Source organism: Abramis brama (assembly GCF_963993115.1).
Source record: "Abramis brama genome assembly, chromosome: 1".
In the NCBI taxonomy this organism is placed as follows: Eukaryota; Metazoa; Chordata; class Actinopteri; order Cypriniformes; family Leuciscidae; genus Abramis; species Abramis brama.
This window is the reverse complement of record NC_139963.1, coordinates 18,908,703-18,980,791: the sequence shown is the minus strand read 5'-3', so window position 1 is coordinate 18,980,791 and position 72,089 is coordinate 18,908,703. Positions and strand designations below refer to the sequence as shown.

Below are 72,089 nucleotides of genomic sequence, written 5' to 3'. Positions count from 1 at the left end.
TATTCTTGCAATTGCGAGTTTATTACTCGAAATTCCCACTTTTTTTCTCGCAATTCCAAGTTTATAACTCACAGTTATGACTTTGTCTCGCAATTCCAACTTTTTTCTCGCAATTGTGTTTTTCTCAAAAGTTTATTACTCTCAATTCTGACTTTTTTCTGGCAATTCCAAATTTATAACTCACAATTATGACTTTATTTCTCGCAATTATTCCTTTTTTCTCACAATTGTCAGTTTTTAACTCATACCTCTTGACTTTTTTCTTGTAATTGCAAGTTTATAACTCATAGTACAGATTTTTTTCTCGTAGTTGCAAATGTATAACTCGCAATCCAGACTTTATTTCTTGCAATTCTAACTTTTTTCTCGCGAAAGTTTATAACTCGCAATTCTGACTTTTTTCTCGCAATTCCAAATTTATAACTCACAATTATGACTTTATTTCTCGCAATTATGACTTTTTTCTCACAATTGTGAGTTTATAACTCATAATTCTGACTATTTTCTTGCAATTGCCAGTTTATAACTCGTAATTCTGACTTTTTTCTCACAGTTACAAATGTATTGCGATTGTTATTTTCAGAATTGTGAGATAAAAACTCGCAATTGTGAGTAAAAAAAAAATCATAATTGTGAGATCCAAAAAAAGTCACAATTGCCTTTTTTTTTTTACCATGGTAGAAGCAAGCTTCCATGGTTTTCAATACTTTAGATGCCACGGACCCCCAAATATAAACGTCCAAATTCTAGGAATTCAAAATGTATTTTTTATTTTATTTATATTTTACAAATGTTATTTTTTTTATTTATTTAATATTTATTTAACTAAATGTTTATTTAGTTAATTAGTTTAATAATTTGTATTATTTATTTACTTTTTATATTTTCTTTTCTGTAAACTTTTACACAGACTCTCTAGCACCTTTACTAATAAGGTGTGTTTGATTAGGGAAACATCTAAAATGTGCTTGGTGTAATGCAGGACCAGGACTGGAAACCTCTGATATAAAGAACCTTTTTTCCACTATAAAGAAAAATTGTGAAATGTAAATGTTCAATGGATGTTAAAGGTTTTTTATGGAAACACAGATGCCAAGAACCTTTATTTTTAAGAGTGTACATCAGTGAATGTGTTTTTAATTACCATTTAATTATTCTCCAGCAGCAGTCTGAGGAGCGGGGTGGAGCAAGGTCGTGCAGAGGGGGACGGGTGGAGGCAGGGTGATGTCACTTCTCTTTTTTTGCCCATGGGAATATGGGAGGACAGGAGGACATCGAGAGACGTGTTTCACTGCGGGTTTACTATTGCGTCCTGCTCAGCAGCATACACCTCAAACATGTGCTCAGTTTTAAAGAGATCATAAACCCCCCCCCCACCCCCCCCACCCACACACACACACACACACACACACACACACACACACACACACTTATAGGTCCACTTATAATCAGTGTTAATCTTTTCAGCAAAATTACTGACAAAAATGTTTGTTACTGAAGGGTTTGATTTCATTAGTGATTGGATTCACATAATCCAATCATAGTGTGCTGGGGACTGACCCGCTTGAGCTGAAAGAGCTGAACTCTGGTAAACTCAAGCACTTTGCAAGTATATTAATCTCATTCAAACATATCCTATATGAGATTATTCAGCGATTGGGGAGTTGAAACGATTGGGATGAGTAAAGTTGAATAGAGTTCAAACGATTGGGATAAGTAACTTTTTTAAAAGAAGTCTCTTATGCTCATTAAGGCTGCATTTATTTGATCAAAAAAAAAAAAAAATACAATATTGTGAAATATTAAAATATGTAATTTATTCCTGTGATGGTAAAGCTGTATTTTCAGCATCATTACTCCGGTCTTCAGTGTCACATGATCCTTCAGAAATCATTCTAATATGATGATTTGATGCTCAAGAAACATTTCTGATTATTATCAGTGTTGTGCTGCTTAAAGAGTTAGTTCACCCAAAAATGAAAATTCTGTTATTAGTTACTCTCCTTCATGTTTTTCCAAACCCATAAGACTTTCGTTCATCTTCGAAACACAAATTAAAATATTTCAAATGAAATCTGAGAGATTTCTGTCCCTCCATTGTCAGTCTACGCAACTACCACTTTGATGCTTCAAAAAGTTTATAAAGAGATTGTAAAACTAAAACTAAGCTCAACCTGAAGCTCAAATGTGCTGCGTAACACACAAGAATGAACCTTATTGGTTCTCATTGAAGCTCAAACATGCTGCGTAACAAGGATGAACCTCAATGGTTCTTGAGGAAGCTCAAACATGCGTAACACACGAGAATGAACCTTATTGGTTCTTGTTGAAGCTCAAACGTGATGCGTAACACGAGAATGAACCTCATTGGTTCTTGCTGAAGCTCAAACGTGCTGTGTTACACGAGAATGAACCTCATTGGTTTTGCTGTTCGTAGTGTGTAGCTCATGTTTTAAATACACCTTTGCCACAACGTTAATGCAAAAGTCTTTAAAATAGTTAATAATCTCATACAGTAGATAATTATGTAGATCATTGTGTAGTTCATTATGTTTTATATATATATATATATATATATATATATATTTTTTTTTTTTTTTTTTTTGTATGTTTACGCGTTTAAATTGATAATTGTTTAAACCAATGGTCTGCTATAGGTTTACCTGTTATTGTTGTTTTTAATGTTTCTTATAATGCCGTTTCAGAGTAAAATTTATAAATAGTGTATGACAAAATATTGACTACATTTTAAAGGACATAAACAAACATAAAACTGAGCAACTGGCAATGTTTACAATATTTTAATGACATTTTTCCACTTGTTTCTGTTGTTGTGTGTGAGAATGGCAGCAGCTGGGATCATCTGTCTCCACAAATGTGGCAAAGAGAGACTTATCCGCTCATACATCTATTTCTCTCTGCTAGGCGCTTATCTGTTCATTCATCGAAGCCAAATATTTTGGGAATGGCGCAGTGAAACTGGCCTACCCGTCACCTTAATTGCTTATTTTTGTTCTGTATATGCATGTGTACTTTTTTGTGTTTTTCTTCTGTGTGTGCAGTTTGGCAGGGCTGCAGATGTGATTATGAATCTGCTTGTTGCTATTGAGCTCAGTAGATTCATATAAAGACTTGTAGGAGCCTGGCTCAAAATGACCTTGTAATAATGCTAACGTTACAGCCAGACATGCTATAATGAGGACCCAGGTAATTTTGAAAGGTTAAGTTTATAAAGGAAAAATTCAAACAAACACAGGCTCTGGTTCCAATTACACTGCGTTTCCCACCCCCAACCAACAAAAGAGGAAGAAAGGAGCTAACTTTTGATTCCCCTTCTGAAATCCACCTCTCTAATAAATATAGATATACTATTTTTAGTGCTCAGTTTTTCCCATGAAGCACCTTGCTTTTTGTTTCATTCAGTCTAAAAGGGGAAGTGTGGAGTAAGGTTGAGGAAAACTTTTAGACATTTCGTTTTAAAAAAAAAATGTAAATGTTGAAAATCCCTCCCTCTTTTTTTTTTTTTTTAAAAAAACTGGCCACACAAGCCAATGTATGTAAGACCAAGCAGAAGCCTCCCAGTAGAATCGCCAGTGGACTGAACAAACAGAACGTTTGCAAGCGGCACATGGGAATCAATCCGCTGGCAAACAGAATCCACCCACTGCCTGTAAAATGTACAGTTGTGTGGGTGTCTCCTGGACAGCCGACTGTTTTCAGTCATCATATGTACACACTTTATTTCCAAATTTCCCAAACCCTTTCAAATTAATACACTTTTGTTAATCCAGTCACAGTCTAGCCAGTATACAAAGGAGCATTTGGAAATAAATAATTTCCTAGCTAACAAAAAATATGTTCTAAGAAAGTTTTGATAATGTTCCCATAAAGTTTTGGAAAATACAAAGTTCTATCATGAAGATGGCATAGGCTGATTGGCCCTTAAAGGAGAAGTTCACTTTAAAATGAAAATTCTGTCATCATTTACTCACCCTCATGTTGTTTCAAACCTGTATGAATTTCTTTCTTCTGCTGAACAGAAAGGAAGATATTTGGAAGAATATCAGTAACCAGACAGTTTCTGGGTCCCATTGACTTCCATAGTAGGAAAAAATATATACTATGGAAGTCAATGGGACCCAAAAACTGTCTGGTTACTGATATTCTTCTAAATATCTTCCTTTCTGTTCAGCAGAAGAAAGAAATTCATACAGGTTTGAAACAACATGAGGGTGAGTAAATGATGACAGAATTTTCATTTTAAAGTGAACTTCTCCTTTAACTCAATCTACTAGCCATCACATCATCTCTACTGGGAACAACTGTCTGGTTCCTGCTGTATCAGTAGCCAATGAGCTCGCTGCTCAACTTTCAAATACTTGGTCAGCATTTGCTGTAGCAGTTTGCAGTGCGCTTTCAGAAACCCTCCACCTTCCCCAGCTCCACCTGTATAGATCTGCTTCAGGTAATTCATGTACGCTGTTTTGGGTAGCAGCAGCAGCATGTCTTACAACAGTGTGTCTGTGTATGTATTGGCAGTAACAAGTCCCATACTTGCTCTGCAGCAGTGTAACAGATCTACTGTATTCCGTCAATATCAAACATAACATCCATTACCATGCCAAACACTCCGAGAGGTGTGATGACAGAACGTTATTTCTGAAAGTTCTCAGAATCTTCAATCGTCCATTTTTTTAAAAAAATTTTTAGAAACTTTTTTCGTCTTTATGCAAATGTTAGAAAAAACATTCCATATGATTATTTTACAAACATTATGGGAACATTACTTTTTTAAAAAAAATAATATTTAGTAGTAATTTAAAAAAAAAAATGTTATGAACTTCCAAATAAAGCGTTTCGGATTTTTTTTTTAATAATGTATAATAAATGTTCCTTTTTGTGCTAACATTTTTTAGAATGTTATTAAAGACTATGAACAAGCATTCTATTAAAGTTACAGGAAGGAACGTCTGTTCACAACTTTGAGATAAACTTAGGATGTTAAGGCCAGGATGTTAGCCAGAGTTATGAGTGTTTCCTGTTAGCTGGTTAACTGTCAATCACACACATTACATCACCTAATTAATATTTCACCTTGGCTACTTAATATAATTTTATACAATGTTCATAATACATTATAAAATCAGATTTCAGAACGTTCCAACACTCATTATTTCACAATCATTATGTTTTCTCCACAAATGTTGAGGAACGTGTTGTACGTGTTGTCATGGTGGCATGAGGATTTTGTGGAAGCTGCCGGTAAGGGGCATACCTGCAATGCAAATCACTCCCATTTCAGCACATTATATGCAACGTACCAAGAGTGTGTGTGTGTATATAGTCTAGTTTAGTGATACTCAGAAACAGGTTGACAGTGTCTTTTTTCATTCTCATGCTGCAATCTGATAAGATTTGTTTAAATATTATTTCATGAAGCAGGTTTTTACATGAACTGTCCTTCCATGTGTGGTGGTAAACAGCTGGTTTCCCGTTTGTTCTCAAGATCTGGATCATACTGTTGATCATCCACAAACAATGACTCACACATTCCATCTCAGAAGATGCAAAGGGCGATAAAAATAGTAGGGAATCCCCTTGCACAATAAGATAATGTGTCTCTGTGGATCTTTAAAACAATTTATTTATTTTTCTCAGCCAAGACGGAATAAATTGGCCAACTGATAGCGCTGCTGTCAAGCATGTTTTGTACAAGCCAATTTGCTAAAACATTTTATGCAAATTAACCATACAGTGTTTTGTTTAAAAAAATGTCCTTTTTGTCACTGAAGCAAAAATGAAACTGGATGATACTATTACAATATGCATACTCTATAATCAAACAGTGATAAAATCTCACAGTGCAGCGCTATTTAAGTGTATTAAGGATGTTTATTCTGCACATCTGTGTTCTACTGAGATTTTTAATAGATGAGAATGGCCTTCCCTGTGTGTCACGCATAAAGAAATTTATTTTATTTTTTTCTCAGAGAAGGAAAATTATACTCTTTATTCATCTCGCTCATTCTGAGGAATGATTAGCATCAATGCTTTTACCATATGAAGCCAACACCCTGGGATAAGGTAAGGACACACAGAGCTTTCGACATGAAGGAGCAATTCTGCCAAAGGTATGCAGGAAATGCTTCCCACAGGGGTCTCCCATTATGACCTTTGCCGACCCACCCCATCTCTCATGAAGCCCAGAGTGATGTTATAGTGCTAACAGCTGCTGTAGCTTCCATTAATGTCTGTTAATGCTGTTAAGGACTTTAAGTGAAATCGAAGAACAAACTGTGTCGTAATTTAGAACAAAACCAGGTCAAAATGAAATTCATTTCAGGAGTCCGAAACAACTTGCCGAAACGAACTTTTCAGAAAAGTTCACTCCAGCTGGTAAATACCTTCGAATTATCACTGGCCCGTGGCAATGATGTCCTGCAAATTTGCCTTGTGCAACATTAGGAGGATCAGGCCCTTACTATCAGAGCATGGTACACAACTCCTTGTCCAAGCTATTGTTCTAACCAGACTGGACTATTGTAATGCTCTCTTGGCAGGTCTTCCAGCTTGCACTGTCAAACCTCTGCAACTGATCCAGAATGTTGCAGCAAGAGTGGTCTTTAACAAGCTGAAGAAAGCACACTTCACACCTCTCACAAAATTGCCGCTCGTATCAAATTCAAGGCACCGATGTTTGCCTACAGAACAACCACTGGCTCTGCACCCCTATACCTAAACTCAGCACTTCAGACCTACAGTATGTGGCCTCCAGAAGATTGCGTTCTGCAAGGGAACAGTGCCTTGTGGTGCCATCTCAAAGAGGCACAAAATCACTTTCAAGGACCTTTACCTTGACTGTTCCAAGCTGGTGGAATGATCTACCTATCTCAACCCAAGCTGCTGAGTCTTTAGCCATGTTCAAGAAACTTTTTCATCAACACTTGACCCATACTAACTAATACTAACACTTACTATTCTATATATCGTAAAAAAAAAAAACTAAAAAAAAACTTGCTATGTGTACTGTGCTAGACTAACTGGGACATATTGTTGCCCTATTTGTTTGGATTGCTTCCATTGTTCTCCTCATTTGTAAGTCGCTTTGGATAAAAGAGTCTATTAAATGATTAAGGGGCAGATTACTTATAGCTTGCGCCAGAGCAAACCCTCTTTTGGCGTTAAAAACTACTGTCAGGATTTACTAAAGACACATAGTGAAAAATTAGCGCTGAAAAGGCATGGACAGGGTTATTTTTGCGGCTGAACTTATTGCATTAGCTTTTGTAGGAGTTTCCATTTCAAATGCAAAATTTATGGGAGGAGAATGTTTAAATGACTCATGCAAGGTGATTTACGGTTTGCGCTCGTCAATTTACTGGTGTTTGCGCCATTTTCTAAACCAGACGCTAACTGGTAGATTGCGTTGGTCATTATGGAAATGATCTGGCTGCGTCTGTGTTCTTTCTTCTGTTCAGTATTGAGGTCAGACACAAATAAAAACATAGGTTAATCGGGGCCCTTAATAAGTTGGTGGAGTTGGCTCTGCGTAACACAATATGGTATAAAAATATTTAGACACGATATTTCAAAGTTTGTTTGTAATCATTGTTGAACCGCACCTCCCTCAAATGAATTGAAATGAGGACCAGAGGATGTCCAGTATGAGATGCAATGTTTATAGTACCGTTAGACCAGCAGGAATGTGTTATTGGGGTTTGGGAGGGAACAGTTGCTGTAATTTGAGTGGACTTCAGCTCAAAGTTGGTCTCAGTGGACACCTTTCAGCCAGCATTTCACTGAGCCCAGATGCATTTGGGCGAATCCGATCCCTTTCAAATCTTTCATTGGTGCACCGTTGCCGCCTCAGGCCGCTATCAGAGCGATTCCTGCAGCTGTGTGACAGTCTGATGCAGTGATAGGGATGTGTGTGCTGAAGACATAGTCTCAGACAGGAAGCCAGGGCTAATGATTCACAGATGGCTGCAGCGCTGAGGCCTGGGCTTCGTCATGGTGCATGTTTGTGATTTATTCGGCTGTTACTGTGGAAGGGGGCCGTGGCAGAGGGGCTGATCTCAGGGCTGGATGGGGGTGGGCAGTTTAGTTAAGCCATCTCCCCTTCAGTCATGGTGTGATTCGGGAGGTCTCATGTTTACTAGAGCGCCAAGGACCTCTAAATATGACGATCCCCTAGCAAGGGGGCCCCTTCCTAAAATATCAAAGCAGCTCTGTGTTTCCATGTACAAATTCTCATTTATACCGAGTAAGAAAGTTATTAAATGTGATTGTATAAAGACAATGTCGTTTGTAAAATAATTTGCAATATAATATATTATCATTGTACTAATGCCAAAATATTTTTTTCAAAACTTATATGAAAAACAAGAATATACTAAAATAAAATACTATATTGATAGCAGCATATCTCTTTTGACTATTGCTGAAGATTAAGAAGAAATATGAAACTTAAGAGAAAACTAATTTTTTTATTCAGCAAAGATGCATTAAATTGATCAAAAGTGACTGTAAATGCATTATTAATGCTAAAAAAGATTGCTCTTTTATATAAACGATATAAAATATATATTTTTAGCATTATTTACCATCAAATTAACTCTGTTTTTGTAACTATCTTTTGATTCATGAATGATCCAGAAAAAATAACATAAAAAAAAATGTTAAACAGCTTTTCAACATTGATAATAAGTAAATGTTTCCTGAGCATCAAATCATCATATTAGAATGATTTCTGAAGGATCATGTGACACTAAAGACTGGAGTAATGATGCTGAAAATACAGCTTTACCATCACAGGGATAAATGTAAAAAAAAAAAAATTATATATATATATATATATATATATATATATATATAAATACTGTATCAAGTGCATTAAATAATTATCATGTTAAACCTTCATACCTTCTTAACTTTGACAGCCCTTAAAACGCATGTTAAAACTGTTTTGGACCACCTAGCTAGCACCTCCTTACAGACCCCAATTTGAAAGCCCTAGGAAACTAGAGCAAGCTTTGTATGAATGAAGGCCATCCCTATAGTGACTGAAAGAGTTTCTACCTCACACTTGGCAGATAGATCGCACCGACCCCTACCAACATCTGGGCTCAGTGAAATGTGCTTTTGCACATTAGCAAGGGCATTTAATCATTGCAATGGTTAGTGCGCCATTGTTTTGTAGTATAAGCTGAGTCACGGCCCCTCTGGCCTGATATCTGATCATCGCTGGGTGAAACACAAACATTCAACACAGATCCCAGAGCTGTTTATGCAGAAATCATGAAAATCTTGGACAGATTTGGTCTGAGAGTGTAAAGTAAAAACAGCAACCGTAATTATAGCTCTCCCGCTTCAGACAAAGCCTTATCTTTCATTATGCCACAATACAGCTGTGAACTTTTGTCCAAGCTTCAAATAGCCTTAAGGGACGTGTTGTGCAAAACCTGGTGGTAGACCAACAAAGTTACTCATATTTCTATCTTGTTTCAGGGGAAATTAAAGGGAAAAGGGAATGACTCTGACCAATTTAAAAGCGACAGCCAAAGTTCTCAACTAACCCGCACCATGATTTGTTGATCTAACCCATTTCAGCGCCGAGACATATGTGAATTAATGCTCCTCTCCTCCACCCTGCTCTGTTCAGGACGTCCTCCCTCCGTTCTTTGGTGACATAATACTCATTTCAGCCCACACCCATGAAGCTTTTTCTCTCTCGCTCTCTCTCCGGTGTGAGTCAATGAATTCCATTTGCTCTATTTTTCGTCTGATTCACTCCAGAATGATGGTGGCTCCTCCCTCTCCCCGGACACATGTGAAATTCCCAAGGTCGTTCTGCATCCAACACTAATAACGAAACCTCCCTGATTACTGTCACGCTTTCATGGCGTGGCATGAGATGTCGCTCCCACTCAACCGTCCTTCTCTCGAAGCAGACAGAACTCAAAGGCCCTGAGTGACTCACCAGGACTGTCCGCTAAGAGGAACGCCAGCCGCTAATAACGAAAAGATTTCAGTCACAACATATGTTTTGAGACATCAAAGTGTTCAACGTCAAGCTGTTGGCATGGGATTAAATATAATCACTACAAAACATATTTGAGATAGAAATGATGTGGTGCAGAAGTTAGGACGTAATCATACAGTCAAGCCAAGTATAGCAAACAAACAAAATAGACAATTGAATATGCATATATTTCTGAGTAACCCTTGTGAAAAAGATAATATACTTAATAATATACTTTAATACAATAAAATTGACTTTTTTCACAAGGGATGATTCCATACTGGAGCTTGCGGACTTGTTTGGCGTCAGTTTGGTTGGTGTGTAAACAATTTTCCAACAGTTTATATGAACACAGTTCATCGTATACCGCAGAAGTTAAAACCAAGAACAACAATGTGAAAGCAGGAATTGATCAGAATCAAAATTTAGTTGGTTAAAACCACCACATTGTGCATTAATGTTTAGCCTTAACATACAGGTTGTTACACTGGGACAATCCATTCTGCTGTTTTAGTGGTCAATAAACTAAATGAAGCCAGACCATAAGTTCTCTGACTCAAACAGCAAGTTGATTTAAACCATACACGCTCATCTCAGTCTCAATCATGACTCACTTTGGCATCATTGACTGCTTCGGCGCAAGGAAAAGTTTAAGTCAGGATACATAATTTTCTTATAGTAAATAGATGGAGCCATATGGCCTATGGCTCTTCCCGTCAAGCTATATTATATCCAATTTCTGGCATCATTCATTGTTTACATGTGAGCCATAATTAACATTCACAGGGAGAAAACCTTTCTATTTACAGTGGGATCAAAAAAGTCTGAGATCACATAATTTTTTTTTTTTTTTAAAGCATTTTATTTTTAAAGTGTTTATTTTAAAACAATTTATTTATAAACATTTATATTTTACATTTTTAAATTATTAGCTTTTCATCAACTCACAAATTCCCTGCAGTTCCCCCATGGACCCCCAGGGGGTTCCTCACTAATACAGGTAAAAGGGGGAATAAAATGTTTGCATATGGGGAATGCAAACATTTTGCATTCTCCTATATGGCAGCCTCCCTGCCACAAAATTACAGCGGACACAAAATTACTTGTGGGAACGCAAACACTTTGTGTGCGAACGCTACGTTTCTTGTGGGGACGCAAGCAGTTTCTTGTGCGAACGCAAACCTTTTTCTGAGCGAACGCTATGTTTCTTGTGGGAACGCAAACATTTTGCAAGCGAACACTACGTTTCTCGGGTAATGCAAACATTTTGCCAGCAAATGCTACATTTATCGGGGGAACGCAAACATTTTGCAAGCAAACACTACGTTTCTTGGGGTAACGTAAACATTTTGTGTGTGAACGCTACATTTCTCGTGTGAACGTAAACATTTTGCGAGCGAACGCAAAGTTTCTTGGGGGAGCGCAAACATTTTGTGTGTGAACGCTACATTTCTCGAGGAACGCAAACATTTTGCAAGCGAACGCAAAGTTTCCTGTGAGAACGCAAACATTTTGACAGAAAACGCTACATTTCTCAGGGGAACGCAAACATTTTGTGTGTGAACACAAAGTTTCTCATGTGAATGTAAACATTTTGTGACCAAACGCTACGTTTCTTGAGGGAACGCAAACATTTTGCAAGCGAACGCAAAGTTTCCTGTGGGAGAACGCAAACATTTTGACAGAAAACACTACATTTCTCAGGGGAACGCAAACATTTTGCAAGCAAAGACTACATTTCTCGTGTGAACGTAATCATTTTGTGAGCGAACGCAAAGTTTCTCAAGGGAACGCAAACATTTTGTGTGTGAACACAAAGTTTCTCATGTGAATGTAAACATTTTGTGAGCAAACGCTACATTTCTCAGGGGAACGCAAACATTTTGCGAGCAAACGCAAAGTTTCTCGGGAACGCAAGTTTCTTGTGGGAACGCAAACATTTTGCAAGCAAACACTACGTTTCTCGGGTAATGCAAACATTTTGCCAGCAAATGCTACATTTATCGGTGGAACGCAAACATTTTTCAAGCGAACACAAAGTTTCCTGTGGGAACGCAAACATTTTGCCAGCAAATTCTACATTTCTCGCGGGAACACAAACATTTTGCAAGCAAACGCTACGTTTCTCGGGGTAACGTAAACATTTTGTGTGTGAACGCTACATTTCTCGTAGGAATGTAAACATTTTGCAAACGAACGCAAAGTTTCTTGGGGGAACGCAAACATTTTGTGAGTGAATGCTACATTTATCGGGGGAACGCAAACATTTTTCAAGCGAAACGCAAAGTTTCCTGTGGGAACACAAACATTTTGCAAGCAAGCGCTACGTTTCTCGGGGTAACGTAAACATTTTGTGTGTGAACGCTACGTTTCTCGTAGGAATGTAAACATTTTGCGAGCGAACACAAAGTTCCTTGGGGGAACGCAAACATTTTGTGAGTGAATGCTACATTTCTCAGGGGAACGCAAACATTTTGCAAGCGAACACAAAGTTTCCTGTGTGAACGCAAACATTTTGCCAGCAAATTCTACATTTCTCGCGGGAACACAAACATTTTGCAAGCAAACGCTACGTTTCTCGGGGTAACGTAAACATTTTGTGTGTGAACGCTACATTTCTCGTAGGAATGTAAACATTTTGCGAGCGAACGCAAAGTTTCTTGGGGGAGCGCAAACATTTTGTGTGTGAACGCTACATTTCTCGGGGAACGCAAACATTTTGCAAGCGAACGCAAAGTTTCCTGTTAGAACGCAAACATTTTGACAGAAAATGCTACATTTCTCAGGGGAACGCAAACATTTTGCAAGCAAACACTACATTTCTCGTGTGAACGTAATCATTTTGTGTGTGAACACAAAGTTTCTCATGTGAATGTAAACATTTTGTGAGCAAACGCTACGTTTCTTGGGGGAACGCAAACATTTTGCAAGTGAACGCAAAGTTTGTTGTGGGAACGCAAACATTTTGCGAGCAAATGCTACGTTCCTCAGGAGAACGCAAAATTTTTGCATACGGATGCAAAGTTTCTTGGGGGAACGAAAAACATTTGCGGGAGAGTGCAAAAGCATTGAAATAATTTTTCCTCCCATCTCAAAAGAGTGAATTTTTTTTTTTTTTTTACTTTTAATAATTTGTTATATTTCTGTAGTCTGTCCAATTATCCATATGTGTTAGTGGTAAATAAAAAAATAAAAAACTCTTGGTGAGCACCAAGTATAAAAACCTAAGTACAGAGTGCACTCTTAATGGTCCACTGCCAGCACTATGTCAGACTGTACAGTGAACAGACAGCCATAGTATGTCAAGGCTGTATATTTATGACCCTCCCTGCGACCTGCATCAAACAGGGAGATCAGGGTAAACGTATTGCCCTGCCGCCACTAGCCCATTACTCTGACCAATAATCCATCCATCTCACAGAACAGCAGAACTCCTGAGCCAAACCACAGCAAAAACCATCCAACACTCAAAACCTAAGCAGAGAGAGAAAAAAAAACAGGGCTGGCACAGGGAACGCCTCCTTCACTGTATTTACAAACACAGCTGCTGCCATGAGACTCCTGATGAGGGCGTGACAGAAAAGGGGACACTTATAATCACGCTGGCAGCACCAAAACATGTTTATAATTCCAGCGTTAAGAGACACAAGCATTTACGAAGAGTTACGAGACGCAAGTCTTGCAAATGTGCTATTGAAAAAGTTTGAATAAAAGTTGAAATCATGTTTGTATTTGACTTCAAAGTGACTATGACGGGATCTATTTGCTATGCAGTCCAGATGCAGGAGTAAACAGACACATGCCAACATTCTGGGCATACCGTGGGGCCACTGGGAGGGGCCTATGGGGCTCCACACACACTAGTAAACACTTTAATAACACTCACACATTGAGACACACTCTGTGCCACTAAATTGTAGGTGTGCAAGACTTAAAAGCTCTCTTTGACATGCATACAACTGCATAATGAATTCATGATAAAAACCAATATCATTGTGAATTGCGTTGTTAAAGAGTGAACTTTCCCCTAAGTCTACCAACATATTGTATAACATGTTGAAAAAATGTTTCAGCTCTTGAATAAATGCTTTATTCATTAATACTTTATAAATGCACATTCAGCTCTTTTCTATCTAAAGTGAGAAGTTTGGGAGGGAAAAGAAATAGAAAAGTGTGACGTAGTGACGCTCCAGGGCGGTGTTCTCACGTTTCCAAAAAGAAAAAAAAAAAAAAGGAGGAAAAAAAAAAGAAAGGAGGAAAAAAGCAAACACTGCTGTGGTACTACATCTGGAATACAGAGACTCGTGCTTTGAGAATCTATAGTGGGATCACATAGTAAACGCAACCTAGTGTTTTCTTCCTGCTCTCTTTCGCTTTTAAAGGATTTTTAATCTCTCCCTCACCTGTAAGTTGGAGAACTATGCTTTTCTTTTTTCTTTAGTTCATTTATGGAATATTAACTACGTCATTTCAGGAGATTCAACCACGTTTGTGTTTATTATTATTTTCCATATGGAGATCTCTTTGTTAATCGTTTGTAGCCTCTTGTCTTTTTTTTCACATGGAAGTTTGCTGTTTCATTCAAAGTTTATTATTATGATTATTAGTACGATATTATGTTTTTTAGAGGTTTGTTTTTAATTTATATTAATAGTATTTGCCTTGCTTCTCTTAACATGCTTATTTTTATATGAGCACATCTTAAGTTTTCACTGAAGTCGCAGTTGCTGGCGGAGTTTTGCAATAACGGGTCTGGATGAAAACAAACGCTGCTTAGGAATGTTTTGCCTCCTTTCCTTATTGTTTGCTTCATAAATCTGCCTCAATTCGTACTCCATAATAATTTTATTTGTTAACATTTTCCCAGTCTCTCATAATCTTTACTTTCAGATGGGGAAAAAACTTGAGTAACATTGATAAACAGTTTAGACGTGACGAAAAAAAAAGGCGGCACCTCGAGAGAAGAAAAAAAAGTGACGTGACTGGATTGCATGTGTGACTGTGAGGATGTTTTTTTTCCTGATATAGACATTTAGATAGCTTTTCAAACACTGCAGTGTTATTAGTGTAATTATCAACGTAATGTATTCACAAAACAGATGTTTTCAATTCAAATGTAGAAGAAGAAAGAGAGAAAATAGACAGACCTGAAGGGGTGTTTGGGTCGAGATGAGTTTGACAGCAGCGCAATCTGGTGGCCAGATGTTGAACTGCACGAGTAAATCGCTGACCATTATAAAGTGCGTTTGTTTTTGTTTTTTACTTTCTTTTTCTGTTCTTCTAGACGAGCCCCCAAAATGCTGGCCATTCTGCTTGCAACGTTAATCTTGCATCTGACGGACCTTATCATTCTCTTCGTTTCCACATGTGCTAATGTGAGTATCATTTTTGTGGTCTGACTTGCTTTTGCATGATTTTATTGGGTCATATTTTTTAGGTGAAATTTTGTGAACTATTGGTTTATGTGTATATATAATCATATGTGTCTTTTTTGTGTGTTTTTTTTTAAACAGGCCTGGAGAAAACATGGAGATACAAGTTATGACCTCTGGTATGACTGCTCACAAAGTAATGGAGGTTATCACTGCAGTGGGACTGGTGATGCAGGTGAGTTAAGTGAATGTAAGGTAAAAATAATTGTATTTGCATACCTAGATGGTTTGTTTACATTTTTGTTCTGATTGTGTTTGGCGGTACACAGTTCATTGCATTATTGACAGGAATAGTTCACCCAAAAATAAAAATTCTGTCACCACTTACTCACACTCAAGCTGTTCCAAATCTGTGTGAATTTCAAACACAAAAGAAGATATTTTGAAGAATGTCAGTAACCAAACTGACATTTGGTTAGTATTTTTTTTTTCACACTATGGAAGTCAGTGGGATCCATTAACTGGTTACTGACATTTTTCAAAATATTTTATTTTGTGTTCAGCAGAATTGAGAAATTCTTACAGGTTTGGGAAAATTTGAGGGTGAGTAAATAATGACTGAATTTTCATTTTTGGGTGAACTATCCCTTTAAGAATTACATAAACAAACTTTGAAAAGTTCCATATTTGTAACTCAATGAAACATGTTCTTCTATTAGAAACCGAATGACATAAGAATAGTAGTAAATTAGTTTTAAAAAAGCAGCTAATGTAACAAAATAAAAAGACTATCAAATGTATGCAAGTGTATGCATGTCCTGGGCACATCTTTATTGTTTACATGTGTTGTGTTTCTCTACAATCTGTCAGATTGGCTTCAAGCAGTGCAGGCGCTCATGGTCCTCGCCACCATTTTCTCCCTGATCTCCTTCATCTTCTTCATCTGCCAGCTCTTCACTCTCGTAAAGGGAGGTCGCTTCTTTTTCACGGCCGTCTTCCAGGTCCTCGCCAGTGAGTATTTCCTATTACATCCATTTCACCTGTCCCTGCGGAAGGACCCCCGTCTACATGTTTATATTTTCTCTCTCTTTCGCTCTCTCCCGAAGGTCTGTTCGTGATGAGCGGGGCCATCATCTACACGGTGATGAGTCCAGAGTGGAAAAATGACAGTGAGACGTACGGTTACGCTTTCGTCCTGGCCTGGCTGGCCTTCCCTCTCACGCTCATCAGTGGCTTCATTTACATTGTCCTGAGGAAGAAAGAATGAGAGTTCAGCCCTCAGGGATTGTGCTAGAACTGCGAACACTACTCGGCTGACAGACTCTAACCAAACGGCCGTCTCCTCCAGGCCTGAATATTTAGACCTAATGTGATCAACCAAAACTGACAGTTCATGAAGATTCAATACAGAGAAGGCACAATGGTTGTCTTTGGCTGGCGAGCCTATTTATATCACTTTTACATGGCTTTTTTTTGTAAATAGTAATGCTATGACGTGTCAATGAAGGCCCTGACTTTTTTTAGTTGAGTTTTACTCAAGGAGGAAAGATATAGGAAAAGTATAAATCTTTTTGTTTGTTTGTTAGTTTGGGATTGTGTGTTATAACCCTTTTTCAAATATCTTGTTTTTAAATGTCATAATAAAGTGTATTCTCAAAGGGAGTTTGTTGATGTCGACTTGAAATTTTTCTTATATCCAAATTCCAGAAGTGAGTTGTTTTGTTTTTGAAATTATATTTACCATTGCCGAACTTTATAGTAGATAAAGGCTCAAATGTTGTGTTAAATCTCACCAAAACATTTTATAATGCATATTTTACCTGTGATTATATCACTTTATAAGATGTCTTCTTTCTGTATTAATTTTGTTTTGTTTTGTTTTAAGAAAAAATAAATATCTAATTTTTTTTTTCCTTGTCTCAATTTTCAATACCTCAGACGAGGCTGCGTCCGAAATAGCATACTCTCTTTAGTAGGTACTTATTTTGAATAATTAATTATTCCACAACCACTAAAAAGTATGTTCTATATAGTATGAATGTGTGTCGTATGAATGAAATCCGGACGTACTGCATTCGGCATGTTGTCCTTATCATGTGACCTAACAGCGTCAGTGCATTCACTGCCATTAATAAATCCTCTCCTGTGGCCCTAATGGGATAGTAAAGTGTCCATCGTATGTACACTTCTGAATTTTACTGGAAGAAGAAGGTCATCCAGGTATTTTTTGTCTACTCGTTTATGAGTACTGTGAATCCATACATACTTCTTTTGTCACATAGCCTACTGTTTTTCACCTACTAGCCTATATAGTAGGGAAGTATGCTATTTCAGATACAGCCCAAGGTGGACATTATTAGCTGTGAGGTGCGTAACTTATCCGGTACTAATAGACACTTTTTGAAGTGGTAGTTATCCATTGGTGTCCAGTTAGAAGTGCAATGTAGAAAAGTCTGAAAAGCCGAGCAAACGCCTCCCAAAGGGAAGATTCTGAGATCAGGCTTTCTGTCAGTGAAGGAGAAAAACAGATGTGACACAGTGATGACTTTTCATGCAGTGTCTGTGAGTCCTGAGCATCAGAAACGAAAATGTAAGTAAAGTCAGTGTTTAAAGGTTTTGATCAGAATGTAGTTATTGACAGGACTAACCCTAACCTAACACTTCTATTATACCATTATTTTTTAAAAGCACTCTCAGAAAAAAAGGCCCAAAAGCTGTCACTGCCACTACCCTTCCAAACAGGAGGCCTACTAATATGCTTTCGGTACTAATACAGTATAGGCCTATACCTTTAAGATACTAATAGGGGTAAATAAGTTGCTAATATGTTGAAAGTGTACCACAGTCACAGCTTTTGTGCCTTTTGTTTGAGAGAGAGAGAGAGAGAGAGAGAGAGAGAGAGAGAGAGAGAGAGAGAGAGAGAGAGAGAGAGAGAGAGAGAGAGAGAGAGAGAGAGAGTTTCGGTCTGAAATGAAAAACTGAATTACACTGGTAAATCTCAGAGCATCAGTAAAACATTCCCAAAGTTTCCATAAAATCCTGAAGCTTAAGCTTAATTTGAGATCATTATGTTACTAGCTATTTGGCTAAAGCCCTGAATGTCGACATTTTCTTAGGATAGAACTTACTAAGACTGAATGAATGAATGAATGAATGAATAACTATTGTGTTGCGTGTTAAAATATAGGCAGACCGGGGGTGGTTATAACATGGGGAGAGTTGTAACACAATCAACACAATTAGGGATAAGATATGAGTCATGTGATAACTTCAGTATTTCCCTACTTCCTCCCCGATCCATCATGGTGATTGTCAAGGCTGGAAACAGGCACATGCAGAATATATAGAGAAAAAAATGATTTTGAGGTCAAAAAGTAAACATTTTGACCAAGACTATATTTTGTTTAGTATCTGTACTATTGCAGATACAACTGTATGACTTATTTTAGATTAAACAGTAGTTTCTTAGGCAATAGGCATATGTGATGCATTTCTCCCCTGCTAATTTCAAACCATTATGCTAATACAGCTAGCTAAACATTGTCTGACAGGGGTGAGGTGGGTTGTAACACTTATTTATAAAGTGGCTTGCATGGAGCAATTTAACAACTCAAAGCCAAAAAAGGTTTGGGTGAAATGCGCTCTGTAGTTTCTGGGCCCATCAAGCCTGAACTCCAGGGTTACCAGCATCATTCATCTGTCAGAACTGTGACTCTGATTAAGAATATACACACATAGACACACACCCACATTGCATGTTATTTTTTGTTAGACTTAAAGATGTACAAAGATGTTATTTAATTAGGTACATTGTAGTAGCCTAGTGTTATTATTAAGTGTAGGCTACTGTGGAGTTTGTTCTAGTAGACACATTGTTCTAGTAGACACATTTTAACACACACACACACACACACACACACACACACACACACACACACACACACACACACGAGTCAAACTTACCCCAGCATGTGTTACAACCTACCCTGGTAGTGAGGTAAGTTGTAACAAAGAAACACCATGTATTTGACATCAACTCACGAGGTCTGTGATATTCTTGTAGAGGGCTGAATTGGTTCCATTTGTAGTAAACAAATGTGGGTACTTTGTATAAAAGTTTGAGAACTCAAGCTAAAAAATTCAGCGAGTTATAGGTGCTGAAGCAAAAAGTGTTACAACCATCCCCGGTCTCCCCAATGAATGAGACACACCCCAGTCTTCATATTCGGGCTGTTTTGAATATGACCACTAGATGGCGCCAGACACTTGTTTGAAAGTTCGATTGTTGTCATTGTGTCTCAGTTACTGTCAAAAGATCACACAATAAGAGAGAAATGTACTTAATTACTTTAGCCAATCTGGTCAGGTAATGCAAATTTTAACCTGTAGTATAACAAACACAACATTTCAACAATTTCTAGTCCTTATTTAGAATTATTCAAAAGGAAACATTATGTTTTTGGAACCAGTCTGCTGGGTTATTTGAAGAGGTCTGAATCACCTCAAAATGGTCATTTTCACCAGCATTGTATATCAAATCCATAAATTATTGGTATTGTTATATTATTTGTAGTAGTAAGTTTATTTCAATAGCATTTTTCTAAAACTCAGGATCACATTAAAAGGACAAAAGCAAAATAACTTCTAAATAAATAACTAAATGTTACTCAACATGTGCACCCACACAAAACTTTACATGACATACTTGCATCCTGTCGTCATCATCTATGTGGGCTGCATCTTGACATTGATTGGTTTGTAAACGGACGTGCGTCTGACGTCAGCATGTTGTCAATTCGGCGGGTAACTTTGACAAGAATGAATGAACAGACGTATATCGTTGCCACTATACTGTTATTTTTACGCCATTACTTCCTGCAGCACCAACTATACTCGAGGCTAGTTCAAATTCGCCAAATGAACGTCCTCGTTGTGCGAACATTTTATCGTCGCTGGCAGGAAAGGAGTAGAAGACTGCAAGCAATCCTGCGAGAACCAACTTCCTGTAAATGGTCTGAAAGTCCGAACCATACAGAAAATGCTTTCACACTAGAAACGAACCTTTGTTCAGTTTAATCCAGACCGAGACTACCTCTTTTCGCCAGACCAAATTTCGTCTGTTTGGTCCGGGGGAGGTTTCACACCTGTAATTTTGATTTTAATTCGGATCAAACTGAAAAGTCCGAAAATCCGGACCAAACAAGGTACCTTTAGGTGTGAAAGTGCTTAACACCTCACAGACGCAGATGTGATACAATACTTTCTAAAAGCATCATTTGTTTCACACACACTTGAGTATCCGTCCAGTCTTACAAAACATGTACCATCAGAAGTGCTCAACCAAGGCAGAGCATCCTGATAACATATTGGTAATGTCAAGAAAACTCTGGGGGCCCATACTGGTCTCACAGCTCCATTTCAAACGTGGTTAACCTTAGAGGTTATTTATCACCCAGTGGGTCATGAGGCATGAACAATTTACAACAGGACATGGAGACTTTCATCTGGAAATCAGTGGGGTGTATTTGAGGGGTTAACAATAAAGAAGACATTGGATGAGCATCCTAGCATACTGCACAGATTAGATGATCTACTACATTTGAGCTACATACTTGCTTACTTATAATGGTGCATTCAAGTCCTCCTTGCAGGGATGTTTGTATTTTATGACTGGCAGATCGCTGTAGAGCCTCAGTTCAAGCTGCTCGTGAACCAATCATCTCTTCCTTCTAGTTAATTTATAGCATCAAATAAACATGAATGAACATAAGAAGGAATGTTGTTTTAACAGTTAAAATCCTCCAACGTTAATCTACTAACTCTTCTGACTGCTTTGTCGGACAAAAATGGCGGATTCAGCGGATGGCTGATTATGATTGGTAAACGGTATCATTATGCTATTGAAATTGTACAATATTATAGTATTTTGTGCATGCAACTTATATAGTTTTATTGTAAATAAATAAAATACCCCCCCCAACTTTAGAAACCTGAGTTTTTACGTTAACCTGTTTCTTGTAATTACGACTTTTGTCGTGATGTTCATGTGTGTTCAACTCGTAATCTTTCTAACATGACACAGACGCACCATAACTTATACTATATTCCAGTGTGACGAACTTATAATAATAAATATAATAGAAAGAAAAATAAATAATAATAATAATAATTTCATTGCATTTGCAAAACAATAACATTGACATTTTATTTCCTTAAGGTGCAATCACATTAGTAACATATCAAGACAATTTCATGGACAAACAAGTCCATGCTATAGACATTAGCAATGTATGAAGCACTGCTCACACAGAAGTTATAATCCGTGAATCCATGTGACCAACTTAATCCTGTCGTGAAATCTTCATTCTCACGCAAAATTCCCAGATTCCGTGGATTCCAAGTAAATGATTGGATTTTGCCCTACAAAAAATCAGCTGAATTTGTAAATGTGACCATATACGTAATTGTTTTGTATCCCACATCCACCTTTAAAACAAAAAGCCTTTTTTTTACTGTGATCATTCCTCTTTTATTGGTTCGAAGGCGTTCTGAAATGTTAAAGTCACATGCACGTTTCATCATGTGCTTAGCAAACATCTTGACACGGAGTTGAAGTAGAACGGGACCTCTGAAGGACCCAGCGTGTTCTTTCTTCTCCTGTGAACCCTCCTCTTTGATCCCACATCAGCTGAAGCAAACCTGAAAAGAGCATCTCCGGTCAGCTGGGAACCCTCCCCTTACGCCCCTCTTTCAATGTATGGCCTTTTCATCCCAGGCGTCCATCTCCTGGAACAAAAGCAGTCCATTTAGATCTTAGTAAATGATATAGAAAACGGGGAAACCGCATATATTCAGGCCTGATTTCATCATACCCATAAATCTCAGACAAATCAAAGCCCAGCCCCTCCCGCACTCTTTGTCTTGCTAATACACGTTAGGGTTCGGCTGGCTGGTCGCTTTGACCGACGTTCGAGCAGCTTCAGACGCCTTTGAACTCTGACCCCGCCACTTAAACCACCACTGGAGTGAGTGGAGGAAACTCTGAACACCCAGGAATCTCTCGGCTCCACTTCCAGCCTCCAGGGAACTGAGACGCGGATATCTGACTGCTGATGGGGAGGAAGATAAGGCACAGAAAACAAGAGTTTGTCTCCTCTTAAGAGCCTACACGTTGGCACCAACAGAGGGATAATAACCCTGCTGCCGGCAAGGATCGGAATGCATTTCATGGAGAGCGTGGAGAAGAGGCTTTTTTCAGAGGCGCTAAATAACCCATCTTGCAGGCCCTCGCTTTCTTTTCTTCTGTATGACCTCTTCGCCTTCCGATTCAGTTTGTGAGTTAGGCTGAGCTGAAAGAGGACAAAGCATTCCTCCACAGTCAGCTAAATTGAGTGATCTGGGGAATGTTTCTTGCAACCGTATTCTTGCACTTTATGACTTTCAAAAGCTCTGAGGAGCTTTCTGTTCTACGGACAACACCATAGGCTTGTCTTTGCAAGTAATGGAAACAAATAGGCTAATTAACTGGTGTTTTTGAGCCCCGAAGAAATGATTAGTTGCAATTCGCGTTAAACTTAAAATGAAGACTTTGCCAGCTCAACATATAGGGCAAGTTTGATAAAACATCACTTGTGCTCCAAACCACAGAACTATGTTTAGACATAATGAGTCTGCTATCAACACATGAGTTGATGTTGACACAACAGTGAGAGTTGGTGTAACGTATAACGGAAAAGAAATTGTGCTGTTTTTCTCCACACCTGCATTTACACCTCACACTTCCTCACTTTGTCTTAGGTGGACTTTTCGAGCTCCTGCAGATTTTCTATAAAAAAACACCAGTCTTTGAATGCGTTTAGACCAAAAGCTAAGCAGAATCGAATTATTTTTAGATTATAAAAAATAAAATAAATGAAAATATAATTTGAAAAGTTTTATTTAATAGTAAGAATACATTTAAATATATAATGAAAAGAAAATATTTATTCATTATTATTGTAGATTATTATAAAACCAGACATTTAATTCTGTATTAAACCATGCATTCTTTCCAACTAAATAGTAGGCAAAAAGTAGTGTCAACTATCTAAATCAACTAATGTTAACTAACTCTCATTAAAGTATTACTTGAGTATCAGTAGACTTTTAGTTCTACCAGAAAGACTCGGAAGGCAAGATAATATCACAATGACATTTATTAATTAATAGACTAGCAAACTACTAGTTCGTAGTTCACATTCGGAGGGTAGCGTACTCTGCATTTCCTGCCTGAAAATGAAGGCGGTGCGCAGCCGACCCCCCCGGGGAGGTATGGACAGGGACCATCCTGGTGGTGGTGGGGAGGATGGGGTGAATGTTTACGTCATCATCTGCAAACTCAAACATGTGTAAGTACTGATCTTTTATACTGTACTCCAAGTATTAGATAATGATTGGTTAGACCAAAACATAATGGTATGTCCAAATTTAAAGTAGATGAACTACTACTTCTGGAAAGATTCGGAAGTACGCATCAAACACTTTACTATCCCATGAGGTCACCGGAGAGGATTTGTGAATGAAAGAAAAGCGACGCAACTGACGCTGGTAGGTCACATGACAATGACAACATGACAAATGTAGTATGTCTGGATTGGATTCATACTACACACATTTATACGGTACCTAGAGAACATGCTTTTCTAACGGTCACAAAGTCATTTCTTACTCAACAGAAGTACCTACTAAGATAGGATACGGATTTTGGATGCAGCCACAGTCTAACACATTTAGATGATCTTAGGCTGTTTGTTTATGTGTAAGATCATGCATGCAAACCAGCTCTTTGTTTTTGTTTTTTCTCTCTTAAACCAGGAGCAGAATCATGAGAAATGTTGAGCACAGCTCCTACATCTCCAACCAGCTGTCATATGAGATGTCTGTAATCCTCCTCTGGTTGCGGGTGGTGCAGGCCTCTATTCTGTGCCCTAAGATTGTAATTATGGATCATTATGTCTCTCTTATTTTCTCTCCACATATCTAACTGAAAGTGGCAGCCTGGATTTCAACTCCTGGGGGTAGAAGACATACATTAATTAGAGGTTTTACCGCATCTTAGCTGCATTAAACATGTACTCATTTAGAATACCACAAAAATGTGTTGATAATACAACATTGTATTTTTAACAGGCTTTTTGTTTTAATTCACACGAGACAGTGAAATTTCAGTACTTATAAGGAGCGAATGATCTGCATTAATATAAATATAGTTACTTAAAGCTTATTTGCATAATTAAATGTAGGAAATATGTTGTCTTCATATTATCCCATTTCCATTTTTTCTCTGATCCAGTTATTGTGGTAGCTGCTCCATCACGGAATAAAAAAAATAAAAAATGTAATTGCGACTTTTTATCTCTCAGAATTGCGTGATATGAACTCATGTAATTAGATGTAATAAAGTCAGAATTGCGTGATATAAAGTCGCAATTGCGTTTTCTAAAGTCAAAATTGCATGATGTAAATTTGCAATTACATGTTATAAAGTCAGAATTGCGAGATATAAAGTCGTAATTATGAGTTATAAAGTTAGAATTGTGTGTTATAACGTAAGAATTGCGAGATTTAAAGTTGCAATTAAAAAAGTCTTGTAGCTCGCAATTATGATTAATTCTTGCAATTGCAAGTTTGTCAAGCAATTCTGAATTTATTACTCGCATTTGCAATTTTATATCTCACAAATCTGAGAAAAAAGTACGAATTGCAAGATGTAAACACAATTGCAAGGAAAAAAATTCTGAATTGTGAGATAAAGTCGTATTTTTTTTTTTATTCCATGGTGGAAACAAACTAAGGGAACGTTTACACGTACTAAAACTGGAAATGTTTTTTTCTTTGTACATATCAAAACGATAAATGATTAAAAGTGCTGTAATTATTCATGCCAGGCCAGTAGTTGGCGATGTGACTTTGTAAAGAAACACTACGCGCCTATATATTGAACACGTAATATACATTTTCACAGATTCACGTTCTTGTAGTTTACACAGAGACGATAATGGTATCATTTTCAAAAACTTGCACTCTGAAACACTTTTTCAAAAGTTTGTGTTGTCAGGCCCCCAAAAACACCATTGTTGTGTAAATGAACCGCCAAAACACAAAAAGTTTTCCGGTTTTAGTTGAAAATGCTGTCGTGTAAACGACCCCTAACAGAGTGATTCAGACAAGATTCACTTGTCTTTGGAGCCAAATCTCTCTATTCTATTCTCTAATCTATCTCTCTCTGTTTCAGTGACGTGATTTGTTTTCCACTCATCTGCCACATTTATGATCAGCGAGGCAAATTAATGGCATTAAATACAAAAACACAAGAACAGAGATAACAGCATTGATCATTGGATTTATTCCATACCAGGTCCCTGAAAACATTTAAGTTTAGCATTCATTGTAAAGAACTGAATTGCTTCTAAGCGGTGAGTCTGATTCCACACACAAGTGAGTTTGATCATAAATGAATCTAGCCATTAAAATCTTACATAATGCATTTGTTTATTCATATAACAGAAATATTGAGTCTAGGGGTGTCGCAATATACCGGTGTTGACGATAATCATGATATTCAAACCATGAAATATCGACATCGTGTTAATTTAGAGTGTGACAATATACCGGTGTTGGCGATAACCACAATGTTTAAAATGACCAGGACTCTTATGATAACATGACATGTAAATACTCCAGCGCCAGTTCCTGGTTGACCTCTCAGGTGTCTGTATTGCACCCGTTGACACCTATCTAAAGGCTGATTTATACTTCTGTGTCGGACCTACGCCGGAGCCTCTACGCTGTAGGCAACGCGTTGGTTTTCATTTATATTTCTGCGTCGTTGTCCGCGTTGACGCGCGCAGAGGGAGCGTGTGAAACCCGAGGGAGCGGTCCTAGCAGACCAATCACAGCGCTTGCGTCCGCGTAGAGTTGACGCGTTGTTACATTTTTGGAGAGGTGCACGTCAGGGTACGCCGAAGGGTACACGCGCTACACACAGCCTACGACGTAGCTAGTAGCTACGGCGTGAGTTCGATGCAGAAGTATAAATTGGGCTTAAGAAGAAGACGACGCAGCGTGCGCCCGCGCAGCTAATCTGAGAAGAATGTCGTCTGAGCGAGAGAGTGAAACACTCTGTCCACACCCGAAAAAATTAAGCTCACAACATCTCCTAAAGAAAACATCTCCTTAAAAGCGCACGTCTTCAATTAACGGATGCTCTGAGGTAAAGTGTTCAGATCGCAGACTCAGCAACTATTGTATTTAATTGTACAGTACAGTCATAACATAGTACAGACAGACATTATCTTCATTTCATAATGTCCTTAAACGTAACAGTATTGCTGGCCATAAACTGAGAAAGTGCGCGTCCGGTGTGCGATACTTCGAGTTGTCTTAGACGCGTCGCGGCACTTCTCGTCCGGTGTGCGATCCCCTTAAACCCAATCTGCAGAATGTGTAGCCACCAACCTTTTTACCCATCTCCCTGTCCATCACTCTGCGGATTTCGCAATTTTATAGAGAGTAAATTGCGATTATTTTACTAGTCATGGAATGGGAAACATGACATTAACCTGTTAACTGTTTCTGTGATCATATATCCCATTTCTTTACTCATCTTATTTTTGCATTTGTATTTGCACTTGATTTTTTTTGTTCAAATCTGCTATCTGCATGACTTGGCGCCAGCACAACAGGTTTAAGAGCTTTTCAGTTCTTCAGGAAACATTCAGACAGTGTTTCGCTTCAGTTTGAAACCAGATAAACTTCACATGCTTGTCTTCCTTCACAAAAATTTGCCATAGATTGAGTATACAAGAAGTAATGCATGTGCCTTGTGTTTATCAGTATCCTTATGTTTGTTGTGTAAAAAAGAAAAACTATAATCAAAGTAAAAATAAAAGATTCTATAGATATCGCGATATATCGATATCGTGAAATCTTTTGGCCACAATAACCGTGGTGTGAAAAATCCAACATTGTGACAGCCCTAATTGAGTCATAACATGACAGAGAATTCCAGCAAACTCCATTTGCGATAAAAGCATCTTCTTCTGCTCACGTTGTAGTCATGCAGTTGACACCACCACATAGTGGTTTGAGTGTGTATTTGCAGAACGACACGGAAACACCAACGCTGAACTATAACACGAAAACAGCCGCGTAAGTAGTCTAAGTGGTCCGACGCAGAAGGTCGCCATTGGTAGGTTGTTTTGGGTGGTTGCTAGGGCATTGCTAGGGTGTTAGAATTGTTGCCTACTGTATGTCCCTCCTTTAATTTAAGTCTATGGGATTTGGTCAGACATTTTATTTGTTTTATGTAGCCCCGCCCCATTTCCTCGCTGCACTCGTTGTGTTCTGTCTTCCGGTTTGTGTTTCCACAGCATGAAGGTAAGATCTTACGGATTTATGAATGAACCACTCGTTTTAAAATCTTCCAGTCTACTGACATTTGTTATGACATCCGCCTCAAACATCACAATGGTCATGCTAACTTTCGTTAACTCTACAGTAAGTAAATCCACTTCACCAGTTAAATACTGTTCGAAAGCAATGCCATAGAAATATACAGGGCTACCACAAAAACCGCAAAATTCTTAAAATGGCCGCTGCGCTCTTGTTTCTCTGGCGCACAAGATCTGTTGTGTGAAAAAGGTGTAACAGCACACCTTAAATCCTCAACAAGCAACATTATTTGAGGTATCATTCATGTCAGTAGAACAAACAGTGCAAGTTACACATCAAAGATTATTACTTGGGGATAGGGGGTTTGTTTAAATGTCTAACCTTAAGTATGAGCAATAGTAATCAGCTTGATTGGGGCCGTCCCTGCAGGACTACAATGCCTCAATTTAATTCCTTTGCAGTGGATGGCTATATGGGTCGTTGCGAGCTCTCTGAGTTAGTTTAACCCCTTTGACCTCCTTACCTACAGCTCTGAGTGTGTTAGTGTTAAAGTGCTCCAGGTTTGTGTTCAAGAGGGCTTGCTTAAATGAGTTTGTTTGCTTGGCCCCTCTGGACCCTCTTCCTCCATGAGTAATGATGAGGGGCCCAGTGGACCTCGTCCAGGAATTAGATAAATGAGAGCACGAATTACTCCTTGAGTAAACATTTTAGCCCAAATGACTGATGGAGACTTTGGTGAGAATGGCACAGACAGATTAATCTCCCGACCAAAGACTGACACAGTTGGAGACATCGAAGATCCCAAATCAATTGTAGGTTCTTCCAGGATTGGTAGTGTCACCTCTGCTTAATGACAGACTGTATGTATTTCGAATGTGTCATAATAGTTAACTATTTATCCAACAACTGACTATTTTTCTATGTATGTTATATTATACATTAATTTACTAATTCACTTCAGACATGTCTTTAGCCAGTGTGTCACGTCTTGCAATTAACTGAGATCTTATCTGAGTTCTCTCTGTCTCCCGGCTGCATATCTCCCCTTAAAGATGAGCTTGTTTGTCAGTTACAGAAGGTGAGGCTCAACCAGCATCTGCTCAGATTTGCACATTCCTCCCACAGATACCTGAATCTTGCCAGCTTGCAGGTTAAATGCGTCGCTGTCAGTTTCTAATTGTTCAAAGGTGGGATGATTGTGGTTGTGATTGCACTTATATTTGGAATTTAAAGGGGCAGTTCACCAAAAATTAAAATGATGTAATTATTTGCTCACCCCCATGTCGTTTCAAACCGGTACGCTCTTAGAAATTTTTTCAGCTCTTTTCCATACAACAAGTTCTTTTATCATTTTCAGATATCACTTTCAAATCTTTTACAGTCCAAAAATGCTCTATATAAGTAATGAACAACAGTCTAATTTTCCTCAGACAAAGCTAATGCATTACTTTAGAATTTGAATGAAATGGTAAAATTGTATGGGCAACTTTTATAATGCTATAAATTGAAGTGCTGTATAATTTAAAAATACATTTAAAAAAAAAATACATTTATTTTTTAATTTCCATGGAAAATGTAAAAGTAAACCGGTTTGGAAGAACAAGACAGAGACTAAATAATGACAGAATTCTTATTGTTTGTGTGAGCTACTCCTTTAAAATCTAGGCACTAAATGTCCCCATGGAATGTAAAAAGAGGCACCGATAGACAAATATAAACATTGAAATGTTTCAGGCATTTATTCCCATAGTCCACAACTGTATGTACCACACAGGTTCATGTGGAATCTCTCAGCCTTTCTAAAGTTTTAAAAGCCTACAAATGCAAACCGAGTGACAGGGTTTAGGGAGTATAGAGGTCTGTGTATAGATGATAACATTGTTATGTTCAGCTATTACACCACCATTGTTTACATTCACCTCACTTTGAGGATTGCAAAAGCACCGTAAATGAAGACAGTCTCAATCTGTCTGTTTCCCCAGAGGACACACCCCTGAGCTTAACTGAACACGAACTCTTTATGATGCAAATCCCAAGATGTTAATGATGACGCCATATTGAGTATTACACTAATACACTAACAATGTTGTTTTGGCTACAACAATGTAGGCAGGTTTGCAATTCATTTAAGTTCATTCAAGTTTTTGGAAAAAGCATAAGCTAAATGAGTAAATAAAGAAACAAGGCCCATGGAGCCGTAGTTTACAGAGATTTTAAAACTTTTTTTAAGATTTTAAGAGGTTTAGGGGAGTTACGAAGAGTTACTACAAATAGCTGGCAAGGTATACACACAGAAGATATACACACAGCAGCAAACATTTAATAATTTATTGATAAATTATATTCCTTTCACCAAGCAATGTAGTTCTTCAGCAATGTTTAGTATAATGCAAACAACACAGAGACAGTGCAGTAATACTGATGTAAAGATGTCACAGTTGTGTGTTTATTTCATACAATGACTTTGAACCGGAACGATCCGTTTTATAATCTGAAGTTTTCCATGAAAGCTACATTTACATCTTGTAACTACAAAATTGTGTCACATTTGAGATTCTTTCACATATAGGCCACACTGTGTTTTGAGAAATGAATAGAAATGTACTGAAGTGAGTCAAATTAAGGGTAAATAGCATGTCTTAGTTCATTAGTGGTGCTCATGCATTAGGGTGTGTTCACACTTGTAGTTTGGTTCGCTTGGTTCGTTTGGTCCAGACCAAAAAAAAAAAGTCCTGGTCAGCTTAGTGTTCACAGGCATTTTAACACCGAGTCTAAAGATTCTGAAGCTAAAGGCATAGGGATATGGCTTGTATTGTATATTTTGTGACAAAACTAACCGAACATCCAAAACAATACTGTGTTCTAGGATAAATGCGCTCATTGTATGATATTCATATTTTGAACAGCTGAGAACTTGTGAAGAGCTTATAAAATGTGTAAAGAAGGAATCCCTCCGTCACACAAACGAAGATCTGCCGCAAGGAGACGTGGTGCTGATGCCTGTACTGAACTGTGATGGGCAACATCACGATTATGACGAGAAAAAACAGGTATGCATCTGTTCTTTTTAGGGTCGCATCTTGTGACATTGTGTGCCATTTTTGATTTGTTTACATGTCTTTGGTCCATGTTGCATTCATATTTCAGTTGAACCGCACCAGAGCGGAGCGAGACCCATCTTTTCAGCGGTCTTGGCCCGCTTGTTTGGTGCGCACCAAGGTTCAGATGGCAGCGTTCACACTTGTTCAAATGAACCACGCTAACAGAGCAATCACACCAGAGTTCTAATTGAACCAAACATGCCAAGTGTGAACACACCCTTAGTGGCGTGATTTAAGGCCCTGTTTACACCTGGTATTAATGCGTTTTGGTCGAGGGGATCACAAGTGGACGACGCTGTATATTCTTCTGCTTTCTCCGGTTGTTTTCATATATAGATTGCACAAGATTATTTTGTCCATTAGATCGAAATATCTGAAAAAGTCCATATAAAATACCAGGTGTAAATGGGAATGCATCTCCCTCATCTACTTGTGATCCAATCAACTAAAACGCATCTTTATACCCAGTGTAAACAGGGCCTAAAATACTTCTGCTCCACCTTTTAGTTCCCCTAAAGTCTCAACAAGAGAACGAAACATTTACCACTGCGCTTCAATCCCTAAATGACACTTAATAATCTCTTAAAGGAGAAGTTCACTTTAAAATGAAAATTCTGTCATCATTTACTCACCCTCATGTTGTTTCAAACCTGTATGAATTTCTTTCTTCTGCTGAACAGAAAGGAAGATATTTAGAAGAATATCAGTAACCAGACAGTTTTTGGGTCCCATTGACTTCCATAGTAGGAAAAAAATATACTATGGAAGTCAATGGGACCCAAAAACTGTCTGGTTACTGATATTTTTCTAAATATCTTCCTTTCTGTTCAGCAGAAGAAAGAAATTCATACAGGTTTGAAACAACATGAGGGTGAGTAAATGATGACAGAATTTTCATTTTAAAGTGAACTTCTCCTTTAACATCGCTTTACAATTAAGTTAAAAGATTCAGCACATTGCATGTTAAAGTGATTGCTAATTGAGCTATTCCCCCTCAATTGTAAGCCATTAAGACCTTCTTCAAGTGAGATCTCAGCCTTCACGGCTGCAGAATATTTCTCCCAGGCCTGAACAAGAATTGCACCATTGAGTTTTGCTAAGTCACTTTCTGTGAGAGCTGTGGTTTACCAAGAAAACCCATTAGTACTTAATCATCATCAATTTATGGCAAAACACACCTTACCTGAATCTATAAAAAAGTTAAAAAGCAAGCAATTCAGCACTGTCAGTGTTGGCGGTGGCTAAAAACACTGTCTGTTTGAAAAATCGCTTGAGAAAAATACAATACAAAGGTGTGGCTGTTTGATGGTGGATTTCTGCAAAGTTGCACAAAAAAAAAAAACTTTTTTTTTTTTACTTTCACAGAACTTTCATCTAAGCATTCTCAAATCTTCAAAGTCATAAAACAAGCAATTGCATCTGTTTCAATAAGAGAAGACGTTTGACTGATTTGAGAGAGCACATCTGTAATGTCTTCGCTTGTTACGCCAACATCATTAGCATCACAATCAGAGACAGAAAGTGCTGTTGACTTGAAACCTCCACTGTCTGTTAACAGCTCTCAATTAGTTTTTATGCTTATTGTGAGCTAGTTGTTCAAAAGCCCTCAACATCAGTGTCACCATCGGTGCAAGTATGTGCTAATGACTCATTTGACCCTTGACCTCTTCTCGCACCAGCTTCTGTGGCCGCTGTGTGTGCAGACATGAGTGTATGGTACTGTTGAAGTAGACGTCATTTTGTATATGTTAAACCAATGGCCATAAAAAAGTCTGCAAGATCCCTTGTAAGTCACTATGATTTTGCCAAGTAAGACATGCTCCTGGATCAACCCTATCCCTACCCGTAAACCTAACCCTACCCATAACATATCCCTAAAATCAAAGAGAAATGATGGTGAATAACACTGATGTATAAGCACCTAACCCTGGTTGTAAGCCTAAACTTGACATAAACTGTAAAGCTGTCTCTCAAATCTGATTGGTTGATTGTGAATGTTGTTCCAGGATCAGCAAAGATCTGTATTCAGGAACATGTTGCACTTGGTGAAATCACGTTCACTGTCTTTACTGGTCCTGTATGGGCCATTAGGGGCAGGACCTTTTATTAGAAAAGCTTGACAACAAGGTTGGCTGGTTGTTTTTAAGGGCGAGCTTAGCAAAAGGTCATTTGGGTAGTTTGCGGCTAGAATAAGCTGCAATGTGAATCAGACTTTATGTAAGTCTGGCTCTGCAAAAATAGAAAATCACTGATTGAATTCAAGCTCACTTTTTTAGCTCACAATTTAGTAATTTTCCTCCTCAAGTTAATAGCAGAAAACGATGAATGTCTGAAGCCTTGACCGCTGCTTTTTAACGGGAACTCAGAAAGAAAAAGCATTGATTGAATAGAAAAAAATAGCCAATAATGTACATGTTATAAAATATGTGCTTACGAAGCATTGTTTTGTTAGTAAATTTGGTTATGAAACATTTTGTTCTGCACGTATCTCAGTAATATCCGGTTGTGATGCATTCAGAACTGTCTGCAGTGCGTGATTTTTCTCAAACGTCTATGCATTTGAATTTTTTCTCAAGGATGCATTTACAAGGTTAGCAATGTCATTGTGTCTTAGATCAGGTGTAATTCAGGTCTAAGCTATGACACAGGTCAGATGACACAAAATTTCAGTTTTAGTCATGTAGTGATTTATGTATTTTTCGGATGGCAGATCTCTTCTTTTTTTTTTGGTCACTCACCACCTTCATACAGCAAGGAGAACTCTTAACATGGTGCAATATTCAAAAACTTTCATATTTTCTTACTGTCATTTATATTTTTATATTTTTGTACTTTGTAATGCGCTTGATTAGAGCCATTTCACATTTAAGTTCCTCAAAGTTTATCCTCCTGTGTGGCATCATGGCATGTTTGCATCCCGTAGGATTGGGGTGGATTTCCCAAAAGCATTGTTTGACTATGATCATACGTCCAACAAAAATGGTACACTAAGGCGGTACTGGCCCGAGTCTGGGTACTAAAACTGAGCCGATACTGCCGGCATAGGGCCACACAAGAGAATGTGGGGGAAAAAGGAAAAAATATTAATAGGAATTAAAATAAAATAATACACTAAGAAATAACATAACGTTGACAGGGAAAGGAGATTACGTTTAAGTTTGTTTATCACATTGTAAAAGGAGACCCACCCAGAGCACTCAACCTAAACAGGTCCGGGTCTGTATGACCATATCTCACCCAAAATCAGATCAGCCCCTATGGTCCGTAATCGGGCTGAATGTGGCTAAATGTGCCGTGTCTCAGTGCAAATTTGGCCAAATCCGTACATCCAAAGCCTAGCCAAATCTGGCAACCATTACTGGGCTAGAGCTGGCTCACTTTTGGTGAGCCACTGCCAGTACATGGCTGAGTGAGACTATAACTGAGCGACACTTAGCCGCAATTGGCTCGATTGCACTGGCTACCTGGGCTGTTTTTCAAAAGTGTGCACAGGCTACCTGGGGAAACCTCAAAGTAGGACATAAGAGGGAACCAAACATCTGGAAATAAAACAAAACCATAGCAAAACAAAAACAGCAAAGTTCTCATCAGATGACATTCCATTATTTACACCAATAATCTAACATCAGTTCAATCTCAGACTGGTTAATTAGCATAAGTTATTATTCCACCACTTGTGTGACAGCATTAACGACAGTTCTAATGAACCAATGTAGGTCAAACAATGAATGTGAAAATCATGCATCCTTTCAAAATTATGCATCCTTTCGTTTTGAGGTGAATATAAGAAACCCAACTCAAAAGTCAGATTCTTTAATTCAGCTTGACAGCAAAATGGTATAAAAGTAAGTGTGCTACCATAACATGCAGCTTTGTTTTGTAACTGAACATTTCTCAGACTCTCGTGCCTCAATTTGTAACACTTCCAAAGCAAGCAGTTTCGATACACCTGCGGTAATAATCTACGATTAGTGGCGAGGACAGATAATTGCAGAGATTAGCATCGGTGCTGGCTCTCAAATCATCATCAAAAGCACATTAGACTCTGCTGAGTTCAGGAGAGCCATGAGATCACAACTCAAGGGCAGATCTTCATTACTACTGATTAAGACCCAACTGAGCCATGTTTCCCATGGGCACAAACGCTGCCATAAATCTGAATGTATTGTATTACTCTACCCTCACCCCTAAAGACATACACAAACACAGTGCAATACAAAATAATCTGATAACCATATTAAAATCTTTACTTTTGACCATGAAGATTAAATGTACCAGAAAATTTCTCCAGTATCGTACATCTCCCTTTCCTACAAAACGTTGCACACAACAGGCTTATCTATACACAGACCAATTTATGAATTCGCTGATTCAGCTGGGAATCTCAGGGTGCTTTCACACTGCGGGCCCTAGTTTGTTTGACGCCAGAGTTCGGTATGCTTGGTGTGAAAGGCTTTTTGTGAACATGGATGTGCCCCACTGAAACTCACCCTTCTTCTGCCTCAACCTCCTCCACAGTTTTGGCATTAAGTATTGATGAACGTGATTTTTTTTCTCAACATTCTCTGGCATTGTTAAGTCTGGAAGCGTTCACGGTCGTTCAACTTTCAAGCTGTCAACTTGTGGCCTGAGAAGCTGCCTCAGAGCTCAAATGGCTTATGTAGCCTGATCTCAGGACTTCACTTTATATTTATGGTCAGTGAAGGGCCTATTAAAGCTGGGTGATCTGAGTGTTGAATCAAATATGAAGAGCTATACCCACATTCCAAGAGTTTTGGGTACCATAAATTATGTTGGAATGAGTAACTGATGGCTATTAAGGGATATTTCTATAAACCAGTCCATTGTAAATAGTCTTCCACTGCAAAATATCTTCCCAAGCTTGCCATCTATCACATCATTGTCAATATAGTTAACAGTTCTTTCACTAGACGAGAGGGAAGTGAGACTCTTTGTATTTTGGGGGGAAAGAAGCACCTCATCAAACCTAGAGAATTGTAAAAAAAAAAACTGTGTGATTGTGCTAGTTATCAGGACAGGTTAGGTGAGGTTTGTCTGATATTGAAATTCTATACACATGTTCTGATTTGCTTTTTGAAATTGTTGCAGACTGAGTTCATCATTTTATTTTAGGACACTGATTTAGCAGAAGTGGCTGAAGCCAGTCCTTTGAAAAGAGTTTTGGGCTGTGTGAAAACCATTTTCATGACTCTATAGATGAATAATACTATTTTACCCCTCATCCCTTGCATGCATATTCCGTAAAGCTGGCATTGCTTTGATCTTGTGGTTTTTTGTGATTTGCTCCAGAATCTGAGTAATGTACAATTTTGCAGCAGCCTTTCTTTGGAAAGACTTCCTCATTCTCAGATTAAGCTCTAGGTTTTTTGCACCAGGGTAGTAGGGTTTTAGAGTCTTATTTTCAAAACAACAACCACAAAACTCATGCTCCGACTGTTCGTCTCATCCTTTGCGCTGGTGATGTATCCAAATGGAGAGAAACAGGAGAGTACAGAACACATTTTTAGTACAAAAGTTTTTAACGAATCATGATTTGTTCGTGAAACAAATTTGTGCGTAGGCACGGAGATCCAATGATTTCGACTGTTGTCTTTGTTGACCATTATAATCACATTCTTCATCCTCTTTTTGAAATGAATATTCTTCTCAAGCACAGTGTGGGACACCAGATTAATTTAGCCAATATCAAAAATACATCTTATTCCAGTACTAACACATATGGCTTCATTTTTCCAGTTTTATAGCATTCATAATGTTCAAGTGTGAATAAGAGCTTGCTCACAATAAAACCATTATGCATGTGGACTTTAAATTTCAGAGTCCAAACATGGTACTCAGCATGTCACACAAGGACATTTTTAGGACTCTGCAACCGTTCTATCAAAGAAATTGAGATTCAGCAGAGATTTTGGCCAAATGTAAATGACTGTTACTTGTGGCAATACTGCCAACTAACTTTTTGCTTTTTCTTATACTAAATCTATTGTTTAACATCAGTTAGAGGATACTTCTCTTTGTGTTAATAAAGGTGCTTTATAGATTTATGTACCTATGGGTCTCTGGAAGACACCAACATTGAAATGTTGATGGAACTAAATCTGCTGGAGAGGAAATAGTTGCAAATAATAAATTTAGCATGAGCAGTTAGTGAAATATTGTAATTATATACTGTAACAATTCCCAGGATTTGTGACAAATTAAATAGCTTGTACTATTTGCCATCATACCACTCTGGAGCTTTTACTTCGAAAGTTCCTACTTCAAAACAGCAGGACCTCAGAACTGAATGATTGGACTCTGAGAGGGTTTACTTTGGCAGACGGGTGTAACTTTGAGATATAGAGAGTGGAGAGGGTATGAATGGCCAAATTTCTACATTTCACCATAAGATTTCATATTTCCATGAAGTGATCCATCACAATCGCTTAAGATATTAAAGCCACACACGCACATGCACATGCACATGTACATGCACACACACACACACACACACACACACACACTGGAGTGTAAGATGAGAATGAGGTAAATGTTTAAAAAACCAGTTGAATATTGTGCTGAATTTGGGTTTGTATAATGTGTATTTAATTCTAAGTTAACTGCTAATGATCTAGTAGTTTATTTTCATATAAATCCAGACCTAAAACAAGAGAGTTTGTTTGGCAGTTGTTTGAGAGTATTACAAAGAAACGGTGATATGATCAAATAAGTCTATCATTGCATTTTAATGGGTCCAGCTTCATATACCAGTACATAGTAAAGTCTTGAATCAATTAATTAAAATGTGCGGTTTGAACTGATTCATGTAAATGAACTGAACTCGTTCACTCTAATGGCAGAACACTTCCTGTACGTCAAACGCACATGCCGCAGCCAATCCATTGTGATGGATGAAGCAAGCTGGATTTTTTTCCCTCAATTCATATGTTTTCTGTCTACATAGACAGTGTGGAATGACATTTCACAGAGAAAATGAGGTTTGAATTATTTGACAGTTCATAAAGGGAAAATGATAGACAGCCCTAGTCAGAGGATGACCAGAGAAATGCTCCATTCCCACAGCCACCACCGCCATGACAGAAACTATTCTTCAAATGGTCCACATCTTCCTTTTATTGAGAATGGTAGAGTTATATTTTTTGCACTGCAAATACCAAAGTGGATTTTAGTTTTAATGCAAATACATAGCCTTTCAAAGTATACTTTTATATAGTGTACATGTTGGGCTTTAGGGGATGTTCTTGCAGCTAATCTACTGTACACTTTTTAATTGATTGTCTGTTCACATGCATCAGTTGGACGTTTTTTGGCTGTTGTGTCATGTACTGTTTTTTGTGGTGTGAGCACTGTGTGAAGGTGTAAAGTTAGATACAATTCAACTTTGCATGTATATGAAGTAATGAATTGTGTAGAATGAACATGTTTTATTAAAGTAAATATGGTTGATTATGGTTGGACTGTAAAACAGCAACATGTTTGTAAAGTAGGATGCATTTCTCAACTTTGAAAGACAGTGCCTTTGTACTTTCGCTAGTTTCATGTCAGAATCAGGCAGCAGCAGTTGATTCATGATAGTATCATCTTCTTGTTGTTTGCAGTGCTCCGTGAAAGGCTGAGAAAGATTCCATCTGCCTTTCGTTATTTCAGATGTCACAGGAACATTAAATCAGTGATTGATGCGATGCTGGTGGAGACATCCAGAGACTAAAAGAAGAACGAACAACCTGCATACAATTTTTGTGTGATAAAGAATCACATGAAAACTTCTTATTTGTTGTTGAGACAGAAATGTTTTTGCATACGTGCCTGCATATGAGCTTTCAAACGCAATATGTGACCCTGGATCACAAAACCAGTCTTATGTTGCACGGGTATATTTGTGGCAATAGCCAACAAAACATTGTATGGGTCAAAATTATAGATTTTTCTTTTATGCCAAAAATCATTAGGATGTTAAGTAAAGATCATGTCCCATGATGATATTTTGTAAATTTCCCACCTTAAATATATAAAACATTTATTTTTGTGAATGGATGCAGCACTATCGCCAATACAAATGGACAATTTTAAAGGCGATTTTCTCAATATTTCGATTTTTCTGCACCCTCAGATTCCAGATTTTCAAATAGTTGTATCTCGGCCACATATTGTCCTATCCTAACAAACCATACATCAATGGAAAGATTATGTATTTAGCTTTCAGATGATGTATAAATCTCAATTTTAAAAAAATTACACATAAGACTGGTTTTGTGGTCCATGGTCACATATATGAAATAACACTACAGACAGGGCTTGACATTAACACCCGCAAATGGGGTCAAATGCAGGTGTATTTCAGCAGTGGCGTGTAACGCAGTCATTCCTACTATAGCCACAGTGGCGGGTTGAATGTAATATATAATACATAGATTTTTCAATTGCAATCTTTTAAAAAGGCATCTGAAATAATAAACTAAGTGCAATGTATGTTGTCAAAAATATAGATTTTTCTATACATATCTGAAACGCTTCCAATACTATTTTCCCACAGAATAGACACACGATACCAGCTGCTGCGCTTTCTCGCTCTCTCATCTCTCCGGCAGAGAGTTGACACACAAACCTGCCTCTCCTCACTCACTTGCTTCCTTTGCTCCATATGAGTATTGTTGGTGTTACAGGGCTCGGATTGTGGCGTGGGAATATTGTGTGTATTACACATAATTTTACTCATTCCTGTAGATTTTGTGCTCACATCTAAAGTAAAGTGCGCACATAAAGCCATCTCTCAGCACTAAATTGAGTTCGTTTTCGCTGCTTATTGCGCTTAAACAGTCAAATACACACAAAAAAAATTCTAAATGCTTGTCTTGGTGAGTATTGAAGTAAACACAGTCAGTTATGTTTATACGTAAACAGTTGAGAAAGAAAACGCATGTGTAACAGTATAATGGATCCGTGCGTCAGGTCTTAAAGAAACACGCCGACTTTTTGGGACTTTAGCTTATTCACCGTATCCCCCAGAGTTAGATAAGTCCATACATACTCTTCTCATATCCGTGCATGCCGTAACTCTGTCTGACGCACCCACCGCTAGCCTAGCTAAGCACAAAGACTGGAGGTAAACGGCTCCATCTAGCATACTGCTCCCAATAAGTGACAAAATAACGCCAACATGTGATTTGTATAGTCACAGCGTGTACAAATAACAAGGTCACATGAGACACAGCCATCTACCGTATACATACTGGGAACTATATTCTCAGAAGGCGAAGCACTGCTACTTCTGCGGAGTGATTTACTCCAACTCTGAGCAAACTCTCTGCTCCTCACCACAGGGCTTCTCAGGTGCTGCGAGCAAATCACTCCGCCGAAGTAGCAGTGCTTCGCCTTCTGAGAATATAGTTTCCAGTATGTATGCGGTTAAAAGATGGCTGTCTCATGTGACCTTGTTATTTGTACACGCTGTGACTATACAAATCACAACATGTAAATAGGAAAATGTTGCCGTTTTGTCACTTATTGGGAGCAATATGCTAGCTGGAGCCATTTACCTCCAGTCTTTGTGCTAAGCTAGGCTAGCGGTGGGTGCGTCAGACAGAGTTACGGCACGCACGGAGATGAGAAGGGTATGTTTGGACTTATCTAATTCTAGAGGATACGGTGAATAAGCTAAAGTCCCAAAAAGTCGGCGTGTTCCTTTAAAGTGACAACAGCCTAATAAACCTGCTGCCAAATTATAAGATACAAATAACTATATGCCAGTTTTCCCCATGGTATCGATATCAAAATTGTGGCCAGTGAAAATGCTGAGTGGCTAGTAACTTTGAAAAACCATAGCTACAGTGGCTTGTGAGCAAAAAAGTTAATGTCAAGCCCTGGTTACAGAGAAAAGTGTCATTTTCCAAATCCTGTCAATAAAACTGTGCTGGTTGGCCCATTGTGCAGTCTGAAGGTGTACGTGAATATGAGACTTCAAAGCCCAGACAGCATCATAGTGTCGGCCCAGATCCGGCCCACATCTGGTACGTGTGGAATCCACTTGTACCAGATGTGCGCCGGATCTGGGCCGACACTATGATGCTGTCTGGGAAGACAGTGTGGTCTAGAGGCATGTATGGAAATCCTTTCAGGATCATTACGGAGGCCTCGGATGTGGCATGATCTCACACAGACTTGCCACAGAAACGGACTGCAGCTCTAGAATTGAATGAATTAATCTGAAAATTGTAGTATCATGTTGAGTCTTAGCAACACTGAAATGAGAGAACAGTAGACAAAACATCTGCTTAACACCTTGGTGAGGTTGAGAAACATCTCCGCCTTTCTCCATTTTCATTCTGCCAACCTCTGTCAGAGACAATCTGACAGCAGAGAAGAGAAAACTCTTTTAGATCTCTCCTCAAAAGTGTGCTGAATAAAGTACCAGGAGAACAGAGAGGGTTGCCAGGGTGACAGGGAGTGACATGCCCATGGTAGAAACCATGGAAACATTTGGAATTCTGCAAAGTAGGTCTGTAACGAATCGGGACTCCGATGTTCAGAGCAGAATGGAGGAGCAGAGGAGTTTGAGCAGGGAGCAGCAGTATCCACAGAAACATAAAATATAACCTTCATGATGGCCAACGGACAAGAAAACAGTCTAGGAGAGATGTAGTTAAATAACATGTAGCTGTACCTGATATTTATCCAAATTAATCAACAATGAATCAAGATCGGAATCAAATCACAAGCTTATGAATTGAAATCGTGAATCGTGAGTCAAGCACCAATAAAACCGTAGACTACCAGTTACTGTACCATGTAGACATTGTTTACCCCCCAAGACACGTATCATGTATCACTTATCAACACCCCACCCCCAACCTCCACAATTCTCACTCCAAGCTAAACTCAAAAGTTGTCAGCCCTGCAGAATAGGCATATTTATAGATATGAACATAAGTTTGCAGTATTATGGATATAATAAATAGAAGTGTAAAACTGGGTGTTTAAAACTAACATACAATATTGCAGATATAAAGAATCCACACAAAAGTGTGTGGTTAAAAACCTTGTGAAAATGCTTTTGATTTAAAACCTTATAATAACTGAGATATATTTTCGAGAAATTTCACATTTGACAGCTACAGTAGGTGTCAAATGAGAGCAGGTGCTCTCCACTATCTAAACTTTCTGTGTGTCACAGTTATGTTAAGTTATTTTCAGTTTTCATAGACTTTTAGGGGCTGTTTACACAACACCGTTTTCAACTAAAAACGTAAAACTTTTTATGCGTTTTGGCCGTTCGTTTACACGAAAATGGCGTTTTAGGAGCCTGAAAAACGCAAACTTTTAAAAACTAGTTTCAATGTGCAAGTTTTTGAAAACGGTCTCCGTATAAACAACAAAAACGCGAATCTCTGAAGACGATGACGGCATGCACATGCGTATTACTTGTTCAAGATATAGTATTTCATCCCCATCTAATGGCCTGGCAACAGAATACTGCGTTTTTAGTTGTTTTCGCGGATCCATGTGAATGGGGATCGTTTTGACAACGTTGTCATCTGTCTGCGGAAAACTCAAAGGAAAAACGTCTCTGTTTTAAGCATATTGTTGTCGTGTAAACGTACCCTCGTTCCTGTGTTCCTTTATTTGATTCCTCACCATAGCATCTAAACTTGGGGACTGGTGTGGCTGAAGCTTAATTTATGGTGACCTTTAAAGAGACAGATTAAGTATGAGAAAAAGAAATAAGAGGAGAGGGCGATACAACCATCCTTATCTCTAAGAGCCAAGCTGGCTGAGCCACTGCACCTCAGACATTCAGTGAGCTCCTTTACTTCTAGATCTTTCTTGAAGGTTAAAACTGTGCTTGGGTTGTAGATGGTCCTGGGTGACGAGGACAGACAACAGAAAGGTCATTCTAATCCCACTGGGGGTCCTCGTGCCCCATTACTGTGATTATGAGGATGACACTGGGTCAAGGTCTCAGTACTGCAGTGGAAATAGAAGATCTTTATCTCTTTTTGTCCTTTTGAGCTAAGATCAGGCTTATTTTGGGCATGATGCCAGCAGGGGTAAATATTACCATCTGCTACTAATGTGGGAATAGTGATTTCCCATCTTTACTAAATGAGGCTTGTTGTACTTCTGTTAAGGAGCTTGGGAATGCTTCATCTTTCTCCATCCAAGTTGGAACAATCTTAGCAGGGAACCTAATTTAAAGTTTTCAGTTGTAAAAATGCATTGGTGCATCCGTTGCTGGAAAAAAGAAACAATTAAATGTCAAATAGTCAATATTCATCAAAAGAATATCCCCCTGAAAGATGATCTCTTTTCTCCTTATCGTAGCACTTTTCAAAGGTATATCTATTAACAAGTGCTGCTGCATATCTGGATTAAGTGTGAATAAAGCAAATCTCTTGATGGTTGAGCAATACTGTATAAAGCTTATGCAGTCTGCAATGAAGACATTTTTATAGCAGGGAAATCCAGCCCACTCTCAAACTCGGATTAGGGCCCATGTTGAGAACCATATGTAAAATTCAGTAATCTTATTTGCCAAAGCCTAAAGCCTGCAACTCTGCCATAGCTGGTATTAAGAAAAAGTCAAGTGCTTTGCCCAGCATACAAGGGCTTGAACAGTTTAAAGACTACTAAAACAAAAAGGATTTAACCTCTGTGAAGAATATCATGTCACCAAGGCTTAAACTGTCAAGTTTTAATTTGTTTTAAAAGTTTATAATTGGGTTTTACAGTGAGGACATTTAGGCCATATATGATGGCAGTCAAACTAAATTAAAAAAAGTTTAACTGAACGGACTCATCGTTTCCAAGAATGATCCATTCCAATGAAATTTGGAAACAATCACACAGCTGATCTTGACACTTTTGAACAGGATGAAGATGTCCAAAGTTTTGTTTTTGTTTAAATATCAGGGTTTTTTTTTTTCTCATTTAGTACTGCCCTTCGGAAGCAACAGAAGATACTGACATGTTTCCCAGAAGACAAATTAACAACGCATTCTCATCCCCAAATCGTCACTTTCAGACATTCTTCAATATCCGATGCACAAAGCACCCTTTAGCGTCCATATGAGACGCTTCGGTTATGGGTAGGTTTAGGTCTGTGGTAGGGTTATGCGTCTCATATGGACGCTAAAGGGTGCTTTGTGCGTCAGATATTGAAGAAATTTTGAAAGCGTCAGTATATGACGACTTGGGATGAGAACGGGCTGAAATTAAGTACAATTTACCTTGATCTTCAAATTCAAAAAGTGTTCACCAGTGTTCCGTTTGTTTTTGGAAGGCTCTGAAGTGGACTTCTGTCCCTCAACAATGTCAGGAATTTCCTGTGGGACCAGCTCAGGTAAAGATAAAAGGCCATAGAACTGAGCGCCTTTAAGCAAAGATGGCATATTTTGGGGGATCCTGCACCACTCAAGCAACTGTCATTGATGGTTGTCTCTGCAATAAGACTGTTTTTACTGTTTTTAAATAAACATTTGAATGGTAGTATATTACAGCCTAAATTATTTAACAGATCTTCTTCAAAAACTTTGATTAATTTATTTGCAAATATATTCATATTTCATTGCACAGCATGTTCTTTGTTTGTCATTTGGTAAAAAAAAAAAAAAAAATACTGCATGACTATTGACAGAAAAGACTCATTTGAATGTCAGAATACTTTATGGTTTGTGTTGTTTAGTTAACAACTACACATTTTGACAGTGATTTGGATGTGTTTGGATTTCTTCAATCTGCACTATTTAAACAGCAAGATAATGAGACCAGCCACAATATCGCCACCAATTTCTCCAGTATTTTTCAACCTGTTTTCTGGAGCTTCGGGACACAACATAGCCTTTAGCACTTGCTATTAGTTCACAGGAGACCATTTGGAGGGTGGAGACCTTTCCCTTGGGCTCCTGACACAGCACCTGCTGTTAACTTGCACATTATTAGCACTGTTACCTTGGTGATCGATGAGAAATTGGAGCCTCACAAGCACTCAAATAATTCCCTGTTCAAGCGCTTTACATTTACTGCACATACATGAAATTAACTATTTAACACAACTGTAAAATGAAAGAAATTTTAGCTTGTCCTTCAGTGGCGCGTTCTCAGTACTTTAGCTAATGTTCGGGTTTTCTCAAAATTATATATAAACGTTCTTCATGTAACGTTAGTAGAATGTTCGTTTAAAGTTATCTGGTCTTTAATAATGTTCTCAAAACATTAGCACATAAATGTTGTTTATACACCATTCATGGAACTTTTTTTTTTAAAAAACATTTTAGTTGGACATTAGTCTACTGTTTTTTAAACGTTACTACTTACTACTTTTTTCAGATGGTTCAGAGAACATTCAAAATGTATGTTCCCATAATACTAATGTAATCCCAAAATGATAAAATAGAGAAAACATTCCCTTAATGTTTCTCTAACGTTCACATAGCCAAGAAAAAAAAAAAAAAAAAACGTTTTTAAAACTTTTAAAGTTTTGAATGTTCTGAGAACATTCAGAAATTAAATTTTCATAACTTAATAGGAATGTTAGAATGACAATTTTGTCAGTACGATGCTCGTTGCAGGGATCCTTGAAAACAACTAAAACCGCTGCATTATTCATGCCAGGCCAGTAGTTGGCGATGTCACTTTGTAAAGAAACACTACACTTTGTAAACGTCACCGTTTTCACAAATTCTCGCTTTTGTAGTTTACACGGAGACGAGAATATTGTTTCAAAAAAAACTTGCACTTTGAAAACAGTTTTCAAAAGTTTGCGTTTTCAGGCCCCCAAAAACGCAGTTGTCGTGTAAATGAACAGCCAAGTAAACAACAAGTTTCCCATTTTTAGTTGAAAACTGTGTTGTTTAAACAACCCCTTAGTTATATCAGTTAGCTGGGTTGACAAGTCTGACAAAACCCAGCAAGCAATAGCCGTCATTTCATCGTCTACGTTAACTATAGACCGGATATAGTCCGGCTATGAGTAACCCACTTCTAGCCAAAATAACCTTGAATTTGGTTACATGTTGGTTTTGCCAAAATAACTTGCGAGATATTCCCTCATGTAAGCTAAGTAAACAGTGTTTACATTTTGGTTTCATTTCTTCACTCATTTCATTTCTTTGTTATCTAATTGATGACTAGTCTATGCTTTGGCTAGACGTCTATTAAATGTTCACTGACAGCCCAAATTTTGACGTTCTAGACGTCTGGGCTTTGTTTGGACGGCTATTAGACATATTTTAAACGCAAAATTGCTTGCTGGGAACACATCACATCACAATTTACACTGGCAAATGCCTGTCCTCTTTAGTCCCAGCATTTTGATGTGATCAACAAGCAGCGAGTGATTACCTCCATCTATTATCAGGCAATCTTTAACGGCTTACAAATGGCCCTCGTCTGGCTGTTAGCAAGGACATGGAAGCAGCCCCTGGCAATAGCGGGATACCAGGCAAAGCTCGCGAAGAGGCACGCTCTCAGCAATTACACAGGGAGAAGGTCGAAACCAACTGTAAATGCTTTTTCCCAGCTGGGGGATTGCTGTTTGCACAGATACCCGCAGGCTGATATGTGCTAAGCTGCTGTTGTTTGACAGCTGAGAAAAACAGAGCAGAAATCTGACACGAGTGAGATGTAAAAATTCATTTGGAAATTTTATGTAACAGTGTGTGGAGTGTTTTCTGAGATGTCTGCCTGATCATACTTATTCAAAATGATCAGGTATAGCCTATGTTTTTATGCCTGGATATACACTACCAGAATTTTTAAATGTTTTTTAGAGAAGACTCTCATGCTCTCCAAAGGTACATTTATTTGATCAAAAAACAGAAATATTGTGAAATATTATTACAATTTTAAATATATATTTTTTTTTTATTTTAATATATTGTTAAATGTAATTTATTCCTGTGATTTAAAGCTGAATTTTCAGCATCATTACTCTTTTGTTCAGTGTCACATGATCCTTTAGAAATTCTAATATGATGATTTGGTGCTCAAGAAACATTTCTGATTATTATCAATATTGAAAACAGCTGTGCTGCTTTTTGTGGAAACCGTGAGAAATTATAGTTACATCAATAAACACAATAAGACATGCAACGCTCTGGGAAAAATAGATTTATTTCATCACAGCACAGAAATACGCAGAGTCTCGTACCCCTGTATGAAGTTGGAAGGAAACAACTGAACACTCATTTTTCAACTAAATTTCATCAGAAACAACATAGTTTGAAAATACATAATAAGGGTTGAATAAAACTCAACCATTGATGTATGAAAAATAATTATGACCGGGGAAATTTCACTTTCACGTTTTAATCGAATTTCTCCCTTTCATATTCATACTTACGACATTTATGACGTTTCATAAAAAAAACTTACAGTAACATGAAGTCATAACATGACATTTCTGTCTGACTGCATTGCATTTCTCTTGCTGAAAATGATCAATACGGGCTTTTTGTAACAGAGTATCAAGCACGGTTGTAATACAGTTAAATATCTGTCTTCAAGGACTTCCTGTGTATGTAGAAAATTACATTTTCTTAAATTATGTCAAACAGCTGGTGTCCTAAACATCAGTGCCGAACCATTTTTCTGACATAATTGACATGTCGTATAGTTTTATGCGTATTGATCCACACGATGTGGCTTTGGAACAGCTGAGACTCAATATCGACCCTTTAACCCCTTTAAAATGAAGGATGACATGCTGGAAAAAACATTAAAACATTATGTTTACCAAAATATGACTCATCATATACCCGTAATTAGTTTCATTGTGCTATTTTCCTTTGTCAAATATTCCCTCTTTTAACTCTTTCCTCACCATTCCAGCTATCCATGTTTTCACTGTTATACTATAGGGGGCGCTATTACGAATTTCTTCATTTTCCTCTGAAATAGTAGCCTAGAAATCTAGACGCACCCTAGCGGCACCAAAATGTATTTTGCAGCCAGGGTAGTCTAGCAACTCTCCATTGACTTTCGAGCTGCAAAAACCTAAATTGGGTCAGGCCAATCACATCGTGTATAGAGTAGGCGGGGCGGGCTTAACATAATGACGACAGAGTTGCAACGGTTCCCTGCTACTTGAAAACAAAGAATGGCTGCTGCTGCTGGAGAACAGTCTCTCGAATCGGCTTTGGCCGTGACTCTAGAGGACTTGGAGTTAAGTTTTTCTTTGAGAAAAGAGCAAAGAACGGCACTTAAGTCATTCTTAAAAAAAGGAAGATGTGTTCGTAGTTTTGCCGTAATATGGCAAAAGTTGAATCTATCAACTAACGTTAGCTCCGCTGTTGGGAAAACGCTCTGGTTGGTTGAAGCGCTGTCCTATTGCGTGCAGAGGGAATTTGAAAGACAGTCGTTTATCCCGCCCCTCGGATTGAGCCGTGTCTATGGTGAGTTGCCAGACCTAACATCTTGATGTAGGTCTGGCTTGCCAGGCTACTGAAATAGTACAGAATCTCCAGATCCAAAACACAGGAAGAAGAAGCAGAAACAAGTGATAGAAGATTGCTTACGCACATGTTAAATAACTGGATCATCAAACATTAAATAGCATATGAATCAAAATATAACGTTACCGAATGAAATGTCAAACCCATGAAGAGTTATAGGACTGTGAAGCGTTGGTTGTGTTGATGAACTCAATCTACTCCATCTATGTTTTGATCATCGTTTTAAATCTGATGCGAATGAAATTCTCAGCTTTTTGTTCAAAATGCTGTTGTTTTTTTTAATGAAACTTCAAGTGTTGATAAAAAGAATGCATGAAGCTTGAATAAAAGATTGTTTGGGTTTTTTCAAAGCAGAGGGTTCTTTCTTTTGATATATTGATAAAATGAATTTTTTTAATTTTAAATATAAAATGATAAAAAATGCGGTCGCTGGCGGGGAAAGAGTTAAATTCCTACGTCAAACAATCCTTCCCATTCGAAAAGACAAAATATCAAGCTTACAGATTTGACTGGAATGTAAAAGGTAGAAACTTGCAGTATGTACAACAACAGATAGGCAGCCAAGTGAGTATATTATTTTCAATAAATTATTATAAAATAGATCTGTACTTTTTTTTTTTTTTTTTTTTTTTTACAATTCATTATTTTCCAAAAATGTGTTCTTAAAGAAAAAAAAAAAAAATCAGTCCCAGCCAAAGTCATGACCGGTCATGTGGTAGAACTTTTTGTTAAATGGCTTGTAGAAGTCTCGCAGTCTTTGAATCACATCTGGATGGATGTTTGGGTGCGTGCGGCCTTTAGTTTTGCCGAGGCAGTGTGGTTTGCTGTTGCTCTCGGGTCTTTTGAGGCACGGGAAGCCCTTGGCGGGGTTAAAGTGAAAGTGTTTGTGCGTGACCTCCCTCCTCAGGCCCAAGAAGTGCTGCACGCGGGCCATCTCCCCGGCCGGGTCGCTGATCAGACGCTCCCCGCTCACAAACAACAGCTGGCTCATGGGGAAAAACTGCAGCCACTGCTCCAGATGCCTGGCGTACATGCCGATCTGCACCGCGCTCCACGAGGTGTCTATTACATTGCCTGTGATGTTTCTAAAAGTCAAGCTCTCGAAAGACGGGATGTCAGGTTTCTTTGAGCGGGTCTGCGTGTAGTCCGAGATCGCCCGGGTTACTGGGTCTCTGACCACAACTATCAGCTTAGTGTCCTTAGACATGGCGTGGATCCGGCCTGGAACCTCCTTGGTTACAAAGTAGCTCGGTGTCTTCTCCATAGTCAGCTGACCCTCCAGAGTTTTGGGCATTAGTTCCCTAGGAGCAGAGAGGCATGGGGTGAGTATCAAAGGAGGATTCATACTGACAGACACGACCGATATGAAAAACAGCAGGACTGTCATGGCACACACAAACATCTCTGTCTATTGTACGGCTAAAGACACAAAGCTCAAAGAAGACAGTCTCAGCATCAGAAGAGACACCCATGGATAGTTCAGGATCATCTGAGGAGTACACGACAGCGTTTTCAACTAAAAACAGAACTTTTTATGCGTTTTGCCCGTCCATTTACACGACAACAGTGTGTACCGTTATCGTCTCTTTGCAAACTACAAGAACGCAAATTTGTGAAAACGGTAACATCATGAGTATTGCGTGTTCAGTCTATAGGCGTGTAGTGTTTCTTTGCAAAGTAACATCGCCAACTACTGGCCTGGTATGAATAATACAGCGTTTATTGTCGTTCTCTGTGTGAACGGGGATCGTATTGACAACGTTGCCGCAAAACTTTTCAAAAATGTTTCCATTTCAGTACATTGTTGTCGTGTAAATGTACCCTTACAAGGTATACATGTTATCAACGGGAATTAAACCCAGAATCTATAATCTATCATTTGAGCTACTGTAACAAGAGTGTTTGGAATACAGGCTCCAATGTGCTTTTTGGGGAAGAAAAGAATTTGGCCATTTGTGCCACCAAATCTTAAGTCTGTACACTTCCTTTAGAAACAAACGAATGCAATATCATGCAATATAGTACACCTGTTTATCCCTAAAATAAATATGTATTATATGTGCTTAATGCGATTTTTTTTTTTTTTTTTTAACAGGGTGCTTTGGAATAATATTTATTGTGAAAAGCAATTTACAGTGAATCTAATTTGAAATAATAAAATATCTTAAAATTAATGTTTTCTCTTCAATGTCTTCATACAGCATTCTAACAGTTGTTAAAAATGCAATATTTTTTTAAATATTTGTTTAATTTTGCAAACATCTTGACTTTATAATATACACTTTTTTTATCACATATTATAAATGGGTACATGAAAATATGTAGGTACATTTTAGAAAGGCAATACTACAAGCTCCAAACTGACTGACTGGCTTTTTTTTTTGCTTTGGAAAAATATTTATTGTGAAAAGCGATTTACAGATCAAACTAAATTTAATTAAAAAAAAAAAAAAAAAAAAAAAAAAAAATTATATATATATATATATATATATATATATATATATATATATATATATATATATATATATATATATATATATATATACAGTATATATATATATATATATATATATATATATATATATATATATATATATACAGTATATATATATATATATATATATATATATATCTTGTCTTTATAATTAATATCACACTTTTTCGCCCCCATCACATCCGGGTACATGAAACATTGTAGCTGCATTTCAGAAAAGGGGGTCATCATTTTTGCGTTGGTTAGCAAGTTTGAACCCCTCTGGGTCTGATGGCCACTTCTGTCAACGCGGGAAGTTTATGGCCATAATAAGTTGCAAATTGGACTTCATATTATTAGACTACAAAGACGGCAAAGTAGACTGGACCAAAAGCTGTTGGGCTAATATATAGAAAGTCACATTTTCAAATTGACAACCAACCATGAGTTAATCTGTGCTTGAATAGTGACTGGATCAGTCTGCATTATGAAGTTTTATTGAGCACACAGAAGAAAAGACAACCATCTCCTTATACTCCACTTAATCCCTCTTACAGTCTTAAAATAATCCTCCTCTGTGACATCACAACTCTCAATACAGATCACTAAATAAATTACACGAAGGCTCGGAAATGTGCATAAATGATGCAGCCTACTCCCTTTCCCCCTGTGTTTTATTTCACACTAGGTTTTCGCTTGTGGATGTAGATTTAATTTCACTCCCATGATACCTGAATCAGCAGTATCAGGCCAGCAGCTGTAATTGGCAAATTAGTAGCTAGCAAGGGGAGAATGCGGCTGAACTAGGTCAAATGAGGTTTATGCAAGACCAGACATACGCACGATAATAAACAAACTCAGGTCAATGCGGGGTCATGAAAGGTTGACCGAGGACAAGATATCAGTGCTATCACATATGATTATCACAAGGTGTTGTTTTTTTTTTAAATGGGTAATATCATGAGGAATCAATTTCCCCTTGATTTGTTTCACTGTAAAAAATAATTGTTGGTTTAACTTAAAAAGGTAAGTAACCTGGTTGCCTTGAAATTTTTATTTATTGACATTTGTTTTATAGTTAATACAATGAAGGAGATTGATTTAATCAACAGAAACTCAAAATATTACGTTATCTGAACCACATAAATTAATAAAGTTGATTTGACAAAAAAAAGTGTTGTGATAAATCATGAAAATATGTTTTACAGTTTTGAGATAAAGAGTTGAAAACTATGTGAATATTGTAACTAGCAGACTTCAAAATAACTTCTTTAAAGTTTTTTTTTTTTAATTCAGCAAGGATAGTAAAGACATTTATGTTACAGATTTCAATTTAAATTCAATTCAAATAAATGCTGATCTTTCAAATTTTCTATTCATCAAAGAATCCTGAAAAAAAAAAAGATTACAGTTTGCACAACTGTTTTCAACATTGATAATAATAATAAGTGTTTACTGAGCATCAAATCATCATATTAGAATGATTTCTGAAGGATCATGTGACACCGAAGACTGGAGTAATGATGCTGAAAATTCAGCTTTGCCATCACAGGAATAAATTACTATATAAAAAAAAAATATTAGCAAAGTTAAGACAAAAAATTTATAAATTAAAATAATGTAGGGCCTACCATATAACTCTGTAAACTCTTTCAAATGCAATGAGGGTGTTTTAAAGTCTTAAAGGCAGAGCAGCAAAAAAGTCCAGTTTAATTCTATGGATAAGAAAATGGGTATGTTCATAAAATATAATATGATGTAATATAAACAATATTTATTTTTATACAGTTTGGACAAGCCTATCAACTATTTGGTTTTATCAACAGTCATTTTATCCAAAGCCATTTATAGTTTGCCAGTGACAAGAGTTTTGACAGTGACAGATGTTTGAAAACAGAATTTGCCGTGGAGCTGAAAGTAGGGAAAGAAATGTTGCTGTAACGATTACGCCTGTTAATGAGGTATTTATATATAGACGCATTACTAGGCAAAGACTGTTGTCTTAACCTCTCCTTCAAGACAAAGTTCAAAAGATAATATCTAAGCAATTACTGGCATGAAGTGTGGAGGTGTGGAAAGGGTTTATACTGTAAGAGGAGAAGAAAGACGCATTGGTTCCTCAGTGCTTTGAGGAGTCGGGGGATGAAGGGCTAATCCTGTCTGGGGGATTGCAGTGGGCCGAGCTCATTAACCCCTCCCCCCCACCCCCCAAAAAAACTCATGCAATGCATCTTATGTAATCTTAGAAACCTTACTATTTCTCTTTGGACTCTCATCATTAATAAGGGATGTGAAAAAAACAAACCTAATGAGACATAGCCACATATTGATGGGGGTGGGGGGGGGGGGGGGGGGGGATGGGATGGCTCAGTATCTCTGCAATTACGTTCACAGTCCCTTAGATACACAAGCAGAGTCTTTTGCAGTGGCCCACAGGGATACAAACCACAACTGATCAAACTTTCCACCTGGTCCCCAAGCAAACAAGACTCGAATCAGAGCCGCATGCATTATTCATACAAGCAGACAGACACAAACGTGGAATCCAGAAACATAAGTGCTTTTGCAATTTGTTTTTCTTAACAGATTGCGCAGCCCAGAAGCATTGGCTTTCCAAACATCTTAATCCAGCATGCTGTCTTACAGACAAAACTCATTATTAGACATAAGGATAAAGTTAAGTTTCACTTTATTTTGATGATCCCTTTAACACATTCTGTTGACCATAAGTAATGTTGCACCTACATGTCTACTAACTCTCATTAGAGTATTAGTAGACTGTTAGTAGACTGGTAGGGTTCGGACTAGAATAAGTTGACATGTAGTTGCAAAGTTACTTTTAGTCAGTAGAGTGTATGTTGAGGACCATCACAATAAAGCAGATATTAAACAGACAGTCTACTAATACTCTAATGAGAAGTTGACATGTAGTTGCAAAATTACTTGTTGTCTGTTGGGGAGCATCGCAATAAAGAGTTACCTAAAGTTTGCTTCGGTTCAACAAGCAAAAATGTGCATGATTAGTAAAAAAGAAAAGGAATAAATGGGTGCAGAGTGAAGCTAGATTTTACATTATGTATGTTGTGCTATAGCCTTGTGAAAAAGAAGGTATGTTAATCAATCACTGTATTAATCAATTAATTTTGGTAAGTAAGTACTAGTAATGTTCAAGTATATTTTCCAAGTATACTTTACGTAGCAAGGATACAAGAGCTGCACGATTCTGGATAAATTGAGAATCACTGGATGAATCAGCATTTTTGAACGAATCTCTTGGATGAATGATTCAATCAGTGCCGTCGCAGGTGGGGCCCTGTGCGAACTTGAAATGCGAGGCCCTGCTCATTGATGTGTATGCTCAATTGCGCATGAATAACAGTCACACTGATGTAGCTGTTCTAGTTCTATTGCACGCATAATCTCGCTGCAATACGTTTTTACCAAGTAGAATAATACAGCATAATCATGCACATAGTCTCAGCTATGAGATTTTGCTATTTATTTCAGAGGGAAAAAAATCAACTGTGCAACGAGTGGTTTTACATCAAGTCATCTCGAGAATTTTTGTGTGAATACATATGATAGATCCGCCTACTTAACCAACGTATACCTTAATGGTCCAGTGGTAGAACTTTCGCCAAGCGTGTAAGAGGTTATGGGTTCTAATCCGCACTCGTATAGTTTTTTTTCTCGTATAGTTTTTTTTTTTTCTCATCAAAACCGATTATGTTCATCAGTGGTTGTATATCAAGCAGGGACACATTTGTGTGCATTATGTTTTGTGATTTCACCAGAACAAACAGAGTATCCGCAACGGATTGAAGCGCGCATCCGAGTGAAGACAGTGCGGCATGTGCGCGAGCCACACGAGAAAACACTGTATCCGCGCCACTGATCGCAGCGGCAACGAGCACTTTGATCACTTGATTTAAAAAACACATTTTAGCGCTGGATCGTCTCTTATTTAAAAAACGAACGAAATGAATGCTCTGCCAGTTAACTGGAGATGTTTTATTTATTTGTAGAATTGTTACATTCGTGCCACGAGATGTTTTAAAAAGTGGTGGGGACAAAAAAACATTTTTCCAAAAAAAAACAGCAGGATTGCGAGGCCCCTAGTGGCGCGAGGCCCTGTGCGGTTGGACAGTTCGCACAGTCTATGCGACGGCTCTGGATTCAATGACAAATACATCTTTTTAACAGTCAGTCACTTGTCGCCACCTACTGCTGTAAAGATGTAATCCATGTATTTGTTATTTGAAGCGCCATGTTACTTTCTAAAGATGATTTGCTCTATTTTGGGCATCAGTGTTTTTATCCGAACTACAGTATAAACTTGTATCCCAGTATTTCTGTGACAATATGAATATTGGTAACACAGAATACTGTGTGGTTAAAAATACTGTTTGTAAAGCTGTTTCTAAGTGTTCATGACAACCGCTCTCTCTGGATCAGATCTGAATGTTTCGGTGTGATTTTGTCAAAGGTTTAAATGGACACAGGCGAATCGTTGCATTTAGGAATGAGATCGCGTGGGTGTTTGAATCGAGATCACGATCTTTTGTTGATTTACTGTGCAGCTCTAATTAGTATAAAGTAAAAGTATAGTAAGTATAAAGTATACTAATATCAATGTACTAGTATAGCATACTTTTTCTTAGGACTAAATTGGCCCACTCTTTATTTTATAAAAGTATACTTTTTAGTGTATTTCAAGTGTAACAACAGTAAACTTTGAGTACACAACAGTTTTTCTTCAGTATTGCAACTATTCTACAAGTGAATTCATAAATATACTTTTAGTTTACTAGTTAAATACTTCTAGTCCACTTTTTAGTTTATGAATGTACACATTAATGTATACTCTCAGTAAACTACTGGTTTGCAAGTGCTGGTTATTTTTAATGAATACTTGTGTGAAAAAAGTAATAGCACATCTCTCCTTAACAAACCACAAGATTTGGGCTACCATTCACATCCTTAGCACAGAGAGGTTTTGAAAAACTCACAACAACACTAAGCAAAAGTAATAATGTTTGCTTAAAGCTACAATATGTAATTTTTGGCCGCTAGGGGTCGCTAACCTCTTACAATAACAAAGGCGTGGGTTGATGACGCAGTGATAAGCAGAATCATGGGACTTGCTGTCAAGCTGATGGATCAAATAATGTTTATGGATGAGTGAAAACATTCATGTTTTTTGACATGACTGTGGTATGAAGCAGATCACGACTGCTAATGAGAGACAGATATCAGCGCCACACGCAAGTCCCGCGGATATAAAGTAATAAGGACATTTCATTCTACCGAACTACCCGCAAGTGCTGAATTACTTCTCACACAGGTTTTTTTGACAAATTAAACTTGTCAGGTAAAGCAGAGCTGTTTCATTTGGTCTAACATTACACTATCATACTAAACTGCATTTGAGTGTGTTGAAAGTTATAATGTTATTCTATGTGTTAGTTTGTTTGCTATATAAGACTAGTAAGCAGTAAGCTAGATCAGCATTAGAATAACATACTGAACATATTCTAACATTTCATCATGTTGAACTATATAACATTGATTTGTTTTATGTACATTTGCTCACCTGTCTAATAAAGCACATGCAAGAGTGGCGGCAAGTCGAAGTTAGTCGCGGACGTGGAGCTCTCGACGTTTCTCGAAAACGCCACGCTGATATTGATCCTCGTTTTAGTTCTCCTTTTGTCCCAAAGTCTGCTTGCCATGATCCATAATGTTTGAACGGAACAACAACAGCGTGCCGCTAGACGTTACGCACTATGCAGTTGTCCACGTCTGTCGCCATGGTTACTATGGCAGTACAAGCGGAAACCAGGGATAACGCAGATATTACGTCATTGACAGGAGACAAGTGAACAGGGATGGACATTTTTTAAAATTGTGAATTTCTCTCAATTTACAAATTCTTAGAAACATTTAGGATAATGGAAGTACACAACTGAAAGAAATATATACACTGTGCAAGTGGTTTTTGGGTATTTTGATAGAAAATTCTTACATATTGTACCTTTAAGCAAGCTCTACTAATAAATGAGTAAACATATAGATTTTAGCAAGCCAACCCTGAAGCCAGGAACTGTCAAGAGAAAAAAAAGACTTCTGCTCACAGGCCGGCATAATAAAGTCTTTACTAGGCCATAGTTCAAGATTAAACTGCACTCTTGGACAGGCAGAGAAATAAAGCTCTGCAGCACCACAGGGTTAAATTAGAGAGCCTGTTGTGTTAATTGGCGGTTATTAACTTGTTTTGTCTAGAGAGAAGTGAGTTGTGTCTTCTCTGGAGCATGTTTTTGAAGAGCTCTCTGTAAACCTATGTTTACATTATCTGTTATCAGGTAGCGCGTTCAAAGGCTGGTGTTTATGCCTTTTAAAGTCTCTGTGCTGTTTGAAGTTCCCTCAGGATAGTTTGAGATGCTGAGAAGATGGTCGTCATAGAATAGCACTTTGCAGCAGGGAACTGCACTGTTTAATGAGTTGCTTTCTGCTTATGCAACTGTTCAGTGGAATTTCTTATATTTTTATATCACAGCCTTGATAGCACGTTTATGTTAGATTATAATGTTTATGATGTAGTCTGTATGTAAATCAACTTCTTTTAAGATCTTTTAAAATGACACCTAATAGAATGTGATTCTTTCAAGATGATACATTCTTTGAGCTTCATAATAGGGATATAGCTGGGAGAATATACACTACCATTCAAAAGTTTGGAGTTAGTACTTTTTATTATTATTATTATTATTCAGCAAGGATGTATGAAATTGATTAGAAGTGACAGTAAAGTTTATAGTGTTATAAAAGATTTATATTTCAAATAAATCATGTTCTTTTAAACTTTCTATTTATCAAAAGAATCCTTAAATTGATCAAGGTTTCCACAAAAATATTGAGCAGTTTTCAACATTGATAATAATAATAATAATAATAAATGTTTCTTGAGCAAAACAAAAAGTTACTGACTTGAATTTGTAAGTACAGTCAACTTGGATGTTTAAGTCATTTCAACTTAAATTACATTAAACTGACTTTAAAAACTGGAATCTTGTATAACTTTTTTTTTTTTTAAATTGAAAACTGGTGAACTTATTTTGATGAGTTAAAGCAGTGATAAAAAAACATGTTGTCAATTGCAGAGTATTATAATGATTGATGTATTAGAATGATCATGTGACACTGCACTGTAAAATCTAATTAGTTAGACTTACTTAAAAAAAGCATGCAAACCGATTCCCTTAAAAATATATCCTACCCACCTGTTCTCAAGCAAAATGAGCACTTAACACAGGTCATTTTAAGAGAGCAGAGATTTAACCTGGGAAGGTATTCTTCTGGGAACATCACTTTGTCAAAAAAAAAGAAAAAAAAAGGAAAAAAGGAAAAAAAGGGGGGGGGGGGGGGGGGGTGTACGAGAGGTGGTGGTATGCAGCTACTTCAAATAATCTGACAGAGTTTCTGTGGGACACGTTCCAGACCCGCATCAAAGCTAAAGCTGGGGGACTGTGGGTCCTTTCATGACTAAAGTATGACGTCCTATCATTTGTGCTCTCTCACAAACTCAGACTTTCGAGTATTTCTGTCTGTGGATAAAACAGTATTTCAGCATATATATTTGTATGCAGATAAAAGACAAAAATAGGGAAAATAAAATAATTTTACTTCTACTCTGGAAATCTGTGAGACTCATGGGTTTTGCATTCCCCCCCAATTCCACGCGCAGTGACTGTTTACAACTCTAAATAGCATGAAATGTGCTGATGACGTGTGATGTCTGCGAGAGCAGGCACGGAGGTATATGTTGACAGGCAGTTAGGACATCGTATGGATGGAAACACTGAGACTTCCACAGATGATATATGTAAAAAAAATATATATATTTAAACCACTTCTATGATTGATTGCTATCAGAATGTGAAGAGAGTTTCGACCAGAATAACAAAAAATGTTAATGAAAAAACGGCCTCTACTTTTAACTGAGATGTTGACTTTCCTTTCTGTTTTTATGTAGTTGGGGAAGCAGATGTTGCAGGTATCAGGGTGAATGAATAGCTTTTCACCATGAAATCAAAATTGACAAAGCATTGTTAGCGTATTGCCTCCCGTATCAGAACCTCCAGCTCAGAGCAGTGCGAGCAGAACCAGAGGGGTTACATTGGTGCTGTGACCCGGATGGGAGTGAGGTTTAGGGGTGTGTGTGTAACGGAGGACAGCTAGTAAAGAGCTGTGCAGGTAAACCTGGCCTGAAGAGGCGCGCTAGCGACTGACGCTAGAGGCTGCGGTCTTTAGCATCCTTGTTAGCATGCTTGCCTCCCACATCAGAAACGCCGGCTCGGAGCAGTGCAAGTAGAACCGGAGGGGTTACATTAGTGCCGTGATCCGGATGGGAGTGAGGTTTAGGGGGGTGAGTGTAACGGATGCCGTCTAGTAAGGGCTGTGCAGGTAAACCTGACTCCCCAGGCCTCAAGAGATGCACTAGCAACTGAGGTTTAGCGTCCTTGTTAGCGCACCCGCCTCCCATGCCGGAAACACTGGGTCCTGCTCGTTGCGGTGCGAGTACCGAAGGGGTTACACGTATCATTGTTTTTTTTTGTTTTTTATTCATGTGCCCTTGTAATCTTTAATCAAAATATCTTCCCCTCCTCTTGCAGCGACATCTCTTCTATTCTCTCACTTAATGGCGCGACGGCGCGACTACCTGTCATTCATATGAGATTGACCAATAGCAAACCACAACCATCCAGCCATCCCATCAATTCCTGATGGCCAAAATCAAGAAAAGACTACTGCAACTTCCGTTTCATGTTGACTTGAATTCTGCACTCATTGGCTAAAGATGTGTATTTGTATATTAATTAGAGTATAAGCCTTAGCAACTTCAGACCCACTTATGAGGTTCCATTTCAGTTGTTTATTTAGGCAACATACAGGAAGGCAGCTCACTAGGCTGTTGAACAGAGCTCTACATTCCCTTAAAGTGCCAGTGAAGAGAAGAGCCAAGGGTTTATAAATTATTAAGCAACTGGCTTTTTTCACACAGAAGAAATCCATCATTCTCTTCAATCCAGTCGTGCCTTACCATCCCACACAAAGGCTAGCAGCAATTTTATCAGTAAACACAACAGCAACATCTTTCAAGACTGAGGAAAAGTTACGTGCATGTTTTAAGAATACTCTCATTCTGCTCCTCTCAGGGCTTTTTTTTTTTTTTAGGGAGATCCTGCTGTGTTTCTCAAAAAGCACTTTCACCCTCTGAGCACATTTGCATACAAAGTGTAGAAAGAAACAACACAATTCACTCTAATTGCCTGCTCTTTCTCACTGGGGTTAATGCAGAACCTCAGGGGTTCAGCAGATCCTCTTTTGAAACATTCAGCATCTCACTCAATAGACTCACTTTCAATTTACTGCCAGCATCTGCCATCCACAAACAAGCCACTCCTTGTGACTCTATCATTGCTTCGGAGTCAAAAAGTAATATGATTGCGCCTGAGAACTTTTCACCATGTCCTTTTCTGAATCTGTACTCTCAAAGGGACAGTTGAGTACTGACACATGAAATAATCTGGACCAACATGTTATTATTACCATTATAATACATTTAAATTACCATGGTAATACCCTAATATTCTTTAAAGTACCAAAAACGATGCTATATTAATATGGTAATTTAACCCATTAACCCTATAAAGTCTTCAGTATTATATTTGATACACAAATTTCTATGGCGTCTAAAGGATCAATATGATCAAAACTTTTGTACACAATCTTCTATATGCCTTCGGTCGTCTGAAAGATATTTGGACTTTTTTTAGCAAGTAAAAATGTCCATCTTCAGGTTGTGATACACGTGCCTTTTTGTTGTGAAATCTTAATTAACTTTTATTAACATAGGAATAACTTTTATATTGTTAGTAATATTTCAAGATGAACATTCACTGGACTGAAGCAAGTCATTTATAAAAAAAAATTATGTTAAAATGTGAGTATCAAATATGATGCATCATGTTTTTGAGGAACGTTTATTTGTTCATCGCTCAATCTTATTGCATTGCATTATATTTTTTGCCACCACAATTAAAACTACAGAGATTTGATCACAAAATTAAGCATTTATATCATCTTACTAAGAAATATTATTGGGAGATATAGAGTGACCGCTGATATGCATTTTATGTAAGCATCTGCTATTGTTATAAAGATCTAATTGATTTACATTTCAAGCTATCAGAATTTCACCTTACTTTTTGGCCATATAAATATCAGCATCTGCACCAAATTTAATATCTTTGCTCAGTTTTGTCCTCTGAATAAAACTGAGGTGTTTCCTTCTCGAGCATGAGCTCCATATTCTCACTATATACTACACTGTAAAAAAAAAAAGAAAAAAAAAAAGTTGCTGCCTTAAAATGTTTAAGTACAATCAACATGGATGTTAAAGTAATTTCAACCTAAATTACATTGAACTTAAATTTGTTGATTCTTGTATAACTTAAAAAAGTAGAAAATTGCCTAACTTAGTTTTAAAGCAATATAAAACATATGTTGTCATAATTTATTGATCATATAATTGTTTTTGCAGTGTAAAATTTGAAGTATCAAATATGATACTCAACAAAAACACACATGCAGACTTTTTTATTTATTTAATATATTTTGTCTAAAGTTTGTCTAAACTATATTTTCTGACTATTATTTTATGTCAGGCTTTACATGGTTGCTATTGTAAGGGTTTGCTGAGAAAGAAAATCAGATTAAGGGGTAAAATATTTCAAAATTAGGAAAAAATCATAAATATCCACAAATGCATGGCCTGTTTATTGAATTAATCAGCCCTTCTGTTTCTTCAAAAGCCTCGTATGAAACGTCCCGCTGCATGTACAGTTATAAAGCCCCGCTGTGCTCAGTCACCCTTCTGAACGCCTCCTGCAGGGAGCACATGGACGCCTCTTCTGTGTTGGACTAACAGTGCAGCAGAGCTCAATACCTCCACTGGAGACTTGGCCACCTGGCTGCATGCTTCTCTCTCCATGCTTCTTCTTCACAATTAGTCTACTGGGCTCCCTGGATAAAGGGGCTCATCCTGCTCTTTGCTTCTTCCTTGTATTCCCACTGTGCATCAATACTGAAGGAACTGGGTCTTCAGATTCCTCCACAGAAGGTCTGTAGCGGCGTGAACAATAAAGCTTTGGGGTGCATTTTCCTTTGCTAGGCTTTCAGGCATTTCATTTTGTCAGTTTAATTTTTGGCCACTGTCAATCAGACGGTCTAAGGTGATTCTGGGCCAAAATAATTAGCAAAATGGACAGATTTATTGGTGATAGTCAAAATTCTGTATAGTATCACTATTAAAAATAATTGTTGGCATTGATGGTTCCATTAAGAACTTTTAACTTCCATGTAAGCTTTCCATTACACAAAAGGTTCTTTATAGAGTAAAATTGTTCTTTAGATTATTCAAATGTTCTTCACACTAAGAAAAAAATGGTTCAATAGGGAACCAAAAAGGGTTCTTCTATGGCATCACCATGAAAACCCCGTTTTGAAACATTTATTTGTAAAGGGATAGTTCACCCAATATTCTTATGAGCTTCATTCTTCTGTTATACACAGAAGAAAGAAAGAATGTTGGTTACCAGATGACGGTAGCCATTGACTTCCATAGTTTTTTTTTTTTCCTACTATGGAAGTCAATGGCTACTGTCAACTGTCTGGTTACCAAAATTCTTTAAAAACTCTTCTTTTGTGTTCAACAGAAGAAAGAAACTCATACAGGTTTGGAACAACCAAACCTCACTGGAGGGCGAGCAAGGGATGACAAAATTGTCATTTTGGGGTGAACTATCCCTTTAAGAGCGATAACTGGCCAAACCAACTCTCTAGTGACTATGTGTCAATTTTATACAACTCAGAATGTCAAACTTAATGTAAAATCACACAAGGGGAAAACGGTGTCATCTGTTTTCACAATACGGCTGTCTGGTAAAAAAAATAAAAATACTAGGAATCAAGGGTGAGGAGGGTCAAACCTGCACGGATTGATAATGTTGTGCAAATGCACCTGACTATGAAGGGGTGTTACACAAGCACAGAGCATAATGTTTATTTAGTCTATGTTTGCCTTGAGTCATTCCAGCATTGTATCTAGTTCACCATTACAAAACTACACTGTGTTGGAAAGAATTCATTCCCACATGTCCAACAGGGTGACTAAATATACATCTTCGCACTCAACAAGTTCATTTTTCTCTCTTTAGGTTTCCTTTAATGTAGCCTAAATCATGCCCATCGACATTGGTTCTGTTTGTAATATGAAAAATGTAATAACAACTGTCTAAATCCTTTATTCAAAACATGGTAAGGTGCCTTCAACTACTATGTACTTTATGTAAAAAATATTAAGAGTTAGGTACAGTGTGCTTATTGCCTTGATGTATTTCAAAACACTGTGCTGCTATTGAGATACGGGTAAAGTAAGGGACGGGTTTGGTGGTATGGGTAGGTTTAAGAGTGGGTTAAGGTGTAAGGGAAGGGTCAACAGTGTAATTATAGATGGAATTACAGAAATTAAATACATCATGCAGGTATTACATGTAAGTACAATTTAAAAACATGTATGTACACAATAGTGCATTGTATCAAATTATTTATTTGAATGTTAGAAGTACAAAGTAGTTAAAAACATAATAAACTGGGACCCAAAACATTAACAAAAAAAAGTTGGTAACACTTGTTGTCCTTGTTGCACGTTGCATGTAGTTAGTAACAACTACAAATTATGCACAATTATGCAACTAACCCTAAACCAAACCTTAACCCTAACCCTATAGTAACTAACTAGTTCATTAATATTATACTCAGTACTTAAATGCATCATTACACTGTAACACAGACACCTTTAAATAAAGTGCAACCAAAAAGCTTCTGTTATAGTCAGGCAAAACACAAAAAACGCAGCATTTTTTAAAAAAAAAATTTTTTAACACAGCATTAGTTATTTAAAACCCGAAACAATCATTAGGGAATTGTAAAATTGTAATTCCAGGCCTGGAAACCAGTAAAATTAGTAAAATATTATTTATTAGTAAAATTATATTTTTCATTTTTAACTTGTAATCTAACTTCAGAATTGTTTGAAACGCTGTTGAAACATATATATATATATATATATATATATATATATATATATATATATATATATATATATATATATATATATATATATATATATATATATGGTTTCCTTTAATCGCAAGCGTTTAACAGTGCAGAGCTCCTGAAGTCTTCCATAGTTCCCACACTCTCTATACTAACGGATTTTGTGTCAGTACACGGATGAATATGCGACACATAATTCCCCGGTCTTAATCCGCTATTATCCTGAGCGATGTAAAAACATGAATAACAACGTGTTAAACGCACCTGTACCACTCGAGACCTTTCTCGTAGTTTCGATCAAAGAAGTGCGGCTCTGCTCCCACCGCGCGGACATCAGGATGAAGACGCAGGAACTCGAGCAGCGCGCGCGTCCCGCCCTTCTTCACCCCTATTATAATCGCTTGGGGCAACTTTTTGGTCTCGGACCCGTTCAGGGCACCTGTCACTCCCGAGTCCTCGTCATAACCAACATCGCCCTTATTTTCCTCCCAGCCATCTCCTCTGCTGTCAGCATCACTCTCGTTGTTCAGTAGGTCCCTGGACTGACTTTTGAGGAACATCTCCTGGTCTTTTTTCTGGAGAGGTCGGAGTCTCCTTTCTTCCATCATGAAGGTCGGTGAGGTGGAGCAGTAGCCCACGCAGCAGTACATCATGTACACCCACAGTGACAGCATGATGCAGAACACGAAAAGTTTGTTTTTCACCGGCTGAGTAGAGTGACAGTGCAGACTATATTCCATAGGACTCTCCTGTGTGGAATGTCAATGTCCAATAGGGCATATTGGCAAAGTTACTTGTTCCTCCGCATAAGTCCCTGTAACATGCAGGCATCTCCGCGGGAGAGTTCAAATAAGAGCATGAGTCGTCGGAAGATGTTGAATTCATTTGGTCTGGAGTGGAGATGTAGGAACACACACAGCTGTTACACTGGCACGAGCGCGTGTTGTTCGCTCGAATCACTCCATCGCCTCCCACTGGTTCATGTCATCTGAGTGAACTGAACTGCGGGCCATGCGCTTTATTTAAAGGAGAGGGGCGTGTGAATGACAGCGGGATTGACCAATCAGAGCACATGCCCAAGCCCTTAAGTCGTTTTTCTTTATCTTTTAATTGATCGAGTATAGTGTCTTTGTTTTGTCATCTTGAAGTAGATTCAGGCTATTTTTGAAGAAAAAAAAATGTCATTGTATGAACATGTTTTAAAAAGCTATTGAATATTTCCACCAGTAATGCTCAGGGAAGGACCAATAGTGGAGCAAACTGTCACACTACAGGGGCAAGTTGTCACAATAACACCTGCTACTTAAACAGATCATTTTAGGCTTATAAACCAAATAAAGAAATGAAAACATGTGATAACTTACCCTAATAATCTTGCTGTGATTGTGATTTGGGGTCGGTAAGATTTCTGAAAGAAGTCACTTCTGCTCACCAAGGCTGAATTTACTTGGTCAAAAATACAGTAAAACAGTAATATTGTGAAATATTATTACAATTTAAAAGAACTGTTTTCTATTTGATTAAATTGTAAAATGTAATTCATTGCTGTGATGCAAATCTGAGTTTTCAGCATCATTAATCAATAAATATATATATTTCAATAAATATTTCACCTTTTCACCTCAAATAGATTTATTTTTTCAAATGAATCCAGAAAAAAGAAAAAAGAAAAATAAAAATAATAATATATATATATATATATATATATATATATATATATATATATATATATATATGCCTATATATATATATATATATATAGGCCTATATATATATATATATATATATATATATATATATATATATATTATTTTTTTTTATTTTTTTTTATTTTTTTTTCGTGATGCAAATCTGAGTTTTCAGCATCATTAATCAATAAATATATATATTTCAATAAATATTTCACCTTTTCACCTCAAATAGATGTATTTTTTCAAATGAATCCAGAAAAAAAAATAAAAAAAATAATATATATATATATATATATATATATATATATATATATATATATATATATATATATATATATATATGCCTATATATATATATGTATATATATATATATTTTTTTTTTTTTTTTTTTTTTTCTGGATTCATTTGAAAATATAAATCTATTTGAAATATAAATCTTTTTAAATGTCTTTGCTGTCACTTTTGATGAATTTGATGTATTTGCAGAATAAAAGTATTAACTTATTTTAATACTTATTAAACACTTATTGGGTTCCCCGGAAACATTTCCGTTGTGTTCTGTCCTATTTGCAGCGCGTTTCTGTATTTGTTTGTGTTGTGAACTTTTGCAGCGCGTTTCTGTATTTGGTTGTGTTGTGAACTTTTGCAGTGCGTTTCTGTATTTGGTTGTGTTGTGAGTATTTGGAGCACACATGTGTTGTGAAACTGATGAAGATGTTTTCTTAATTTGCGGGTGTTTTTTCTATTTGCATGTGTTTTCTTCAGTTGCAGCGCGTTGAGCTCTCTCGGCCACCGTACTTTAGTGACCTGGATCTATATCTAACACGTCGCGATAATATAAAACTCCCCTGATAGAGTAACAATTACAGAATAATAAAATAAAGCATATTTGTTTACCTTTTGGAGCTGCGAAGGGTTCAGTTTGAGCATATGTTTTGTACCATCATCACTGTCCTCATCAGAGCTCACTTCCCTGTACATTCAGCATCTGGATCATATTCGCCATCTCAAACATATTCTCAAAACTATCATTTTCATCATCTTCAAAATCAATATTATGATCGACGCTGACAGCTTCTTCTCCAGATCCACCATCAAGTGACAGTGACACTAATATCTGATTGCGTTCAGTTCTTGCTCTGCAGTAAATCACTGAGCCATTTCAAGTTTTGCTGATGATACGTCCTATTCTTTTGTTTTCTGCCTGCAGTGACTATGAGTGAAACAACACTTCATCATTGTGTATCAGACACTGACACCCTGTGGAATAAAGGTGAATTGCACTTATTCAGGCATCAAAGATTTAATTATTGTTGTGCAGAAAAAAATATACTTTTACACACCTCGGGTCGTTAGCGACCCTATGCAATTTTTAGAAAAAACAAATGGGAAAGCAGGCATTCTTTTATAAAAAAAACTTTTTTTTTGTTGTTGTGTATAATGAATTGATTGAGGAATACTACAAGGGTTAATGACTAACTTTCAAAAATGAATGAGGAGGAGGGTAATGAATGACGTTCTGAATGACGACCTGAGGTATGCGTTTAAAGGTTAAAACGCACTTTTGAAACCTTTATCTTTAAGAGTATAATCATTTTTCACACATTTTTTTCTTATTAGTTCTTTGTAAAAATGAATACATTTCAGTGTTTTATTTTAAGGACATTTCTATTTTGCTGCAAAGTGCAAACTAGATTTAAGTTCTGTGTTGGGTCACCATTTAATGATCAGTGTAAACTCTGGGTCTTCAAATACCAAAAGCAGTTGAGAATTGCTGGTCTATGTTGAATTTCTGTTTTCAAATGACCAGAATCATACTCCGAATACACCTTTCTAAAAATGAACACAGTCATTCAGTCCACCTGTCCTTTCTCCCTTAACTATGAAATGAACATAGCATGAATCTAGCTGTGAAAATACATACTGTTATGCTTATGACACAAGTAAGTGTTGTCACATTTTATTTGTGAAGAGGTTGACCTGACAGGAAGTGAATGTGTGTCACAGACAACAGTGCATGCAGGAAGTCTAGATACAGTCATCTCACACACACACACCGTGTGGTAGATGAGATAAAGGGATTAGTGGGCAGTGGTTGTGTGGTTCTGCTCAAACTCTGATTGACATGGAAGCTCTGGCGTAATCCTGATAATCCTGTAGAATGCTACAGGTGCTAGAGGTCCAGATCCCCTGACCTGAGGCCAAACACACACACACATACGCGCAGGGGCGCATTCTCAAGTTCAAATGTGTCTCTGTTCAACAATTCCTTAACTTTACTTCCCCCCTCTAGAATAACATCGTCTAACATACCTTACATCTCTTTTCATGCTAAGTGTTTGGTGCCACTATGACATGTTTATAGCTAAGAGCCAGAGACGAGCAGCGGGAGATGTACAAACATCTGCTGGAATCGTGCCTAAACAATTCTGCATCAGGAATCTTATCGTTTCTCTCACGATGCTTAAACAAGCAAACAGAACTGTTGTTCATTTTTATCGCACAGCTCATTGCATGAAGGATTGGTTTGCGTTTCTTTAAGCCATTCGTCATCAAGAAGAGACTTGACTTTTCAGAGGCACATTTGCCAAAGTAATTGCCAAAGCAATTATGACAAAAATGTTTATATCCTTGTGACATTTTCTTTATTCATTCTGGTTTCGCATTTGTTATATTGTTCTTAAAGTTATTATAACTCACTTTAATTTTTCTATTTTTGTCATATTAAATGCCTTGTGTATGTTAAATACATAACATATTAAAAAACATGCATTATGTTAAGGTATCAGAACAGGTCTGCAATATAGCATATAGTCATTTATTATGTGCTAATAATTCTATAATGTGTTGAAGGGTTTGACAAAGTGGGGGAAAATGCATACAAAGACATAAAGAGAGAAAGAGAGAAAGAGACAAAGGAAAAAAGTAACACATTCTATGTTGGCGGTTGTTCTTTGTGAGTGCCTTCTTTTGATATGATTGGCACTTCAAAGTAAGTGGGTGACTAGAAGGGAGGGGACACCGTGGTGGGAACAAAAGACACCTGAGGGGTGGGAGTGCAGAGATCTAGACCATCGACCGCTCCAGCATCCGGAAGACCATATGGGCAGATCAGTTCAGTCGTTATGCTTCATGATGCATAGACACACACACACACACACCAGCGCCTGTGTGTTTTCTGAGAGATTTAGGAGCTGTTTGGTTGACACATCAAAGGACTCAAAGTCTTGTACATCTCTCTCAATGGAATATCTGTAACCATGCTAACATGTGCTCCTCTAATCTGCCATTAAATCACATACTAAAACCATTTCTACACCATTTGCACCAGTACACTGCTTCCATAACTTTGTATGTAAATGGAGGTAAGGAAATAATGTATTTAAGGGTTCCCATTAGACTATTTCCATGACTTTTCCACTGTCTCTCCAGTTATTTGTGATGAAAAAAAGGATTAAAATTCAAAATTTGATTAGCTACTAAATCATTTAGGGTACGTTTACACGACAACGATGTTTTAAAAACGGAAACGTTTTTTCTTTGCGTTTTTCACGTACATGATAATGTTGTCAGAACAATCACCGTTTACATGGATCAGCAAAAATGACTAAAAGCGATGTATTATTCATGCCAGGCCAGTAGTTGGCGATATCGCTTTATAAAAAAAACACTACGCGCCTATAGATTGAACATGTAATACTCATGCACATGACGTCACTGTTTTTACAATTTAAAGGAACCGTATGTAAGATTGTGGCCAAAACTGGTACTGCAATCACTTTCCAATTACTGTAGAGCGGTGTATCCCCTCCCCCTCCCCCCTGACTCGAGGTTGCCAGTTAGGCTGCAGGATCCAGCAGGAACGTAGGCTGCTACAAGGAGCTTCCAATGGCAAGTGAGGAGTCCTACACAGTAAGTTTTTTTTTTTCCTGTTAATTATGTTTATGCTTCATGAGAGATGTTTTGCGAAGTAATTATGTATCGCAAAAATGTACTAATGGCGATTAGCCAAATATAATCGTAAAGATGTACACTCGTATGTGACAGTACATTGTTAGAACAGTAGCTGTTAGTCTAACTTGCATCTCCTATACAAATCCTTGTTTTATTTCGGAACTTTGTCACAACGTATTTCGGATTCATAACGAGGTCTTTTAGGTTTCGTAATGTTAGACATTTTTTATCCGACACGTTTGTAGCTGCAGCTGTGGTAACTAGAGCAGAGCTGGCAACCCGGATGCCGAAACACTACTGACTTCGTGATTAGTAGATAGGTGGAGGGTGGTGCATCAGGCCAAAACACAACATGACAACATCAACATCAGTTGAGGGCTGCAACTTCACTTTTAAATGACAATATCCTGGCCGGACTACTGTTGTCAGTGATATAAGTATTTGAAATGAACATGATTTCTTAATGTCTAGTGACATATCAGGGCCATTTTATAATTAATTGAAATACATTTCTTACATATGGTTCCTTTAACTTTTTTGCAGTTTGCATGGAGACGATAACAGTATCATTTTCAAAAACTTGCACTTGTTTGCGTTTTCAGTCCCCAAAAACGCAGTTGTTGTGTAAATGAATGGCCAAAAGTCATAAAAAGTTTTCCGTTTTTAGTTGAAAACGGCGTCATGTACACGAAGAAGGATTTTTAATCCTTTAAGTTTAACAGAAAACATTCATGAATTTCCTTTGAAGTCAATTCGTTCAAATCAGACCTCACTTTGGCTCGTGACCAAATTTTAGACTACTCCTCACGAGCCATTTATGCGCTTAAACATTTCAGAGCAGAGCGTAACTTCAAAAATGTATATCCTCTACACAAATTTCCAGGACTGTTTATCCATTTACATGTCTTTTCCAATCCTGGAAAATACATTTCAAATTCCTTAATATCCAGCTGGTAAATGACAGTACGGGCTTTAATGTTCGATTTTGTCATGTCCTGCCTTGATCATCTTCCTTTATTATCTCAAATGTCTTTTCAACATAATGTTTATCCGAAAACATCTGAGGCTTTTTTATGTTTAATTTAACCACTTACACCAGTAAATTCTTTCAGCATTATGAGTGAGTGACTAACAGAGGACAACAAAGCAGCCGGTGCCCTCATTATATGCTCTCATCTTCAACAGGAGCATAAACAGCACAACAGGAAGAGGCAATTCCTAGTGACGCTAATTGCAGGATCATTAACTATGTAGAAAAGCAGATCAATGCACTGCTCAGGGTCCTTAAGTCACGCTTCAGAGTAATTTGCTCTGGCTAAGACTGTTTTGAATGTCTATAAATTCCCACCAGCCTGTTGAACTTCTGTCTTATCTCCTCCTCTGAGGTCCAAGTCCACTTGGATTTCAGGGCATTATCCTCTAGAGACGGCTTTATCCAGCTATTCTGTCCTTATGTTGCCGTTGGCAAATGTTATAAAGCAAAAGAGCACTTAATCATTAGAGCTTAGCGAGTCTTCAGCAGGATTGTGTGTTCAGTGTCTCTGACCTCTGACTTCTGCCCTGGTTCTCTTTCTCAGAGACTCTACGACGACTTCTGATGATTCCCATCTTCATGAACTCTATGGCGCAAACACACAAAGATAAACTGATCACATTTTAATGATGCAAAAGAAGTGTGTGTGCTCATGCCATGAGAGGTGAATGGGAAAGGCTGAGCGACTGTGGTGTCTCAGCCTCCACCAGGCTAGTGTCAAATAATAATGCGGTTAGGTGTGTATAATTTACAGTTTTTCTCAGTCGCTTTGGTGCATTTCTCACATCACTATTTACATTTGCACAACAGTTAGTTCAACCTCCACAACATTTAGTCATTTGTGCACATCATAGTAGCAGTTTCTCATTCCTTCCAACAAATTGCAAATGCTTTTGGACATGCATCAATTGCTTTCATACAACTCTCTGCTGTTTTATAACATTATCCTTTGCTTATGTCATGTCAGTCAAAATTAACTATACTTGTGAATGCTGAATAGTCATTCCATATAAAACTAATAGTCCTCATTTCATTGCTTGAGTCATCACATACAAAAATGTTGAACTAGTTGTCAAAATCTGTCAAACAAATTTTACACATTTTTTAAAATCTTTTTTTTTTTTTTCTGAAAATGTCTCCTAAATTGAACAATTTCTCTCAGGTGAATCTCAGCTTTCACTGATTAGGAACGTCTGGATGTGCATGAATGATTACAGTACTATGTATGCTGTATGTTCAGTTCCAATATGTACTGCAATATTGTTTACAGTTGTGCACAGCTCTACCCAAAGGGAGTTTATGTTTGTTGTAAATAAGGGTGTATTTTTTCTTTTGCACAATGCTGTGAACAAATTAGAATTGCA

General features: G+C 37.6%; 2 protein-coding genes across 2 annotated transcripts; one reads left to right on the top strand and one right to left on the bottom strand.

Moving 5' to 3' along the window:
* The first annotated feature begins 14,186 nt into the window (after positions 1 to 14,186).
* Positions 14,187 to 17,301, top strand: pmp22a (peripheral myelin protein 22a). The gene is made up of 5 exons (XM_084116901.1): positions 14,187 to 14,426; positions 15,306 to 15,396; positions 15,535 to 15,628; positions 16,264 to 16,404; positions 16,500 to 17,301. The coding sequence occupies exons 2-5, from the start codon at positions 15,319 to 15,321 to the stop codon at positions 16,658 to 16,660; spliced, it is 474 nt and encodes a 157-aa protein (XP_083973027.1). The 5' UTR covers positions 14,187 to 14,426; positions 15,306 to 15,318; the 3' UTR covers positions 16,661 to 17,301.
* A 29,735-nt stretch (positions 17,302 to 47,036) lies between these two features.
* hs3st3b1a (heparan sulfate (glucosamine) 3-O-sulfotransferase 3B1a) lies at positions 47,037 to 65,371 on the bottom strand. Its single transcript, XM_084116456.1, has 2 exons — positions 64,311 to 65,371; positions 47,037 to 49,695 (listed from the first exon to the last, which is right to left on the bottom strand). Exons 1-2 carry the CDS (start codon positions 64,784 to 64,786, stop codon positions 49,077 to 49,079), a joined length of 1,095 nt encoding a protein of 364 aa, XP_083972582.1. The 5' UTR covers positions 64,787 to 65,371; the 3' UTR covers positions 47,037 to 49,076.
* Between the last annotated feature and the right edge of the window lie 6,718 nt (positions 65,372 to 72,089).

What these genes read in the sequence shown, in the direction of transcription:
- pmp22a (XM_084116901.1), top strand. Translation starts at nt 15,319, where the DNA reads ATGCTGGCCATTCTGCTTGCAACGTTAATCTTGCATCTGACGGACCTT. An exon ending in TCGTTTCCACATGTGCTAAT is followed by an intron (nt 15,397 to 15,534) that starts GTGAGTATCATT and finishes TTTTTTAAACAG; the next exon opens with GCCTGGAGAAAACATGGAGA. An exon ending in CAGTGGGACTGGTGATGCAG is followed by an intron (nt 15,629 to 16,263) that starts GTGAGTTAAGTG and finishes ACAATCTGTCAG; the next exon opens with ATTGGCTTCAAGCAGTGCAG.
- hs3st3b1a (XM_084116456.1), bottom strand. Translation starts at nt 64,786, where the DNA reads ATGGAATATAGTCTGCACTGTCACTCTACTCAGCCGGTGAAAAACAAA. An exon ending in AAAGGTCTCGAGTGGTACAG is followed by an intron (nt 49,696 to 64,310) that starts GTGCGTTTAACA and finishes CTCTGCTCCTAG; the next exon opens with GGAACTAATGCCCAAAACTC.